This window comes from Ambystoma mexicanum, chromosome 2q, assembly GCF_040938575.1.
Source record: "Ambystoma mexicanum isolate Mex_15411 chromosome 2q, UKY_AmexF1_1, whole genome shotgun sequence".
Classification (NCBI taxonomy): Eukaryota; Metazoa; Chordata; class Amphibia; order Caudata; family Ambystomatidae; genus Ambystoma; species Ambystoma mexicanum.
This window is the reverse complement of record NC_090924.1, coordinates 1,245,400,954-1,245,473,042: the sequence shown is the minus strand read 5'-3', so window position 1 is coordinate 1,245,473,042 and position 72,089 is coordinate 1,245,400,954.

Genomic DNA, 72,089 nt, shown 5'->3' with positions numbered 1-72,089 from the left:
TACTTTTTAAAATGTTGGTATAAGTGAGATCTGCAGATTGCCACATGTTCTCAGTTAATTCTCTGTATTGGAAATGTTGCCAAAGGTTGACATTACCTATGCTACCAACAGTTTTCCGCAGAGTTTGTGGCCTTAGGTTTTAAAAATCGGTTCACCTTTCACTGGTGTCAATTGTAGAAGATCTCTGAAAATGATAATGTGTTTCCCTGCAAAGAGTTCTTCGTTATTATTTTTAAGTACTTCTTGCAATCTGAGATGAATCAAAGCCAACATTAGGTTGGAGACCATGCTCACTTCATCTATTAGTAGCATTTTCATTTGTTTCAATACTCTAGGTAATTCCATTGCAGATCTTCAGAACGTTTGTAGTAGTCTAATTCACTTTGATGCTCTACTGGAAGCAGTAGTAATTGGTGTAAAGTCACACCACCTATGTTGTAGGCAGCTAAACCTGTAGGGGCCGTTACAACAGCTGACAGTTTATTGTTTGTCAATTGTTGAAGGAACTTGCTGAAGATTTTGATTAAGAATGTTTTCCCTGATCCAGCTTCACCACTGACATACATCAGTATAGGTTTGTAATTTTGACAGGTATATTCTTTATTTTCGTGTTGTACACCATGTACATTTGTTCTGTTACGTCTCCAAAAATGGCTCGCTGATCGTTGTTAAGTTTTGCTTGTTGATCAGTTAAGTTTTCTGTATTTTCTTGATACTGATGCATGGTGTTTTCTACTTCTGCCGTAGCTATTTCAGCCTCATTTGCTGTTAGTGGTTGTCCTAGTGGTTCTTGACTTCCTGTTACAGAAGGTTGACTACTGTCGGAAGAGTCCTTACCTAGTTGGGCCTGACGTTCTTCTTCCTGTTGCTGCACATTGTGTAACATTGTTTTGTACTGCGTAAAGTTCACATCGGTGATAGTGCTTTCATTTGCTTTGAAAACATCATCATAGCAGTCATAATTATCTAGTATGTCTTCCTCTTTTCTCCATGGTTTGAAAAGTTGTAACAGAGACATGTAATATAGTTCTTTCTGTTGAAGAGTTTTTAATGACAATTTTACATGATTACTTAAGCTTTGTTTGGTAAGTTTCACTAAGTTCCCTTCGCAATCGGTCACTCTATATCTACGTTTGCTTTCATCAGGTTTTACATTATTTTTGTATGCAAAGTTTTGAGCTATGTGGTATAGACACATGCTTTCCAGAGTGGTACTCTTGTTTGGATAGTATGTGTCCAGTAAATTGTTTTTTAGAATGTCTTGGCTGTTGGGATCATTTCTGGCAATTGTTTTTATGTACACATATGATTTTAGCACTCTTTTTCTAGATTTTGGAGGACCAAGACTGAGCCATACTATGTTGTCTGATTTTCCATACAAAGCAGTGCCGGGTACAATCTGCTGCTTCATAGGCCCCACATTCTCTATGAGAGAGCATTTTTAAGCCTAGGCTGTACAATTTCTGTGATAATGTTTTGTCTGACGCTAGATCATCCCAGATGTCTTGAAGCTCAGTTTTTTCTGCTTTTGTTAAGTAGGCTGTAACATATCGTGCAGCAGCAGTTGAATTGCCTGCAAACTACTGCACATCTATGTTTGCATTCCATAAGAGGGCAATGATTGCATTGTAATCATTGATATATTTTGATTCTTCCCTTCTTTTTATGTAATACGTGTTTGTATGTGACTGGTCTATGGAAACCAAAGCAGCATTTGGTGTAGTATTTACCTTTGTTTTTGTAGTTGCACTTCTCCAAGGAGAGGAACAGTTTTATTGCAAATAAAGTATACCATGGCAATAAAACGATGATGGAAATATCTTGAGACATTAACTGGATCTAGAGAGCAAAGTTCTCCTGGTGTTAATATATCTATGTTATTTTTGTTGCTGTTTGCTATGTCTAGGAACTCATGTAAATCTTCCCATGCATATTCTGCACAATTTAGCGTAACAAACCAAGTCGGTGGTCCAAGGTTTCTGATCATGCAACGCACGTCTCCGTGCCGTCTGAACCAGTATTCCTTTGTACCACGCATGTTTGCAAACAAATTTGTTATACTTGATTGTAAAACCTCATCTTTTTCCTGTACTTTTTGTATTAACTGCGTAGCTGACATATTTTGAAAGTGGGTTCCAGATTTAAGAATGTGTGCAACTCCATAGCATAGTGTTGCTAACTCACTTTCATAGAGTAGGTTGAATATGTAGTCCACATTTTGTCTAAATCTGGGATCTTGCGAATACATTCGTAATGAGCGGTATTCTGATGCCTCAATCTGAGTGGGTCTGACATCGTAGCTTCCATCTTTGCCAGTAGGAAATAGCAGTGGAAAAGCACGTGCTTCTATACTGTTTTCCCAAATACTCATTGGTGACCCTTTGGTTTGTCGCATTTGGTAAGTTTCTAGTGCAACATCTATGCTTTCATTGGAATGCAATGGATGAATTGTGTAATGGACCAAAAGAGTGGATACTGTAGCTGGATCCAGAAGTTTGAATTGTCCAGTTTCTGATGGCTCTTGAATAATTTGAGTTGTTTCCCTTAAACTGTCATCAATATGTATTTCCTTGTAGTACTCATTATTGTCTTTTAGATATTGCAATGCTTGTCTAACTTTGTTTAAGTCCACTAATTGTTGCCAAATTTTTGTTGTCCTTTGTTGGTACTCCATTTAGCAAGACTATTAAAGAATGCTCTATTGAACGTTCCACTCCTAGAGTGTGTACATTCCGTTAGATCTAATGGTAAATAAACTACTTTGCCACGAATGCTTTCATCAATTCAGAGGAATGTAATTTTGATGATTTTGAATGAAGGTGTATAATTGCTTGAAATGGGTGAACTGTTTGAATTATTATGCTCTCATACAAATTGAGCTGTTGCAGGATTTTTGGTAATGGAAACAATTCCAAATTATATGTAATAGCACGTGAAGGAGTGTGGTTGTTGTCTAATTTTGCAGTACAGTAACTGCAACATATTAGGCGTTCAGTTAGTTCATATTTGTTTTCAGCTAAAAAGTACAAAGCTAATTCAAACCATTTAGAGTCTTCATTGTCTTCTATTTTATACGATATGTCCACATGTTTTGTGTTCCTTTTGTAAAACGTTCTGCGGCAACACACACACACATGGTTTGGTGCTTCAGCCGATGACCTTTTAAATTTTACTATTTCTTGTCTGTATGTGTGTAATAGAAGGTTGCTGTGCAGAATTGTTGCTACTATGTTCTAAAACTGTTGCATTTTGTAAGTGGCTCTCACTTCCAAAATACTTTTTCTGAATACAGTCAATTTCTTGTTGTAAGTGTTTGGGTGTACCATGCAAAAGAGTGGGATTTAAATTGCCTAATTCTGAAGCTGGACTTTTTGCATAGTATATTTTATACACTAAATTTCATTGTTTGGAATGATGTATTGATGTATTGATATTCTTTTGATATCATGGAAGGTACTTTTGCAAATAGGCCCAGAAGTGCAGGCTAATGAATGTCCTTTTAGTCCTGTGTCTTTCCGCACTGGACAAAAATCCATATTTTGCAGAACTTTCATTTGACTTTTGTCTTTACCTTTTACATATTGATTGAGGAACTGGCGTAAAGATTTGAAAGCTTTGTTTGGAATGGCGCACATTGATGTGCCCGGCCATTTGTATACTGGACGGTGTGGTTCTGCTGAATCGAGAGGTAATTCTGAGTTTTCAGGGGATACTGTTTCTTGTTCCATAATGGTCGTATTGATTTTCTCATACCCTCGTCCACTGCTATGGATGGCAATTGTGTTCGTTTGATTTTGTTTGTATGCTTCTTCATTAAAATATGGCTCTGTGGTTGTTGTGTGACTCCATTCACCACCACAAACATGTAAGAAATTATTTTTGTTCACATTCCGTTTATTGCTGAGTTTTTTTTTTGTAGTTTGGTACTGAGTTTTGTTAGTGCTTTCATCCTATTTAACACTAATATGAACAACTTCCTTTTGAGAAAGATTGCACTGTCCATGAGAGCTTGTAGGATTAACTTTCTACGGTAGGTTTTAAAGGGTGAGGATGATTTCGGTCCTCTTCTTAGTAGATCCTGAAGGACTCTGTGACAAAACATTTTTGCTAAAATACTTTTTTTTACTATGGGTTCTTCTTACACTGTCAGGATTATTAGGAACATTGTTAGCTGTACTGGTAGGCATTTCTTTGACAACATTTTTGTGTTTTGTGACAAATTTTGATGGAGGAGGTACAGTTTTGGTAGTTGAGACTTCCTTTATTTTGTTACCCAACTGCATTAGCTGGTTTGTACCAACAGTCTCTACAAACTCTACAGCAGGTGAATGTTTACATTGGGCACCTTTATTTTGATTTGCACTAATTCTGCGTTCTTTTCTACAGAGTTGCTTTTTGGTAGGCATTCTTTGGTGTCTGTTGAGAAAAAAAATATACTTTGGTCTGTTGTCCAATGTATGTGTGCAGTGTGCATGTGTGCATGAGTCTGATGGGCAAGCTCTTTGTCATGGTGTGTCAACATGCATTGACCTCTTGCAATGATTTGTTAGGCTACTTTATTGTTTGTATACTACTACAATGTGCTTCAGATGAGAGTGCAACTTGTGACGAGAACCATTATTAATAACCGAAATGCCAAGAACTTGCTACAGCAACTTCTTTTCACAATCTAACCTTCTAAGGATTACGTATGTTATTTGAGTACCAAACATACAGGGATTTGTCAGCCATTCTGCCTGTTATTCTTTGTTCAATAAATGGATATTTGTAGGTAGAATGGTTTACAAATCAATGCTTGCTTTGGTGCTCAAAAAAAGAAATAACCCACACAGTCTCTTTGAGTAGTAGTTACAATATAAAGGTTGTACTGTACTTACTTTTTTGTGCAAGATGAGCAGGTTTCTTCTGATATGTCCACACTGAAAGGCGCAGGAAAACCCCACACACTGGACTGGGGTATTAGTGTAACACAATATACTGAAAGAATGTGTCCAGAGGTTGTTTTTTAATTTTTAAAGGTATCAAAAATGTTATTCATTGCGATACATTATTTTCAAAAAATGAATTAATCATTAATTAATGCACACACATTAAATTACATTAACTTTGCAGGGGAGCATAAGACACCAGATAATAAAAACCTAACATCACCATCATTCATCAACAGTCAAACCATCATTTGCAACTCAGCCTCATTCACTCACAGTAAAAAGATTTGGACTAAAACTTTTAGTACAATCCATGTGTGGTAGCATTTCATAAATCAGCCCCACATGGAACAAAGAATGATAAATCCCATCCCCGGTTGTTCTTCCCTACCGGTTTCGACGTTTTGTGAAATAATTGGAATAACGTCTTTGTCAGGAGAAACAATGGATACAATATTACCACTGTAAAAAACACAAAGATATAAGAATTATATGTAGGAATCTACTGCCTATACTGGCTGGCTCAAGCTACCAACATGCAATTGTTTATATCATTAGTTAAACTTAAAATACACAAGAGACACCATGTAGTGGCAACTCCCATGGAGTCCCTGTTGTTCCAAAGTGTCTAAAAAGGAGGTTTGTGAAACCCTAAACCAAATCAGACCACTGTGTCTCAAGTGGAATTATACCACCACCATGTGAGGAACCATAAGCACCAAAAGCCCAACACAAAGGTCAAGGGACCAGACTAAGTTGACTCTGAATGTCATATGCTCTAAATGGTCAAAACCCGTTAGGTGTGACTCAAGGAAAATCAACCGAATTTCAAGAATCTGAAATGACATGTTGAACATCATAAATTGAAGAGCCATGAATTCAATGCTGCCTGAGGGCATTGATGAAAGCCAATGCACTAAAGTGTAAGTGACCCACCACGGGAAAGAACTGGAATTATCCCAGTATTCAAACAACTGTTGCCGATGCTGGTGTTGACTCAGCACAAGTAAATTGGGTTTCAATTAAGGCTGTCCGGAAAAAAGCAAAAACAGGAAGGGGAGGTTGGTTAACTCAATGTAATGGGGTCATACCATTGTTCTTTATGAGACCCTGTGTTCACTCAAACATGCTAAGGTAATTGTAAATAGCACTTTTGAGTAATTATGTTCACATTTAAGTAAGTTAGGTTTGAAAAGTGTAATTATTTGGTCCTTATGCTAACAATACCCACGTTATGCCATTAAACCTTGCAAACGTCCACGTTTAAGTTGGGGGAAGGGCGTGCAAGTTCTATTTATAAAATGTATTATCCCTTTGACTAAAAATGCTATTGACCTCAATAGCACTGTTTTTAAGAGTGAACACCCACGTTTGCATTGGAAAGCCCATTTCGCGTTAACGTAAAGTACATTATGTGAATACGGGCACACATGTTATAGCAGGGAGCGAGTACTGCTGAGGTTGCTTTAATAAAATCCAGAAAGCTTGCGCTCTTAAAAAATTAATATTTACATTGCGTGAATACGGGCACACATGTTACAGCAGGAAGCGTGTACTGCTAGGGTTGCTCGAATGAAACCCAGAAAGCTTGCACTATTGAACATGGTATTTACATAGCGTTAGTGCGTGTACTTACAGTTGAAGCCTGCTAAAGGTGGCCATACCCGCTGCCAAAAGCATGTTCAAATCCAAGTCTGCCGTTGTGTCAGCAGTCACTTGCATAAATCGGCACCAAGGTCTCATCACAGAGTTTCCCAAGTTCTGTCGTGGTGGGCCAATTGTATTTGAACATTAATCAAATGTGACGTGACGTTTAAAGGGGGCTCCCTCAGTGGTCATGTGATCACTGGGGAAGCCCGTCACGTGATTTGGAACCATACAATCCTTAAAGGGGCCGTGTGGAAGGGGAACTGCGTTTTTTGAAAAAGCGGCTTTCTTGAGCAAAGTGCATTAATGAAGAAAAACTCCAATTGAAATGCAAAACTGTTGGCGAACCATAGGTTGTAATAATGTTTAGCCGGAACACTGTTGGTGTTGAAGTCACAAATTCTGTGTATTATTAAGGCACATGCAGAAATGTTTTTGGTAATTATTAATTATTGTTGCTAAACCAATAGAGATCATAATTGGCTGGAACAAAATTGTAGCTGTGACGCGTCCCAAGGGCCATGCAGTTATAACTCTCATAATGTGTTCAAAAACAGATGTTATATGTTAAGTGAATCACATAATATATAGGCAGAAGGATGGTATCAACGTGAATTGAACTCCCAAGGTTCCATCGTGTTAAGTCCTTTATCTAGTGTTTTAAGATTGAAAATCCACAGTTGTTCTTTGTATGACAACTTGTTCTTAGTTTAGTTTAGTTTCGTTTATTATTTGATAATGCGCTCCAAACCCAGGGGTAGCCGGGCTCAGCAGTTACAAGAATACTTGAGCTTGGTTACATACAATAATACATGAAATACAGTACAGGTGTTATTAACAATTAACAAGCAGGTAGGAAGGTACAGGCCGAGAGGCACTCCTATTTAGCGAAGGAGTCGGATAAAGAATCAGGAATATCATAGCAGTTATTCACAGTGGTTAGTCAGTGGTAAATCCAGGCCAGGAGAATTAGTGGTTAGTCGTCATTAGACCAGAGCCAGTTTTTGCACGTGGCGTCTAAAACTCGAGTATGGTAGATTAGCTCTCAATGCAGAGGGAAGGGTGTTCCATGCGCAGGCAGCTTTCATAGGGAAACTGGCTTCACCCGTTTTTTTTAGTTTAAATTTGGGAATTTCGAGTGAGAGGTGGTTAGATGCTCTAGTGTGGTATGTAAAAGATTTTCTGGTTATTCTAGCCGAAATGTATGGAGGTGCGGTGTTGTTCAGTCCTTTATGGGTGAGGGATAATGTTTTGAGGAGGACTCTGTCGCACATTTTTAGCCAGTGATGATCTTTCCTAGTATTGGAGATGTGTGCTCTGCGGGGTATGTCCAAAGCTGCTCTAAGGACATTGTTTTGTAAAGTTTGCAGTTTGTTTATGGTATTTTTGCTAGCGCCCAAGTAGAGGGCGTTACAGTAGTCTAATTTAGACATTACTAGGGCGTTGACTAGCGTGATACAGTTAGTTTTGGAGAGGTAGGGTCTACAAGCCCTGATTAATTTGCAAGTGTAAGCCGTGGAAGATGCAAGGGCGTTAGTTTGTTTTTTGAGAGATAGTGTGGCATCCAGGTAGAAACCTAGGGTTTTTACCTCAGTTGCCACTTTGATTATATTGCCATCTATGTTGAAGTCACGGTAATTAGGGTTAAGTTTTTTGAGGTTGGCATCGGAATCCAGGATCAGTATCTCAGTTTTATCGTCATTCAGGCAGAGGCTGTGGGAGGCCATCCATGCCTAAATGAGGAGATAAATCTTATTTACTAGAGCTGTGTCTTCGACAAAGTTGCCAGAAAGTGGTATGAGGATCTGCGTATCGTCCGCATAGTTGGTGTATGTTATCCCCAGTCTGTCAAGTTTGTCGCAGAGAGGCTTAGTGAAGATATTGTACATTGTGGGGGAGACACAAGAACCTTGTGGGACACCACAGGTGATATGTATTGGGTCCGCGGAAGCTGAAGGGGAGAGCACTCTTATCGTTCGGTTACAAAGGAAGGATTGTACCCAAGCTATAGCTTCACTTGAGAAGTAGGCGGCAGATGCTAGGTGGTTGCATAACACTGCATGGTCCACCAAGTCAAAGGCTGCCGATAAGTCAAGGAGGAGGAGCATAGCTGTGTTGCCTTTATCCTTCAACTCGTCGATTTGAGTCTTAAGGTCAATTAGGGCCATTTCAGTGCCGTGTAGTGGTCTGAATCCAGATTGGCGCGATCCTAGTAGTTGGTTCGTCTCTCTTTTGTATCTGGAGGTAGGCTACTCTGTCAATAATTTTGAGGAGCAATGGTACCGTGGTGAAGGGCCTGTAATTGGTGGGGATGGCTGGGTCAAGGGACTGTTTTTTTAGGAGGGGCAGTACCCAGGATTCTTTAAGGTTGGTGGGTACAGTGTCAGTTCTAAAGGATGCGTTAATTAGCTTAGCTATGAAGGGTGCTAAGTCTCTGGCTGCATCCTTGATGACTTGTGCAGGGCAGCTGTCGCCTTGACAATTGGAGGGTTTCAGGGAGGATATCACCTTTTCAGTTTCCAATATGGATATGTTGGTAAATCTGAATGGTTCGCGGTTGATTTGGGTAGCTATTCTAGGTGTATCAGACAATTGGGTGGTCTGGATTGCAGTGGCGCTTAAGGAAGCTTTTTTCTTACCAATTTTGGATTGGAGAGTTATAATTTTGTTCGCTAGGGCTTTTTGGATTCTAGTGCACCATTGTTTGTCCTTGGGGGCATTGTCTATGGGAGAGATCGGATTTTCCATTTCCCGAAGGATGGAGAAGAGTTCTTTCGAATTAGAATTCGCTTTGCTGATTCTCTCGTTGAATGTGTCTTTTTTAGTTTGGATTATTTCCTTCTTTTATTGTTTAGCAAAGCTGTCGAGAAGAGTTGTATTCTCAACTGAAGGTGTGTGCCTCCAAATAGCTTGCAGTTTGCGTTTTTGGGTTTGTAATTCTTTGAGGTGGGGGGTAAACCATGAGTTAAGGTGGGCTTTTCGTTTACTTTTGCGTTCTTTGATAGGGGCAATAACATCCAAGGCTTTGGGCATAGTATTGTTAAATGTCTCAACTAACATATTTGGGTCAGAGTTAGTCGTACTTGCTATGAGATCAGGTAGGAGAAGCGGAAGCAATTTTTCCATCGTAATATCTTTTGTATTTCTAGTAGGCATAGGTGATACTGTTTCCAAATTGGCTGGTTTAGGGGGCTCTATAGTGGATGAGAAGCAGATGAGGAGGTTGTCTGTCCATGTTTGTGGTAGTATATTAATTATGGTAGTGGTGCAGTTCCTGTTAGCTATCCAGTCTAGTGTGCGACCTTTCATGTGTGTGGGGGCTAAGACTTTTTGGGTAAGGCCATGATCGGTTAGGATAGATTGGATGGAGTGGGCCTGTTTATCCTCGTCATCATTGAAGCCCAGATTAAAGTCACCTAATAGAAGGAGCTTGGTGGAGACTTTGATGATATTGCTGAGGAGGCTGGATAAGTCTTCTTCTAAGCTGCCTAGTGGGCCTGGTGGTCTATATATCAAAAGGACCACTAGAGTGCTGTTATTCGAAATAGGAGTTTTAGCTGAGAGGAGTTGACAGGATGTGATTTCAGGGTGTGGGGAGAGTCTGGTAGCTAATTTAGATTTGGCGATAATGGCCAGGCCACCTCCCCTCGAGCTGGGTCGATCAGCTCTTAGTATGTTGTAGTTGTCAGGTATGGTAATCATGAGTGCAGGACCTGCGGCATCATGGAGCCAAGTCTCAGTGATCGCAAGAAGATCTAGATTGTCTGAGGCGAGTATGTCAGCAATTTCCGAGTTGTGTGGTACAAGGGATCTCACATTGATGAGGGCTCCTAACAAGGTGGAGGATGTAGTTTTTCCTTGTATGATTCTGGGAGGGGGAAGGTTAGGCTTCTTCTGGACCTGCGGGCGGTCTGTTTGTGTTTTGGGACGTCTATCTGCAGTTGGGGCAGGCAGGTTGTGGTTAGGGGCAGTCAGAGTTAGACTGGAGCCTTGAGGAATAGTTATTTTATTTTTAATGTCATAGAGATGTGGAGGTCTAGCTCTAAGCCACATATTTCTCTCTTGCAGGATGCACAGAGTGGTGTTGGTCAGGGCAATTGCATTGTTGTGGTAATAGTTAGTATGGTCCAAAGGAGGGAGCAGAGTAAGTATATACGGCAAGTCTTAAGGGTGCACATAATGGATGGTGGCAGAGAGTAAGGGGGCCACTGAGTTTCACAGTATAGTAGTGCCTGGGTTGTGCGCATCAAATGGCATCAGAGTTTGGCAGTCCTAACATTGACTAAAATGCACACAGCAAGGGACATCTAGATTTGGCAGTCAGATTTGGCAGTCCTGACATTGACTAAAATGCACGCAGCAAGGGACATCTAGATTTGGCAGTCCTAACATTGACTAAAATGCACACAGCAAGGGACATCTAGATTTGGCAGTCCTAACAGTGCCTAAAATGCACATAATACGAGTCATCCAAGTTTGGCAGACCTAGCAATGACTAAAGTGCACAAAATGCACATAATACGAGTCATCTAGGTTTGGCAGACCTAGCAATGACTAAAGTGCACACAATACGAGTCATCTAAGTTTGGCAGACCTAGCAACGACTAAAGTGCACACAATACGAGTCATCTAAGTTTGTCAGACCTAGCAGTGACTAAGATGCACACAGCAAGGGACATCTAGATTTGGCAGTCCTGACATTGACTAAAATGCGCACAGCATGCACACAGCAAGGGACATTTAGATTTGGCAGTCCTGACATTGACTAAAAATCACACAGCAAGGGTCATTTAGATTTGGCAGTCCTAACAAAGCCTAAAATGCACATAATACGAGTCCTCTAAGTTTGGCAGGCCTAGCAATGACTAAAGTGCACACAATACGAGTCATCTAGGTTTGGCAGACCTAGCCGTGACTAAGATGCACACAACAAAGGACATCTAGATTTGGCAGTCCTGACATTGACTAAAATCACACTGCAAGAGACATTTAGATTTGGCAGTCCTAACATTGACTAAAATGCACACAGCAAGGGACATCTAGATTTGGCAGTTCTTACAGTGCCTGAATGCACACAATACGAGTCATCTAAGTTTGGCAGCCCTAGCAGTGACTGAATTGCACACACTACGAGTCATCTAAGTTTGGCAGATCTATCAGTGACTGAGATGCACGTAACAGAATGTCTTGAAGAGTCTTGAATTGGCATTCCTAACAGGGTCTAAGATGCATACGATAAGAAGCATCTAGCTTGGGAGACCTGACCGTGACTATAGTGCACACAGCACAGGCATCTAAATTTGGCATTCCTAGTAGTGGCAAAAATGCACACAGTGATATGGCGTCTAGATTTGGCAGGACTAGTAATCAAAGCATTCAACCACATACAATTGGATTAGGCAGGCAGGTTGCTATTATAGATAGTAGTGAGGACAAAGGTGAACAGGTGGTCACAGTCTAAATACAGTTGTAGGGGTACTCAGAGGACCATTATGGGGATAATCAGACAAGAGAAAGCTTTGTGAATATATCACTGGTATGGGCTTCAAACGTGATTTGTTAACGCAGTTAGGCAGCATACGCTAGTAACATGCTTGGGGAATCGGGATGTCAGCAATAAGCATGGGATAATGCACTAGTCGACATAATGCGCTGGCAGGCAGTCACAGGGTGGATAAGTTCCGAGTTCAGGCAAAGAGCAGGGCCGGGGACTGAACCCTAATAGTCTCAGCCCAACAGTAGCAGCATGGGCATGGAGTGTTACCTTGGTTTGAAACGCTAAAGATCCAGGGGGTCTGGCAGATGGCAGAGTCGGCAGTAAACAGGCAGAGAACAGGCTCCAGCCTTGTTCCCGAGGGCCTTGGTGTGAGAGGGCCGGCTTCGCCAGCCGGCGGCCAATGGCTGTAGTGGTAGTTGCAGCAGCCAATCAGCGGGGCCACAGCTACTTCTTGGTCTGAATAAATCCACTGGTGACAATTTTCTCGACACAGAACCATGTAAGATCTTCAACATTATGCCCTGTCTCCACAAAATGAAGAACCATGGGGGCATTAAGGTTGCGGGTTCCAATTTTTGAACGATGTTCATTGATACGAACATGTACCTCTCTTGAGGTTTTTCCTATATATAATTTATTGCCAGGGCATTGGACCGCATATACCACAGTTTTGCTTTTACAAGTGGTAAAGGTCCTTAAGTCCCATGTTTTTCCTTCTCCCACAAATATGGTCATGTTTCTTGAATATTTACCGGATGTACATGAAGTACAAGGATAGTGGCCCACCACTGGGTTCAAATCGATGTCTCTAATGAGGTGACATTTTGTTGTAAGTCGGTTAGCACGGGTTAGTTTTTGTCTCAAGTTCTTTCCTTTCTTAAAGGCAAAAAGCGGTTTTGGCAATTTCATACCCATTGAATTGAGGATTCTCTAGTTTTTCAGGATAATAGCCTTAATCGCCTGACTGTGCTGGCAAAAAGTAGAAACGCACACCAGTTGTTCTTGGTCTAAAGTCCTGGTTTTTGGGCTTAGGAGTGCTTCACGATTTGTATATCGTACTCGCTTTCTGGATTGTCTAACCAATTTCTTGGGGTATCCTCGTTAAATGAGCCTAGTTTCCAAAATTGACCACATTTTAGCAATTGTGTTGGAGTCGTAGGAATATGCCATGTGGGAGATTCTGTAATAAGCTTTTAGGATGTTGGCTGGAAAATTGCACAGTGGTGTTTCTTTCTGTTGGTTTCCTAAAGAGCTTCAGTTGTATATGGCCCGATTCGTTGTAAATGAAGAGATCTAAGAACGAGATTTTCGTGGTGGAAAATTTGAAAGTAAAGTGTAAGTCATCATCCTTTTGATTAAGTCAATTCACAAATTGGAGAAGTGTGTCCGCATTACCTTCCCAAATTAATAAGATATCATCAATATATCTTCGATATAGCTTAATCTGATGAGAAAATGGATTACTGTCGTGTAACACTTTCTTACTTCAAATAGGGCCATAAATATAGTAGCCAAATTGGGGGCAAATGTACAGCCCATTGCAGTTCCCTTGCTCTGCAGAAAAAAGGTTTCTTTAAATTTAAAGAAGCTATTTGCCAAGACCAAATCTGCAGCTTGACACAAGAATTGAGTTGGCACATTATGTAGTAGAGGACGCCTATTCAACATAATTCGTAGGCTGTTGACCGCTTTATCCTGTGAGATGTTAGTGTAGAGTGCTTCTATGTCAAAGGTGACAAGAATTAGTTTGGTGGAATCAAATGTCGACCCTTCCAACAAATGGTAACATCCCTAGAATTCAATAGGAATGTTGGTGTTGCCATTGCCAGAGGCTTAATGAAAAAATCAATATATGTTGACAGGGGCTCTAAAATCGAGCCACACCCGGATACAATGGGGCATCCAGGTGGTTTGTTAGTGTTTTTATGGATTTTAGGGATTATGTAGAACAGGGGAATGCGCTCATCAGAATGATTAATGAATTCAATCTCTTTTGTGGAAAGATAGCCTTCCCATTGAGCTTTTTCACTGAGAGCCAATATTTTTTCTTTTATTGCCATTGTGGGGTCTCCATTGATTTTCAAATAATGACCTGGAATAGCCAACAGTCTTTGTACTTCTTGGCCATATAGATTGGTATCCCAAACCACAATGCCACTGCCTTTATCGGCCGCTTTAATCACTATAGATGGATCATTGGACAAGGTATCTATGGCCTGAAATTCGGCCAAACTAAGATTAGGTCCACCATTGTTCCTTACAAATTGGATGGATTTTTCAAGTTCTTTAAGAACAATTTTTTCAAATGTCACCACTTCCACTGGGACCTCTGACGCAGTGGGAGTGAAAGAGGATGGTTTAGCCAATCCTGATAAATTGTTCTCCATTGGACCATCTTTATCTGCAAAGTAAGCCTCCAATCTGATTTTCCTCAAAAAACCTTTAACCTCACTCGTAAGAGTCATTGCACTAGCTGTTTGTGTAGGTACAAACAAGAGTCCCCGTTTAAGGATAGATAACTCAGGTTCGGTTAGTATCCTTGATGATTAATTAAATACTGGTAATGGGTCTTCTACCTGCGATATTCCCGATTCCGCATTTGGAATTCTCTGTGGGATGGTCCTTGTAGCGGGGCATTCTGCATTTGCGCATTGCTGGCTGCCCTGCCTTGTGGAAAACTTCTGCAGCCTCTCCGGCCGCCCCTTCCTCGAAAAGGGTAGTCTCCCATGTTGGAGTTAGGGACTTCCTCATTGCTACAATTATTAGAGGAAGTTTCCGAAAAATTCACCCATCTTTTTCTGACGGAGTCTTGGTTATGATTATTATTCTGCTTCCAGAAAGTCTGAGGGTTGAAGTCATCTGCCAATTATTGGTATACCAATTCCTTCTTGAATTGAGAAATATCTTTCTTCAATTTCTTTTTCTTTTTTTCAATAGTTAGATTTTTGAATTATTGGAACGTTTTCTCTATTAATTCAAGTTTTTGTTTGGTTTCAGTTATCAACACATTAATCAAAAACTGTTTTTCTTTCTCCACAAGTGCTTCTTTAATTTTATCACTTACTCTTTGACCTGTAGTTATTGTGAGTACTTATAAATCTCTACTGCACGTAGTAGCCACCTGACTAAATGCCACCTTGTACTCTGTGTCATCTAAGAATAAGCACGGGATAATTTTTACTTGGAGCCCTTGTGGTATTATACTGGACTTTAGATATTCTTTTAGTACGTGTCCATGCATTTCTGTACGGAATTGTTTTTTCTTAAGTCTAAGTAGTGCCTCAGATGAAGTGCTGCTATCTGGGTTTGGTAATTCTAGATTTTACAAAAATGACAGACCTTCAATGAGTTCAGCTATCTGAGCTTCTGTGAAAGAGATGGTGTCTGATTCTGCCATGGAGTGGATAAATCCCACAACAAGTACTACCGTGTAAACTCTGGAACAACAATTAAATTAATTTGCACCTCACAAGAAGGGGACTAACACTCAAATTAACTAACCGGACTAACACCTGCACAGCCAAGGGCTGAATATAAGCACACTGAAAGGCGCAGGAAAACCCCAAACACTGGACTGGGGTATTAGTGTAACTGAAAGAATGTGTCCAGAGGTTGTTTTTTTTTTCTTTTTATTCAATTTTATTGGATTTTCAGTGTTAACATTTATCTTCATTAAAGCAATACGAAAAAACAGTTACATACATGAATATAGGGAAGACTTATCAACACCATACTGTTTCACGTCGTGCAGAAACATCATTTTACGATTAATACAACCAAGAATGTGCACATAAGGTAAGTAGGAAAAAAAAAAGAAACAAAAAAACAAAAACAAAAAAAGAGAAAAACTAGCATAAATAAAATCAGAATTTTGAACATTCTTTACAAACCTTAACAATGTTTCCCATCCCCCCTCCCCTGTCCCGAGAAAGAGAGACGAGTCGTCTAGGGAGTAAGGTACTATGGCGGTGTGGTCATCAACAAGGGTGAAGTCTTTGCGATGTGCGGTGTATTTAGGGGTTCGACATGTGGGGGGAGCATGTCAAACCTTTAAGCTGCATTTGTATAATGGTGAGGGGGGGTATAGTTCAGAGAGGTGGAAGTCAGTACACTCTTATTAAGAAAGATGATTTGTCTCATTCATGATGGGGGGTCATCAACATCTGACGTTGGGTATTCATTGGATGTGTGTGCTCTCAGAAAATCTGACCATAGGAGCTCAGATTGTGTCGTTCTACCGTGGAGGGATGCAGTGATTTTTTCCATGGCACATATGTTCAACACCACATTAATCCACTCTTGTTTAGACGGGGTCATGGGCGATTTCCATTTAGTGGCAAGTAAGGCCCGCGCCGCAAGCAACAAATGGGGGGTTAGGCCCCGCACCTTTGTCCATTCATCCTCAATTTTTTTTTCAAGGCTAAACAAGACAGTGTGCCTGATCCATCCCAGAACCTCGTCCCAAAAAATCTTGATCTTGGGGCATCCCCACCACATATGCCAGTAGTCTGCAACATTCCCACATTCACGCCAACAGGAGGGGGAGGAAGATTGATACATCTTGGATAGTCTATACGGGTCATACTACCAGCGATGTAGAAGTTTATATTGGCATGATATGGAGGTACGTGAAGCCATAGTGCACATTTTGTCCCATTCGTCATCGTCTATGTCCATTCCCATATCAGTCTCCCATCGCCGTCTGAGTGCAAGTGTGGATCCCCCACCCCCGCCCGGGAGTAAATTGTATATGAGAGAAATCAAGCTCTTCCTATCTGTCTTGGAGTCTAGCATTTTTTCAAAAGGTGTGAGATCCCTACTCAGTTTTTCCTTCCACTCAGATTTGGTCGAAACCCCTTTAATTTGTAAATAATGGAAGGTGGAGAGGACTCCAATATTTAGGGCCTCTGTTAGCTCTGGGAGGGTGATGAATGAGTAATTTCGGAGAAGCTGGCCTACTCTTTCTAGTCCCGCTTCATACCACGCCTGGAACCTCTCGACATTGGGGATATGATTATTAATGCCCGGGGACCAAAGATGACTCAATGGGGATGGCCAGGTCGTGATTCCCGTCATCTCCCAACCCTCTCGCCATATATCCCATATAACAACAAAGAGCGGGTGGTCTCTTGTCCTCCTCAATACCCAATTTCGTGGAGCCCATAACTATTCCCCAAGCGTTGCTAGGGCCAAGTAATAGTTGTCCATCCCTATCCACTGTGGTTCTATATGATTGCATAGATGGGGGACAAACACATGCAGTTGAGCAGCGGCATAGTATTTCCGGAGATCAGGGAGTCCCACCCCACCTCTATCTTTGGGCAGCGTCAACATAGAATAGGCTATCCCGGCCTTTTTCCCCTTCCATAGAAATTTTAGAATTTCCCTCTTGACCTCTGTATAGTATTGTTCCGGTATTTTAATTGGAAGCATCTGAAAAGGATAGAGAAACCTCGGGAGAGAGGTCATTTTGACGGCATTAAGGCGGCCAAGCCATGAGATCGTCAGTTTATCCCACCTGGCCAGGTCTGCACGGAGCTTAGTAAGATGTTGTGGGAAATTTGCTTTGTATAGGGAGTCTAATTGTTTCGTTATGTATACCCCAAGGTATTGCATCTTGCCATGCTCGATAGAATGTCCCAAGGAGGAGTATTTCGTTGTATTCGCCTCAGCATTTCCCTGAAGGGGAAAGAGCGTGGATTTGGCACGATTGATCTTGAAGCCCGAGAGGCAACCATAATCCTCCAGGAGGAGAATGGCTCGGGGGACGGATTTCTCTGGATTAACCACATGTAAGAGAATATCATCGGCATACAGGGCGAGCTTGTATTCCGTGTGTCCTAGATGGATCCCTTCTATGGCATCCATCATCTCCCCTGATCTTATGTGCAAGCGGCTCAAGTGATAGGGCAAACAAAATGGCTGAGAGGGGACATCCCTGTCTGGTGCCCCGCTTCAGTTGAAACCACCTGGAATACTCTCCGTTAACGAATACTGAGGCAGTAGGAGACGAGTATATCGCTTGAATTCCCCTCCTAAGGTTTGGGCCTAGTCCGATTTTCTGAAGGACCTCCATTAAGAAATCCCAGTCCACCCTGTCGAATGCTTTTTCAGCATCAATGGAAAGCAACGCAGGGTCTGTATTTAGGTTGTGGGAGGCGTGCACCAAGTGTAATGTCTTGCTCATGGTATCTGCACCTTGGCAGCCGAGTATAAAGCCCACCTGGTCGGGATGGATAAGGCGGGGCATGAAGGATTCAATCCTAGCCGCGAGAACCCTGGAGTATATTTTGGCATCTATGTTAAGTAAAGAAATGGGACAATATGATCCGCACTTTGTAGGATCCTTCCCCTCTTTCCGGATAACTGCTATGAGTGCCTTGACAAATGAGTCTGGGGGATTCCCTGTTTCTAGAATTCGATTGAATAGTCCGACAAGGAAAGGTGTGAGTTGCGGAGCGAATGTCTTATAAAAACCCGCGGTATACCCGTCCTCCCCCGGGGATTTGCCTAATGCAAGTCTCTTAATGGCCTCTTGAATCTCCTCTCCTGTTATGGGGCATCAAGCGTATCTGATTCAGTTTGTGACAATTTGGGCATAGCGACGTCATCTAAATAGGATCGAATGCTGGGAGTGTCTGGGTCATCCTCAGGAGTGTACAGGGCCTCATAGAAATCCGCAAAGGATTCGGGAATAGTGGGGCGGGGCGTTCCCAAACCAGGCCCTCTTTCTAGTATTTCTTGAAGCCTGCGTTCCGCTCGTTGGGCACGGAGTCTGGCTGCTAATAGCGCGTCAGCTTTGTCCACTTTCTCATAAAATTTCTGTTTCAAGAGGCAGAGCTTGCGGGTTATTTGTTCATGTTCCAGGAGACGTAACTCTTCCATTTTTTTCCTGGCTTCTAGAACCTTGTCGGAGTCAACAGTGTCCACTTTCTTCGCGTCACTTTCCAATTGGGTAATTTCTCTACGGATTCTGTTTTCAATTAAGGCCCTCTCTCTTTTTTTATTGGCTCCCTCCCGGATGAGGTTTCCCCTCCATGTTGCCTTACCAGCTTCCCAAACCCCCTGTTTCAAGACTTCCCCAGTATCATTCAATCGGAAATATTCTTCAATTTCAGTTTCCATCTCTAATTTGAAAACAGGATCCTTCCATAACGTCTCGTTACATCTCCATTGACCACCTCTAACAAGCAAGGAGTCCCATACTAACTCGACGGACAACATATCGTGGTCGGACCATGAGATGGTCGTGATTTGTGAGTGTGTGGCCGTGTCAAATAAATCACTGGAGGAGTAAAGGTAATCTATGCGGGTAAACGTATTGTGCGGGGCCGAAAAAAAGGTGTACTCTTTCTCCATAGGGTGCATGCAACGCCATACATCAACCAGACCATACAGGTCCATCATCGTTTTGAATTGGGTGTGATCCCCACCAAGTGCATCCCGTCTTTCGGGATTACCTGGGTGCCAGTCGAGGTCCAGGTCTGCCCATATGTTAAAGTCACCGCCGAGAATGACGTGACCTGTTGCCTCTAACATTATTTTGGGGATGTTTTGAGAAATCTGAGTTGTCCCACATTGGGGGAGTAAATCGTGGCGATTGTAATGGAAAACCTTCCAATGGATCCCGACACCAGGAGGGCCCGACCCTCTGCATCAGACCAAACTTTCAAGGCCTTAAAGTCTAGCCCTTTCTGATAAGTACTCCCACTCCCACTTTCGTCAGGGGTCCAGAGCCCCAGAATTCCAACCCAGTTCTTTTTCCCAGGATTGCCCTTTCCTCTCCCCTCATATACTTGGTCTCTTGTAAAAAGAGTATATCCATTTTTGACCTTCGAAATTCTCTAAAAACGAGTGATCAAGACCTTTATCATTGAGCGTTCCCACCCTCATGGTGCCCCTGGTGCATGATTCAGCGGTCAGTATAGCAACATTTTTTATGCTCGTATGAGCTTGATGATCGCTGTAACCTCGCCCATGATGTTTAGACAACCACACACGCACTTTCTCTTTTAAGACTCTCAATTGTTCCCTTGATTCGACACTTATTCTCTTCCTCGTTCCCCACCCACCACCCCCCTTCCCTCCCTGAGTTCGGTGGCGTTCGATCAATCCCAGTTGAAAACACTGAAATTGAACGACTAGAGGAGACCGTTACCTCACGGTCCCCATACATAATAAACATCGAAAAATGTCTAATGAGCCCCCTACAAGCCACCCCCAATAATAATCAGATGAGTACCATATAGGTAGAAGATTCAAAACCATTTCCACAGTACATAACTCCGACTTCTTCATGTTGAAGGTTAATTCAATTTAAATGTATCAAATTCGTTCGGTATCAGCTGCCTCCCTCTGGGGAGCCATTTCCTCTACGGTACTTCCTCGAGCCCTTCACTTTCCTCCTTTTTGGGCCCTGCACGTGCCATTCCCCTTGGCTCCTAGGTGGCTGGTCGCGAGGTTCCTCATGCTCCTGCGGGCCCAATAGGTCAGAAATGCATGCTTTAATATCTTTCTTGGAGTTCAGTCTAATTCGGGTGCCTTCATGTTCAAAGGAGAGGGAGAAGAGGTATCCCCATCTGTAGCTTGTGTCACGACTCTTAAGACAGGTAGTAAGTGGCTTGCACATTTTCCGTAGTGCCAGGGTCAGGGACGAGAGATCTTGGAAAATAGTTATTTAAGCTCCACTAAGAGTGATAGTACCCCCACTCCTTGCCTTCTCCAACACTCTCAGCCTGTCCTGGTAACGATGGAACCTTGCCAACACCGATTGCGGGCCTCCAGACGGGCCTCCGGCTCTGTGAATGCGCTCTGTTTTGGGTTTGTCAATGTTGTCATAAGCGACGAGGAGCTTGATGATGTCATGGAGAGTTGATTTCAGGTCCTCTTCCATTTCCCCTTCTTTCTCTGGAATCCCAAAGAAGCGCAGGCTGTTTCTCCTTTCACGATTTTCCAAGTCATCCTTCTTGAGTTTGAATTCCTGTTCCCTTGGTTCCAGTTCTGTTATTCTATGGTCTAGCTGTGTTTCAAGGACATCGATTGAGGCCTGGTTATTCTCAACCCCTTCGACCCTGTCTTCTATGCTGTCAAGGCACTGTGTGAGCTTGTCGATTTTCCCTCCAATGTTGGCTCCCATGTTCCTTATTTCTGCTAATAAATCCGCAATGTCCCCTTTTGTAGCAGCCGTTTCTTTATCCATAGTTGAAGTTGTAGCCATCTCGGACCCGACGTCGAATCGGGGTGACGATCTGTAAGCGTAGGCGGCGAGCCTCTGTCGGGCGGTCATGCGTCTGTAGACCTGTTTCCTACACGTTGGTTCATGGAGTTGCCAGAGTACTCACTACCACAGAGGAGGCACACGCCCCTATTCTCCTCTCTCCCTTCCTCTACACCTCTGCAGGAGCAAAGTGTGTCAGGGGGCCTTTCCCTATGCGGAGCTGATGATTTTGTGACTTCAGGGGCTCTTTCCAATGGTAGCAGTCAGATACGGGATGGTCAGTAGCCTCTCAGTGGATTTTGGTCGTCTTCTCATGATTATATATGCTGCTAAGGCGCTCAGTACTTTCTTGACCCTTTGGGGTTATCAGACTGGGGTACCAGGACTCTGGGTGTTCAATAGGATCCCCTCTGCATATGGTGGTATCAGCAGAGTGGGGTTTTATGTTCCACGGGGGGTAGCACACTTAAGGACTGGTGTATTAAGTCCTTCCAGGCCTGGGTTGCAGGGTAAGGTCGCTGATGTTCCAGGGATCCGGGATATTGGGATAGGAGGAGGCACACGCCCCGGAATCAGGGGCTCTACCCTCCCATTTGAAGCTGTGCAGTTCTATGAGCTGTAAAGCTCAATGGTGCTAGGATGTGGGTCAAAGGCGCCCAAATTCGGGTTTGCTGTGGAGTGTCGTGCCGGTCCCCACTTAGCGGGGGGAATGTTCCGCGAACCGCGGGCTCGCGGTCGCGTTGGTCCTCTGAGGCCCCCAGATGAAGCGAGGAGGCACGGGGGAGACTGTCCAGGCCGACACCCACAGGCCTCAGGAGGGAAATGCGTGAGACAGCTGGGAGCCGGGCTCGCGTTGCCCTCGTTATAAAGTCAGCTGGGGCGGGAGGGAGAGAAGGAGGTCCCGCCTGCGTGGGCCGAGCTGCGCTGCCCGTGAGTGAAAGCGGGCTGCAATGCGCTCAGTGGAACGCACCGCGGGGCCGTGGGGAAGCTCCGTGTATCAGGAGCAGGTGGCACTCTGTCGTAAGGTGCACGGCGGCAGCACCCGCCACACGTCAAGGGCTCTCCCACTCCCCAAAAGTCTCCAGGCAAAGCGTCAATGGGAGGGCCAGGGCGGGGAGCCGTAACAGAGCCTGGTGGCGTCACTGGTCTCCGGCGGCAGTGGGCCTCAGCAAAGGTGCCATGCAGGAGGCTTTGAGAGGAAGTTCTGGCCGCGGCTCTTTTCACCACGGAAAATGCTCCGATTTTCTCTGGAGTTTCGCAGAGTGGGTGGGGCCAGGGTCAGCAAGCTTTGGCCGTCGTTGTTTGGCAGGTGGGGGGGCCAAAAGTGGGGGCTCTGAGCACTTTTGGGGGACCGTGAAACGGAGCTCACACGGAGAAGATCCTCATCCGTGTGACCCCTGGCGGCCAACTCAGAGGTTGTTTTTTAATTTTTAAAGGTATCAACATTGTATTCATTGAAATACAACATTTTTTCGAAAAAATTAATTAATCATTAATTAATGCACACACATTAAATTACATTAACATTGCAGGCATAAGACACCAGATAATAAAAACATCTCCATCATTCATCAACAGTCAAACCATCACTTGCAACTCAAATTACTCAGCCTCATTCACTCACAGTAAAAAGATTTGGACTAAAACTTTTAGTACAATCCATATGTGGTAGCATTTCATAAATTAGCCCCACATGGTCTTAAATATTTAATTTTATCCACATGGACTGTGTATCAGCACAACCATTAACCAGAAATGTGCTCTATTCCACGAGTGGGTACGTTCAACAAAGAATGATAAATTCCATTCCCGGATGTTCTTCTCTTCCGGTTTCAACGTTTTGTGAAATAATTGGAATAACGTCTTTGTCAGGAGAAACAATGGATACAATATTACCACTGTAAAAAACACAAAGATACAACAATTATGTGTAGGAATCTACTGCCTATACTGGCTGGCTCAAGCTACCAACATGCAGTTGTGTATATCATTAGTTAAACTTAAAATACACAAGAGACATCATGTGGTGGCAACTCCCAAGATGTCCCTGTTGTTCCAAAGTGTCCAAAAAGGAGGGTTGTGAAACCCTAAACCAAATCAGACTACTGTGTCTCATGTGGAATTACACCACCACCATGTGAGGAACCAGAAGCACCAAAAGCCCAACACAAAGGTCAAGGGACCAGACTAACCTGACTCCCAATTTCATATGCTCTAAATAGTCCAAACCCGTTAGGTGTGACTCAAGGAAAATCAACCGAATTTCAAGAATCTGAAATGACATGTTGAACATCATAAATTGAAGAGCCATAAATTCAATGCTACCTGAGGGCATTGAAGAAAGCCAATGCACTAAAGTGTAAGTGATCCACCACTCACCTCGGGAAAGAACTGGAATTATTCCAGTATTCAAACAACTGTTGCCGATGTTGGTGTTGACTCAGCACAAGTAAATTGGATTTCAATTAAGTCTGTCCGGAAAAAGCAAAAACAGGAAGGGGAGGTCGGTTAACTCAATGTAATGGGGTTATACCATTGTTCTTTATGAGAACCTGTGTTCACTCAAAAATGCAAAGGTAGTTGTAAATAGCACTTTTGAGTAATTATGTTCACATTTAAGTATGTTAGGTTTGACAAGTGTAATTATTTGTCCTTATGCTAACAATCCCCACGTTATGCCAAAGTTCTATTTAGAAAATGTATTATCCCTTTGACTAAAAATGCCATTGACCTCAATAGCACTGTTTTTAAGAGTGAACACCCACTTTTGCATTGGAAATCCCATTTCGCGTTAACGTAAAGTGCATTACGTGAATACGGGCACACATGTTAAACCTTGCGAACATCCACAGCAACTTCTTTTCACAATCTAACCTTCTAAGGATTACGTATGTTATTTGAGTACCAAACACACAGGGATTTGTCAGCCATTCTGCCTGTTATTCTTTGTTCAATAAATGGATATTTGTAGGTAATTTGGTTAAAAAATCAATGCTTGCTTTGGTGCCCAAAAAAAATAAATAACCCATGCAGTCTCTTTGAGGAGTAGTTACAATATAAAAGTTGTACTGCACTTACTTTTTTGTGCAAGATGAGCAGGTTTCTTCGGATACGTCGTCTGCAGTGTAGATGCTGTTGATTCTCAGGAGAGTAGTCTTCACTGCGATTCTAAAAAACAAATTTATATACTTTGTCTGTTTGCAGCAGTGATGATACTGCACACATTAATTGTGCTTCTTTCGTCAGAGCATTCAACTTTCATATTTCAACCCAGTGCACGTGTACATTTCACTTCACTCTGTGCAGTCTTTGCATGGTAGTTGCAATATGGTACTTGAAAGTCCTTCAAAATAGCTAAAACTTTTAAGGGTATGGAAATGCCTTGTTGTTTAGAAAGTGTGCTATGCATAGGAGAGAGTTTGTAAGCGCTAGAGCATAGTACTAGATGGAGAAACATTTTCTACTTGTAAATTAAAAGCACAATGCTGAAAAATCGGGAGACCCTCAGAAGGAAATGTCACCACCGCAATCGGGAGTGCTTTCTATTCTCATACGATCACATTGCAAGTAGAATTACTGTAGGCCGTACAGAGTACACAACTCCGACATTTTCACATACAAAATTGAGTTCTGCCCTAAATAGGCATGCTTGCAACGTATGTACAGGTTATGCGGAAGACAGTAAGCAGTCGTGCGATTTGTGAATGACAAATCAGACATCTTGCACTTTAAAGGGGGAGCGTTGTTATGTATTCCCTATGGACATTTTGCGGCATTATTTTGTCTAAATTAAATCATAAGGGTTCCACATGTTCTCTGATTAAAATATACATACCCGTTCTCTATACTCATACATGTGCACATGCATGGAGCTGTATGTAGAAATTTGCAATATTTGCACAGTAGCTTGTGAAGTAGGTGCTTTGCAATGATATGCGACTTCCATTCAGAATCATTGACAGTCATTTTGAAGTGCGCAATTTTGATGACAGAGTTAAAATTAGCGATGTTCAATGTGCTTGGTGGATGATGGTGCGACTGCTTAGTTGTGTCCAATGAGGGACTTGCTTTGGTACCGCTGTAGAAAGGGTGGAAGGACTGGGTAAGAGGTATGTGCCGCACATAGGCAACGCTTGTCTGCTGGTAGGGCGTGTCACAAACGGGTTTCTACAGCAAATCCTGCATGGAACGGCGACTGTAGGCATCAGCCAATCAAATGTTCACATTACTCTTTTGTGTCGGAAGACGGTGCACACACTGAAGATGGCAGAGGTGGAGAGGGTCAGGGTTTTGATGCTTGGAGAGATTTTTTGTACAAGGCTTACAACACTATGCCGAGAGTAGGCATGTGGCACACCATTTCGATATGAGAGGAGTGGAGGTGGTGTGGAGCGCTGACACTGATTCCAATGCTGCAGCAATTCCGGAAGTTTGTAGAGACATGCGTACAATGACCACTCCTCATGTGGTAATTTTGCACTGCGATGCTTGCCATTTGGGATACGTGACTTTACGTACTTTGTTGGCAGATTTGGCACAGTTGGTTGAAGCACTCATGACCATCTTCCCAACAACAAAAGTAATTTTTACTGCTTTACTCCCTAGAGTACAATGGAACAACAATTCTGTTTTCTGTCCAGATCAAAGCATCGTGAGTGTATCATCAATCGCGGCATGCGTGCATTCATGCTACGAGCTGGTATGATTTTTTGCTGCCATGATAACATTGCTCCAAGCAATGCGGATTACTTTGAAGGAGATGGTGTTGCGCTATCTTCTTTGGGAAATGCGATGTTCTTTTGGAACGTAAGTCTTGCTTTAGAGAAGGTTCTGTAATGTTTGCAAGAGTAAAGAAAGGACAGAAAATCCAAAAAAGTACATAAAATACGAGATGTATGTACGGTATCTGGGCAAAAATAAAAAAAACGGCTCTTTTCAGAGCCTACCTTAAAGGGGAAAAAGGGGAATAGTACTTTAATGTACCGTTGTCACTCTCTGATCCTGTACATGTCCGCGAACATGGCAGTAGTTTGAAGCCAGCACATATCACCAATGGGGATTCAGGGGTGGAGACACATGTAATTGGGAATGAGCGGAGCTATGGATTGGTCCATAAAGTTCAGTAGGTGTGTTCTGACCGACATACTTTAGTAAGACTGTCTTCTCCCTCACAGGAGACCCCACAGCTATGGCTTTCCATGCTCGAAAACATATTATCTGGATTTTGGGAGACTCATGGATAGATTTGTTGAAGGTGCATGCAGAAAGCTGCAGTTCATCTACAAATCTCAGATTTCCTCATGTGGAAGTGCACTGGCATGGTGTGCGTGGCATGAGATGGCTGGACTTGGCACCTCTCTGTGTTACTTTACTGACAGAGCGTCCTCCATATGTACTGATAATTCATTGCGGAGGAAACTGTTTGGGCCATGTATCTTTGCAATTTGCAATGAAGGAAGGATCGCGAAGCTCATGGACATGTTTCCAAATTTTCAAATCCTTTTTTCCCGTATTGCCCAAAGACAAATATGGCTGCGTTCTTCTGCGTTTGGTCCACAAATGGAGAAAGCAAGACGCAACGTGAATAAGGCTGTGTGTGCATTTTTAAGAGATGTTGGCATGTCCTCTTTCCACAATGAACACATTTTGTTTCGCAGCACTTTCATTTTCTGCAGAGATGGAGGCCACCTCACATATGCTGGCAATCAGATTTTTCTTTGCAATGTACAAAATGCATTGCAACCTCTTTTGCAATCACACTAACCTATCTGAAAATCCGTTTTCACCAATCCACAGTTTTTGACCCACACAATACACCACCGAAAGGCTCTTTTCAGAGCCTGCACTTACTCCCAGCGTACATTTCATTGTGTTTGCTCTGCTTGCACCCTCCCTTTTTTCCCCTACGATTGTCCGCAAACTTTTCCAGAACGCTGCGGGGGTCTACGACCGTCACTTCATAGTTCTATTGTTATACTGAGAATGGCGGCTCTGAAAAGTGCCTTTTCTGTAATTTTTGTTGTTTTTACACTTATTGCTTAACAGCACATGGCACACAATACATGCACAATACATGCACACTACTGTCACCTTTGAAAGGTAAGGGTCAACAGGATTGCGAATGGCTTGTGAGGCAGCTGGAGGGAGGCACTCCCCACAGGAGTGTCTCTTGTGGTGTGTAAGCAGATTCAAATCAACACTACAGCTAAGTCAATGCCTAGTCTGGGATGCTGAGGGAAACCCTTATTGATATATTTGTATGCCCAGTTCGTTTACTCTGGATGACAACCCTTATATAACACCCCTCTATTAGAATCCCCCTGACCCCAGTGAGCCAAGAAGTAGGTTTGTTTTGCCAATTAAAAGGTTTATTTGAACATTAAACAATATATCTATATATCACACTTGTATAAATAAATTGATAATTGATAGAACACTTGTGAATATGAGCAGTAATCAGCAATAGGTAATCCTACAGTAGCACAGTTATTGATTACTTATAAATAGGAACAGAAGAATAAGGTGGCAGAGAATGCTCTATATGGTTCAAGGAAAGGCAAGGTGAGACATAATGCAGCACAGAAATAACCTTGGTATGATGTCAACCAAAACATAATATGATCACTTTTTCTTGAACAATTCACTCCCCCCTATGCAGTGTAAGGAGATGAAAAGGAGAGCATACATTTCTCAGGAATGCAAACAATATAATTCAGTTCCCCCCTAGCAAGCTTAGAGGAAACAGGTGGGAGTTTTAAACACAGGCCCAAAATGCTTAGAATGTAATAACAATGAATTGAAAAATGTGCTAAAATTGCTTTAAATTCCCTCTAGGAGGTTCAGGGTAGGTGATGGCTACTTTATATTAGTTCAGGCCAGCCCTATCAATGATTCAGGGATGGTTATTAGGTTGAAAACAGATTTCAGGGATGGAAAGCAAAGACAAATATTTTTACACGTGGCTGAAATTAAGCAAAATGTCAAATCGTGGCAATTTAGTCGTGTGCGTCAAGCACAATTACGGAGGCACCATATGGAGTAGTCGGTTCTAGGTTCGTTGGAAAGCATAGAGTCTTAGCTTTAAGATGAAAGTTAAATCTCGTTCCTAGCACAAACGGTTCCGGAGATACGGCCGATTTAGTAAAGGTAGTTTTTCGGATTTGAAATTTTAAAGCTCAGAATGACAGATGACAGTTTTCAGTTTTAAAGATGACAGAATGACACTATTCTAGGAGGCAGTTCTAATAGACTTAAATAGTTTGGATTAGATTATTTTAAACTAAGAGATTGGTTTTGGCACAGTGCTAGATGGGTACTCACACTAGATTCTGGACAGGAATGCGACTTTGTCACGGATCGGGTCAACCGGTTGGACTGGACTCCTGGCGGTTCTCTTGCCACGGACGATCTCTGCCTGGTTCTGCTCACTGCGTTTTGGATCAGCTCTGCTAGTGGCACTGCACAGCGGTCTGGTCTCTGGTTCTGCTTTCAGCACTGCACAGTTCTGGTCTCTCTGGATCTCTGGTCTCTCTGGATCTCTGGTCTCTGGAGATTGATGGATTTGAAGTCTGGAGTCTCACGGCAAAACGTCCCGCAAGAAAGTGGAAAGTGAATGTCCCTACCTGGGTTTCAATGTTCCTTTTATGTGTTTTGAAAATGGGTGTGTGCCTGGGCCCAGCTAAGCCTGCCCCTCTCACTTATCATTGGCCAAGCTTTCCTCTCTCCCTTGATTGGGGGAAGGAAATGGAGTGTCAGAGTGATGCTGTAGGTTTTATGGTCAGAGGAACCTCCCCTTGTCAAATTGCACACAAATCTATTTCTGACCCAAAGACATATTTATCTATGTACCATTTTTCTAATATTATAGATCCAGTTAACATATTTTCTGTAGCACCAACCCATCCGATCCCTGTCTTTGTAAGATGTCGTGTCCACTTATGACATAATTCTCCCCTTTTCATCCAGATAACGACCTCTAAACCTTTCCAGATTTTAAACAAATGTGCACCAGGGATATGGGTTTCAGATGATAAAGTGTCAGATTTTTAACATGCATACATTTGGAGTAACAACCTTTTTTCCGCTACTATCCCCAAGAACATACCACAGGGTCCTAACACCTCTTAAAATGTGCACAGAAAAATCACAAGAATGATGATGTTATTTATATAATTTTCACAAGCCAGCACTATGAATTATCCATCTTTTTAAAATCATGCTCTGGCCCCAAAGGGGTGTGGTTTTCCAAAGCACATGGTGGAATTTCTGGTGTATCCACTTCCCCCAAGCTCAGCTTGCTCTCACAGGTACAGCCCCTCCCAGTTTCTCCCAAGAGGAAGCCATTTTACGACCCCCCCAATATAACATTTGCCTGAGCCAGGGACAGTGCTTTGTTTAGTTTCCTGTAGTCCCCAGGTGCCACTCCCCTAATTCAATCAGAGAGGTGTCACCTCCTTTTGGCAGGGGCAGCAGGATGCAGCCAGGCATGGGAACACAGCTGCTGAATTCCCTCTCCTGTCGGGGGTAGTTGTCAGGCAGAATCCAGTTTCATTAAGCCAGGCTTCAGCAAAATGTCTCTTTTGTTCCCAGTTTTTGATTCATTCAAATCAAACTCACAACTTTTGCACATGCAGCTAGAATGCTGATTCTAAGTTCAAAACTATGACATTTAGCAGTTGCAACCTATGTTACACTCAAAAGTAGGTAACTCATTTATTTTAAACATTTTGATTTTAGTGGCTTTCTGTCCATTTAACTTAAGCTGCTGACATCCACAGCTCAGCCAGTTTTGTTATAAACATTGTTTTGGGCTCTTCATCTTTCCAGATTTTGTATGCACACAAGAATACATTCTGCCAAATGTCTGCTGGTGTTCATTGAGATTTTTGAATATCTTGTGATGTTTAAAATAGGCATTTTTAACTTGCATTCAGGGAAACAAAGGTGATTTTAAAGCGCGTTTAAGCTAACAGGCACTGCTGTTTTTCCTTTGGCACACATTCCACTCATGGCATCCCTGGCCCATCATGCTTGCACTGGTGGGTGGCAGGTCAGGGGACCACTTTGTTGTGTGCACAACTGCACGCTTCTCTAGGATTCTGGCGCAAAATGTGGGCTTTTCCGTCCTCTTGGATTTCCTAAACCCACAGCACCAAATGTTGCAGCATAATAGTCCAAACGTGGGTCAGGACACCCAACAGGTGGGAGGATTGGAAACAGAGGATGCTGTGGAGGAACTCAATCGACTACACTCTTCACATGGCACCACCTTGCGAATGGCCGCAGTGTGGAACGAAGTGAGGTGTCGCTTCATGGTTGTCGTACCAAAACTGAACGCACCAAATCTCCGGCGACTCAGCACCACCTCGCACTGGTTACACTTCACCAGGTTCACACGTGCTTTTGGTACATTCCCATAAACAGTAAACAACCGCCACACCCACGACTCCCACCGAGTGCTCCTAGTGCGGAGTTCCTTCGCTTCATTCTCTTCCTCCTCTTCTTCCTCGCTCTCTACATCCTCACCCATATATCTCTATGCAGGCCCTTGGGGCGGTGTTGGTGGTGGCGGGTTTGGGGGTGGTACAGAGGCTAATGACCCAACAGCAGCCATGGAAACCATACTGATTAGTTTCCTTTTGGTCACTACAGCAGTAAAGGCAGTACACCTCAATCTGCTATAGCTAGAAGGACAATGAAGATGCTCTTCGGGGTGTGGCCATTTGTAGGGGTGGAGGGGTGTGCCTCGTGACTGTCTTCATCCCTACATAGCAGTACAAAAATTTTACACAGCAAGCCCTGAGGTCAGCTATTGTCTGGGATATGTGAAATTACCTTTTTACACTCTACAATACTTTGCCTTGTGTCTACAAATTATTTTGTACTGTTGTGGAAGCACACCAACCGTGCAAATTAGTCCCCATGCTCAGCGTGGGTGCCGTCACATGATGACGTCCTCAACACATCCGTGCGAGGAATGAAAGTCCCCTGGACAGCAAATGCAAAGAATCAAACATGCGCATGCATGCAAGTGTCCTACGGACAGTGTTCGGGTTCTCAAAGTAATTCAAAGTGTGTCACAAGTGAGATGGACAGTTAGGGACAGGCGCGATGTTCGCTATACTTACGTTTGTACTGCGCATGTGCACGCATGCTATGTTCACTGTACGGACAGTTCCAGTGTCCTTAGAACAACTCCATTTTGTTTGCCTACGATCTTGCCAGCCACCGTGCCGCTTCTACGGACGGCACCATTTTGGCTGCGCCCGATACGGACAGCTATACTGTCCTTCACACACTCCCATTTTGCACATTTACACCCATTCCGGACATCTGGTGTGTTCTACGAACATGTATCATCTTGTTTCCATTCGGTACGGCGAGGTATAATATCCTTTGGACACCTCTTACTGTTTATGTACAAACAATTTCAACAGATGGTTCAGTCAAACATCAAATCCATCATACTTGACATTAGTAAGGGTAGGTGTACTGCCTTTACAGCACCCACATTCCATTCCTTGAGGATAGGTTGAACAGGCACGCTGTTCGTGAACCTTTTACGTCTTTTAAAAAAAAATGTAAACACAAACTCTTTCTTTACAACTACGGTACAAAAACATTTAAAACACACACACACACACATCATTCTAAAGAAAAAGCGGGGGAAGCGGACACTGAAACAAATATGGGGGAATTAGGATTCAACACGGGCTGGTTATGAGGAGAAGATTTGTGAGGGGAAGAAGGAATGGATATTTCGTCAAAACGTCTATTTTCCTCTCGAAGGTTTGGGGATGGGTCACTAGGGAATGGAGAAACAGGGCAGGTGCAGGTGGGGCAATGGTAACAAACTGTTCCTCGCACACAGTCCTCCACAAACTCCCGTAAACTTTTAAAATTCTCGTTCAATATGTCAATTTTCTGCTCTATCCTTTTTATCCTGTCTTCATCTGTCTCGTGTGTTGCCCTTTCCTCTTTTTTTTACTGGTCTGTTTAAAAAAGAAAATACATAAGTTAAATGCCTATAAAATACTGGTCACTATTTTCCATATGCAGAGCAATGTGTCCCATTTTTGTCGCTGTCTTCAGACATTTCCCCATGCGGGAAATACTCCTCCAGCCACACCAAAGTACTAGCCATTTCTGAGTCAAAACAACCAGAAAGAAATTATTATTTCTGAACCACATACCAAAAAAAACACACCCATATAAATAAAATGACCTGCACTCACTCTTTTCCTGTAATCTCTCTTTGTCCTACTGCGTCCGTCCACTGTCGTTCCAGGCTGCTGAGTTTCTGTGAAGTGATTACACTGGAGGCATCCTTTTTTTTTATGATACCATCCACTTCATCCTACATGGTTATTAAATGTGTCGTTTTCTTTTCCCAGCTTCAGGTTTCCATATTTACATTTTTTTTTTTTTTTTTTTTTTTATTTGAGCTTTACTCAGTGAAAACTGAGTTTTGTCAAAATCTTCTTATTCCAATCTACTTGTATTAAAATAAAACATAAAATACCTCCCTCGAAAGGCTGGCCCGGCCTGACGTTCGAGTTCGGCGACCTTATCCCGAAACCTAGTGGGCATTATTCCTGAGGATCAATGTTCCGTATTAAGGCCCCCTCAATCTTAAGGGTATTTATCTGGTCTAAAATCGAATCGATAATTTTGGCCAGAGCCTGAGTCCATCTTGTATTTTCTCCCGAAATAAGTCTATTCCAGATTTCATCTTCTTGATAGATCCACATATTTTCAGCCAAAGAAGGGAGGTATGCCTTTCTCTTTTCAATTATGTAGGGATACTCGATCACGAGGTGCTTTAACGTCTCAATAGTTTGGTCGTTTTTACATAGCCGGCAATGTTTTTCAGTTCCTGCTCTTCTAATAGTTATGATCTCTCTCGTGGGGAGGAGGTTGAGCCTCGCTCTCATGACCGACATTCTCATCTTCTTATTTGGAAACTTGGCACAATACAATAGGGTTTTTTTCCCCTTGTTGAAGGTGGGGGGCAGATGTTTCAGGAGTTTATTTCCCACCGCTTTTTCTGTTGTCTCGATCCAATCCATATCTTCCATCTTTTTTTTTTATTCTTTCTGGATTTTCTTTTAGGTCTTTCTCTGCACTTCCAATTCTGAACAGATCATTTATTCTCACTTCCACCCATTTGTTCAAGGCCACACACTTGCCTAACACTGTATGGTGTTATAGATGGGTAGAGTGTCCGCCATGATGATTCATCTATAAAGGCGCATGGCACTTTGATCCACCGTCGATGCTAACAATATAAGACCCAGCTCTCTTCCTATAGCAGACATGGCGGTAGATTTAGGTAGGCCTAGGACTGTTTTCCAGAGGTGCCTTCAAGTTTAGTCCAGATATTTCACCGAAGATATAACGCACACTCAGTTCCATAGGTCAAAGCCGGCACAGCTTTAGCGTTATAGAAAGTTATAGCCGGGATCAAGGAAAATTTACCGTACTTGCGATCCACTGCTCTGGTTTGCGTTGTTAACCTTTTCACCTTTTCCCAGAGTTGATCGACAAGACTCTTTTCCAGACCCGAACTGTCGACTTCAATCCCCAGATAGTTGAAGCTGGTAACGATTTCAATTTTGGCCTCGGCCAGGGTGATCTTTAAAGCTTTCATCTTTTTACTGCGAACTTTCTCGAGGACCATGATCTTTGTCTTCGCTTTATTAATTTCCAGATTGTTCTGCAGGATATACGCCTCCAAGTTATGGATTTTTTGCAGACCCACCTTCGTCTGATCAATCACAATGATGGCATCTGCATAGAGTAGTCGTGGGATCTCCATTTTCCTGATTTTAGGGGGAAAGGATCGTACTTTTTCCTCGGACCGCTGGTAATCACCTAGGAAGGCAGTGAACAGTACCGGCGCCATCGGGCACCCCTGCTTTACTCATCGTCTAACATTAATCTCCTCTGAAAGTAAGCCCTGGGTGTTGAGTTTCACTCTGATTTTGGTGTTTGTATGGAGAGCTTTTATAGGCTCCAATATTTGAGTAGGGCAATTCCAATCTTCTAGCTTTGCCCACAAGGACTGTCTGTCAATCTTATCGAACGCCTTGGACAGATCCACGAATGCCAGGAACACTTTAGGTGCCCCCTCTTTAACTTTTGCTTTCAATATGTTAAATATGAGGAGATTGATCGATGTACACCCATTTTTTTGGAATCCAGTTTGTAGTTTGTCTTTGGCCTGGCTATCTTTTTCCCAGACTCGAAAATGGACGAGAAGCAGGGTGGCATACAGTTTTCCTAGAATATACAGAAGGGCGATAGGTCTGTAGCTTGCGGGTTTTTGTCTCGGCCCCTTTTTGTAAATCGGGACGATTACCGCTCTCTGCCACGATTCCGGCACCATGTTTGTTCTTCTACATTCCGCAAAGATTTTACTAATCATTTCAGCCCATTTTTTTGGGGACATTTTCAAGTCCGTATTTGTGAGTCCATCTGGGCGCGGCGCTCTAGAAGTTTTTAGGTTCCGTATCGCTAATTCAATATCCGCAGTATTGGAAAGATCGACCCACGTTGACGCTTGGTTTTGGTTTGCTCCTTGGGTGACACTAGTGGGGCCATCAAATTCTGCGGTGAGATAACGGATCCACGGATAACAGAACTCGCTAGATTTTTTAGTTTGAAGTTTTTGCATCATCGCCTCGGCATCCTGTTGGTATTCATTTGCTTTATGATGTTTATGCCAATTCTTGTAGCCTTTATTTTCTATGCGCCAGTTTTCCCAATCAAGCTCATCGTTAGATTTCTTTGCAATTCTTCGTAAGCGCTGTACACTTTTTCTTTTTTCAACCACCGTCTTATTATACGAATGGTTGGTAGTAGGCGTGATCTTTGCTTTCCATGCTCCCTTGACCTGGAAAGCTAGGAGTAACGGTAGGTAGTTTGGTCGTTCCTTCTTGTCAGCCCATACTTGGTCTCTTATATTCCTCTCCCAGGTGCTTTTAATTTTCTCAATGTCTTTTTCACTTAGCCAAAGGCGAGTCTGTTGCTGGTTTAACTCTATCATCCAATCGTATAATTTGAGTATCTTGGTTGTGGAACGCCATGTACAGCTGAGTAGGTTGTGCTCACTATGAACGGTTTTTTTGACCTCAAAACCCATCAGCTCATGGATGAGCCCATTGGAAATGAAGATATAATCCAGAGTAGCTTTAGAGTCGTTGCGTTCCCATGTTGGATAGTTTATTTGGTTTGGGAACAGTGACGACACATTTTGGATATTTCTTTTGCAGATAACTTCATTTAAGGCTTTACCTCTTTCAATGGCCGGATCCAGGTCTCTCCGGTGCCCGCTTGCGACAGAGTCCCGGGCTTCTGTACATTTGGCATTCATATCCCCGCAAATGATGAGCTCGATTATTTCAAATTCTGCGTAAAGCTGATCAATTGTTTCGGCGATGTTGTTGCAGAATAATTTGGTAGACATTTGCTGGGGGTTCCAATAGCAGTTTATAATGGCCACCATCTGTTGGGGGCCATTTTTCCTTGTGATCTTTCCCTGTAATTGAGATGTCAAGATGACTAGCATTTCATAAGATTGTTTCCACTTTTTGGGTTCACTCTGTCCCGAACCAGATTTTATAGCTGTTAATAAACCCGCAGACGGTCTACCTAGCAGGCCTTTCGCTGCGGGGGAAATCAGCACAGAGTACCCGTCGAGGGCAGGTTGGTGGACGAGCCAGGTTTCTTGCAAACAAAGAATATCATACGAACCCAGATCGACATCTCCAGGTGAAGTAAGGTGCATATGGCCTCTTGTGTTCCATGAGCCCAGATTATAGGCTCCCTTAACGGGTTGCTCGTTGCATTTGTCGATGGAGGTTTTGTTAACGTCAATGCGACAAGCTAACCCAGGTCGTTGCTATTTGCCGTTGTTTTTTGCCCAATTTGCCATAAGCCATTTCCATGGCCCTTTCGGTTGTCTTTCTTCTTCCGTCATTTTCTGCTGCGTGTCAACTCCATTTGCAAAAACCTCGGTGGATAAACAATCCGACCTTGTACGATGTCCAGTGGATCCTTTGTCTTCTCTGTTGATTCTTATCGGGTGCTTTGTCCAATCAGAATGTTTTCTGGAGTGGTGGCCGTTACTTTGATTTGTGTATTCTCTCACCCTCCTATCTGCGGGGTATCTTGTGCCCCTGCCTTGACGGTATTGCCGTCTATGAGTCTCCTGCCTTTCCGGAGTATTTAGCCTTCCGGTTTGCCGGTATAGATCTTCCGTTTTGGATCTATAATGGATTTGACGTTTAGATTTCTCTGTCAAAATCTCTCTGGGTGCTTCCGTCTCCGTAGATCTCTTGTACTCCTTCAAAGAAAGGCTTAATTGATGGAATTCCTTGTAGACTGACTCACCAATATGATAGATGGCGGCTGCTTTCAGATGTATGAAAGCTTTTGCCTTCTTTTCTCTGTGGTAGGGTTCGATGAGCGCTAGGTCCTCTGTCCTGATCTTTTTCAGGGTTTTCATTTTCTTTGTTATCTGGAGAATTGTGGGTCTATTTCGGATGAAAAAGTTTTTCTCCACTTCCATTTAGTCGAGCTTAAAGACTGTTGTTCTTGGCGATCTCTTGCTGCCCAAAGCCTCTAATTTAGAGCAAACATCTTGCCGTTTTTTGCTCTCCGGCGATTGGCTCGGACCCGGGTCCCTCCGGTCTTCTTTGGCCATTTTTGTGATGTCCTTCTCTGACTTTGTTATTGTTTTAGTCAGTTCAATATTCATGGGGTTTGTCTTTTGTGTTATGGTCTGTGGCCTGCCATCTGATTTTTCTTGCGCCAGAATCAACACAGTTTTCTTTTTTCCATTGATTTGAGTCTCTGCCTCGTCTGCTCCATCTTCCGAAATCCTACAATAGGTTGAGAAATTTTTATTCAGAATTTCCAACCTTTCGATCTTTTTTTTCCAGAGCTTCAATTTTCGTTTCCCACATTGTTTTCTGATTTAGGGTGTTCAGGGATCTATCTGATGCTCTTTCAAATTGTGTCCCCATCCCCATTTTCATGTTCTCAATCTTTTTTTCCAATGCTTCCAGTTTCCTTTCATACTGAAGTTTCTGGTTTAACTTAAGATCCGTATTTCCTGGTAAACAGGACTCCATCTGGGCTAGTTTTATTGTTAGATTGGAGAGGATTGCTGTATTATCTTGTACGTTCTCTTTGATAGTTTCATACAGCTTGCAAAAGGGGGCCAGGACGATTGTCATTGCGGACATAATGGCTATCATTTCTGGTTTTTTATTTGGCGATTCATTTTGTAAGGCCATGGCGATTTCGCTGAGTCGTCTCTTTTACGGTGGCGTTTGGGTTTTGTCTGATCTTCTCGATGGTACTGAGGAATTAAGGTCCTGGCACACCGCTAAAGGTCTTACATTTCTATTGCTTTCAAAAGGGTTTCTCAGTGATCCGGTATTCGTAGGTAACGTGGGAGATACAGATGAAACTCTCCTGGATAGGTGAGGCTTTGTCCAAGCCAGACGCTCTTCTCTATTTCGATATGTTTGATTCTTTTGATTGGTTTCCCGGTCATAATGTAGACCACTTGCACCCTCTTTTTCCTGATCGTTTTCTGAATCGGGAATCTCCTCAATATTTTGAGTTACCCCATTGGGGCTGGATAAGGTCTCAGGGATCTCATGTATAGCTCTTGGGAGATCATTTGTGACTAAAAGGCTTGTTTCTAGAAGTTACAGCCATTTTGCTTTTTCGATGTCACTACTTAAGTCCTGTATGGGCACCATACTTTTTTCCTGCAACCAGCCATTTGATCGGGTTTGTTTGTGTACTTCCATGCTTTTTTCCTGCCCAGATCTCATAGGCCGGGCTTGATTTTCTATCTCCCCTGCGGGCTGGTCAGTTCTCCTCTGTTTTTGTGCCGGCTGGGTTTGTATAGCTATTTCCAACATCTCTGCATCGGATACTTCCGTATCGATGCTCTGATTTCTTTTCTGTTGCAATGTAAAAAACGCTTTTAGCGGGCGTGATAGAAGCGGATTCGGCAGCCCTTTTTTGTGTGGTTTTCTAGATTTTTCGTCACCCAGACTGGTATTTTTTTGTGCTCTTGTTTTCGCAGTTTTTGCTCTTTGCGGCCTGGATTTTGCCGGTGTATTTGGTTTGCCTCTCTTTTTCCTTTTAGGGCCACAACCCGTCTTCAGTTGTTCATCATCCGTTTCTTTATTAGAATCACCCGGCTCTCCCTCAGAGAGATTTCCACTCTCCACATCTTCATCATCCGAATCCGTATCCTTGTCGGGATAGGGGATTATTACCATGTCTCTTGCTTCACTCGAGCCTTTCATGGTTTTTTCTGGGTTTACACCCAGACCTTGCAACGTTTTTTCAGAGTCCTGTTCTATAGCATGAAGCATGGGTTGGATGGCTATCCCATTAGGGACAGAGTTTTCATTTACTGTTGGTGTAGAGAGTTTGGGCGCTATTATTCCTTCTACACTGAGACCTCTTACCCTCTCCTCATGGGGATTTCGGTGTACTGGTGTTTCATTTTTTCCCCCGTCTTCTGTTTTTTTTTTTTCTTGCAACGGTAACACCTTTACCCCACTTAGGTCGCTATTGGGCATTATAGCATTCCTGGTTCCAGTCCATATCACCTCTTCAGAAGCATATGGGTTTGAGGGGGAAGGCGTTCCCGGGCACTTGTTTGTGTCTTCAAATTTCGCCTCTTTCGAGGCTTTCAGCTCTTTCCCCCCCTCCCGGGTCAAACGCCGGTGATAGTTTATCTGGCATGTTTCCCCCGCCACCCTCGACTCCTCTTCAGGCTCTTCTTCAAGCCCAGTCCTCGGCACCGAGCTCAGTTCTATTACTACTTATAATATCTTTATGTCCTTCTTCTACGTTGCACACTTTTTGTGTAAGACAATAGTACATTTTTAGCTACTCCCTGCCTCTTTGGGTAATGTTGATCCTGTCCGCACCCGTCCGCAAACAGGTGCTCAGTCTGTCCCTTTACAATATCAATAGGGAGGGGGTTCTGTATGTTCTATGTTAAATGTATGTCAAGTACGTACATTACACTACATATCTCTCAAAATCATATGATTACAGTGTATATTCTGCACAACAACTTCATTGCCACAATGTCATGCTTAGGTTCCACCTTCCAAAATCCTGTACAATTCCCTACTAAAAAAAAACTTTGTTGAGGGGACGTTATGGTTAAGTTGCCCTAACAAAAACCTGTGCACTTCACTAAAAAAATACTTTCCACCTTCCCTTTATGCTTCAAATTAAAACCGAAAACCCCCTGAAATTCGACAGTTATGGTACACTAAGCCCCTAACCCTGCCACCACCCCTGTGCACTGCTAACACTTACACCCAGGCCATGAAAGATGTCATCTCAAATGTCAACGATGACATCAATGACGACCTCACTTGTTTAGCCCCTTTCTTTTCCTTCCCTGCCATACATATATATGTACATTCAGTAAAAAAAAAAATCACTAAAGGAATGTAATACTTCACAGTGCAACCAAACACCACTGCACATTCCCCCATTATAGTAAGCTAAGCAACCATAACTCGCACCATCTACGTGCATTCCTAAAACTAACACCCAGGACATCAAAGATGAGATGTTTGAGAGGGTGTTAGTCTGCCATTCACAGCACATTGATAATCTTCTCTTTGTTGTACCATTAGAATATTCTAATTATTCCAAAATCAATGAAACAAGTTAACACTCTGCTTAATCCTAATTGATCTACCTCAGGCTGGGAAAGGAAACCACCTCTCTTGGGTAGTTTAATCATAAATAAGATAGTTATGGAATAATGTTTGGCCACAGGAATTTATATAAAATGGTTTCAACATCTTTGAATTACGAATTTGGGAAGGTATCAGGTGGCATTATTAAAGAGTACACATTGATAATTGTAATTTGATAATTTTAACAGAATTGGTCATGAAAAAAAGGAATTCGTATAGTCTAATATTCCTTGAAGGGTGATATGTCAGTTTAGATCCTATTTCCATCCCCCTCCAGTTGGATACTTAGTGGTGTTTTTGGCATTAGTTATCTTTAGTCTCTGTTTGGTTTGTGAGCAGGTGCTTTACAGAAGGACCTGCTACCTCACCTGTAAGAGGAAAGCATCTCTGGCATTAAACTGCATGCCTGAGATGACACTCTGAGATGTAATAGTTGCAATAATGGTGTAAATCTTTAAATGAAAAGAAGAGCATGTTAAATGTTGTCTAGTTATCCTTGGTAAGAGAAATCAGGAAGGCATTTTTCAATTCCCAAAACAAAGGCTGGAGATGCAAAACATAGATTATTCATAGACTTTAATAAAGAACATATATGATGCCATGGCAACACCTCCTTTGAAAACTTCCAAATCCATTTTGTGAAATGCCATTTTTTAGATTCAGAGTTTACAAGACGAGTCGCTCACACTTAGAGCAGGCACACACAGACAGTCACATGTTAACATAATTGCTTGCACACGGCCCACTGGCTTGACTTTCTACTAGCAACAATGTTTAAATATTATCTCTCTTCATTGTTTAATGATATAGGGTCATAATTGCTATGCCCATTTAGGTTGGTTACTGGCTTAGGCAGAAATCCCTTTTAATTACCCTATTCTGGTGAATTTCCATAATTGTCACACATATATGGCTACTACGGAAATATACATAACATAATGAAAAAGAGAGAAACTAGAGGGAAAGGGATGGAAGACGGAGGAACCGATGGGGCATCAAAGTATACACAGTGTTTGCCCGGCCATAAAGAAAGAAAAAGAAAAAACTGTCAATGTGAAATTTAACACATTGTAAAAATTAAATAAAACCATCATACTTCGCCCTGAGATCCCAATTAAGCTAATAATAATAATAATAATAATAATAATAATAATAATAATAATAATAATAATAATAATAATATATTTCTTAGATTGCACTGCACACCCATAAGTCTCAGAGCTCTATAGAAACAAGCAAGTCAAACATTTGATATGGATTAAGTCCCAAGGTCTGCAGTACCTACATGTATCAGGATAACTGAAGCAATCAAGGTAACCTGGTGCCACTATGCAACAACCCTGAAATGCACTATGGAGTAGAGTGTGTATCAACAACCAACAATTTCAGTCCCCCAATTGGCTCATCAACAACTAGACTACCCAACTTGTTTGGTTCCCTATTGTTACATCCACTTGTAATAAATAAGGACACATTGCAGGGTGCATATCTTTATTGAGATAAATCGATTATAGATCAAAATCAGTAAACTGTTTAGTAAAATAACAACAATCAAGATATGTGGGGAAATGAAAAAATGCAACAACAATTAACATTATTAAACATCTATAAAAAAAGCATTGCATTAGTAGAAATATTTTAAGTAATGTGTGCATGCCAAGGCAGGTGAGGCAGGGTTTGAAGATTCTACCGGCTGATCACAATATATTATCTACATCTCCCATCAGCTATTCTTATAGAATATCATGTGCATTATTGATAGGAGTGAAATACTAAAACACTTGGCAAGTGCAGAGAAAAAGGATATTACTTATATGAATGTTTTCTGCCATTAGGAAACACATTGCATGCCATTACTAGTAGTACACTATCCAGCCATACACAAACTGAAGCAGAGGACATCTGCATGTGTTCGGAGTGAACTGTGCCACTTCTCACCCAAAAACTACCATAAAATAAAGAGGAAGGCCATTCACCTGAACCACACTGTTACCAGAGCTAAACAAATGAGGTGATGGCTGGAAGGTTTTCAAATAATCTTATCCTCTGGCTTTGCTCCAGGCAATGCTCCAAACCATCATTCTTCAAACTGCCAAATCATTACAGAAAAGGGAAAGACCATATACACATGAGGCTTGGTCCTACCCACAAAATGAAAATCCCAGTCCAAACCTCTAGGTCACCCCCTTTCTGCACAAGACCACAAGACATCCCAGACATGTTTGGCCCTCATTAGGCAGCAGCTGCATCCTGGTTCACAATCTAGCCTTGCCCCCAACAAATGCTCAATATAGCTCCACCTTTGAGGCAGCCTCTAACAGGAGCACACAAACTATGATCTGATCTGCAAGCCTAATTTGATGACTGGGCTTTTTTTTTATTGACAAATGTGCTACTTGAACAACACTGCATGCAATATCTGCTACAAACCAACTGCCTTCATGGCCCCAGTGGGGCTATTCTATCGGCCTATTTCTTTTCCATCATGGCTCATTTACTCTCATCACTGCAGCCGCTGTGATTGTCCCATCTCCCACGCCTAAAACCAATCAGTGAGCCGGCAGGCGAGAGAGTCAGCTCACCGACCCAATGCCCTCACCTAAGGCCCCTCTGGCCAGGCCCTTTCTCTCATTCTCCTTCCTCAATGCCTGCATTGTTCATCGCTGGAGGGAGCCCCTCTCTATGCTGTCACTGCCGCAACTTTCCGTCAGCACATGCTGATCATGAATAAACTTACAAGCCCCTTGCATTTCGGGACCATGAAAAATCTGCTTCTACAGTGCACTGGTAAGCAACCTGGATCACCCGCTCCTGGACTGAGACCTTCTAAATGGTTGCTTGCTGAATCCAGCCTCCCCTCACCTCTAGCATGACTGTAACTGTAACTTCTGCTCACTTGATATGTGTATCTGTCTTAAATTCACATATTGCTCGCTTTCCGCTGATAGTGCCTAACTCAAAATTCCTCTTTAATAGTGCCTTTAAACCTGTGAATCCTCCAGTTTGTGCTGTATTTAGTGCTTTTTGGTAAATTCAAATCTAATTTGCTTTTTAACCTTTGCAACCTCCATTTTGTGCTGTATTTTGTGCTGTTTGAAATTTGAATTTAGGTATGCTTTTAACCTTTGCAACTTCTATTTTCTGCTGTATTTAGTGCTGTTTGTTAAATTCCAATTTAGGTGTGCTTTTTAACCTTTGCATCCTCCATTTTGTGCTTTATTTATTGTTTTCTGTTATTCGAATCTAGGTGTGCTTTTACATTTGTGCACTGATTGTCTTCCTCTGCATACCTCCTCCTCGGTGCCTGCCTGGCTGCTAGGCCACTTGGTGAGTTCCTGTGCACTGTGCAGCTCCCCTGCTTCACTCTCTCTCCCACATTACTCCCATGGCACTCTCTATCTGTACTATATATTCTAACTTCTATTCTAACACTTATCCTACCTCTCTCACAAAGTCTGGAAGAAAAATCTGAAAAAAGCAAATCCAGGCCTGCATATCGCTGACATTCATGTCAATGCCACTTCCAGGCAGACTATTACAAACATCCTATTGCCTGCCCCTTCTACTGACCTATGGACCCCCCATATTGTCTCCACTCTTTCTCCTTTCTCCTCCTCACCCATTATTGTTGGCACTAGGTGGCAAGTACTACTGGCATACTTCACATCCTCTTACTCTTTTCCTTCTCGGCTGACGCCTGCCCTCTCTCATAAACGTCCTCCCTTCTCCTGCCGCTCCTTCTTCCTCTTCACCACTAGTGATGGGAGTACCACACCCCTGTACCCCCCATCAGAAAACATTCAAAGGTGGTAACCAGCTTCACTTAGCTACTCTGAATGTTCGCTCTACTGTCAAACTTTCCCCTGACATCTGTCTCCTTCTCAAAGTATTTGACCTAGACGTCCTTGCTTGTACCGAGGCGTGATCCAATGTCAGCTCTGTCACTGCTCTTAACACTCTACTTCCTGAGGGCTACACAATCCTCTACAAGCCCAGACCCATCAGGCCTGGAGGTGGAGTAGCCCTTATCTTCCCTGAGAGGATCCATTCCTCCATCATACCTACTCAATCCTACCCCTCTTTTGAATGCCTCATCTGTAAGCTTGGTCTCTCACCTACTCTGTCTCTCACCATTGCCATGATCTACAGGCCCTCTTGCCCTATCTCTCTTTTCCTCTATGAATGGGCCGCATTACCTCCTGCCTCCCAACCTCTTCTTCCAAACTCCTCCTCCTTGGTGACTTCAACATCCACCTCAACTCCCTTGAATCGTCCACCTCTTAGTTCTATGTCCTCCGTGAGTCCCTCGTGGTCTCTATTCTCCCTTCCGGCCTGACCCACTCTGCTGCTCACACCTTGGATGCCCTCATTTCTGGTTACATCCCTATCTCTAATCTGCTCACCACCCCTTCTCTCCTCTCCTACAACCTGGGACAGCTTGGCCCTCTATCCAAGCACCCTCCAGCACTGCCAGCCATCCGACCTAAGAAGTGAGTGTCAGTCGCCGGTTTTGCCTCCACCTTCACCCTCCCAACCTCTGACTCCCCCTCTGACTCTATTTTTGCTAACATGCACCTCTCCATCTCTAACATCCTTGACATCCTTGCACCTGTCATGAGGAGCCACCTAAAACCTGCCTCCAAGAGCAACAGCTGGTATGACTCTGATCTAGTATCTCTAAAACACAAGTGCAGAGTTGCTGAACGAAAGTGGCAGACCGTGGGTTTACCCTCTGACAAACTGGCCTGCCACATGCGCCAAAGGCAATATTGCTTCTCTATCAGCTCCAAGAAGTGGGCCCACATACAAGACTGCATCTCCAGAGCCGCTAACAACCCGGACAATCTCTTAGAAAATTGCAAGGAACTAGCCAATCCAACTACAGTGTCTTACTCTCTCCTCCCCTCCCAGGCTTTCTGCATGGCTCTGGCCTCCCACTTCACATCAGAAACTCAGGACATCTTGTCCTTACTCTCCTCCACTCCCATCTCCATTTCCACACCTGCCCCCCTGCCTCCCTTGGCTCCCCTCTCTCCACGCCCTTCACTCTGCTCCCTACGGCCCCTAGCACCAGATGAGGTCTCTAAAGTGGTCTGCTCAAGAAACATTAAGGACAACATCGTCTCTCTCACCCCGGCTCTTGCTGACTTCTGTAAACACTCTGTTGCACTGGCTATTTCCATCTATCCCTCAAGCAATCCCTTGAGCACACTCTCTTAAAAAAGCCTTCTGATGACTCCTGCTTCCTGGCTAGCTACCACTCTATTTCCACTACCCCTTTCCTGGGTGGGTAAACTCTTGGAGAAGCTGGTCCTCCCCCAACTGACCCTCCACACTGACCTTCTTGTTTGCCTTCCAGAGGCATGGAAACTGGTCTCCTGAACACCTGTTAAACCATGCTCTACTCCAAATCTCCTGCTGTTCTCATTATCCCTGATCTCTCTTCTGCTTTGAACACGGTCAACCATTCCATCCTCATAAAATGACTCAGTGACACCCTCTACATCACTGACCGGGCACTTGATTGGCTGACCTCTTTTCTCACTAATCACCCTTTCCAGTTGCAATTGGGCCCTTTCAGCTCCACCACCTCACTCTACCTCTGGCATCCCCCAAGGCTCTAGCCTATCAACATCATCACCTACCTTGCCCCTCTTGCTCACCTGATGTTCCCTCTTCTCTCCTCATTTCCATTGTTATGCCAATGACACAGAGCGTTCCTTCCAACATCCCTCTACTACCTTATCTTCCTCCTCTCTTATCGATGAGTGTATGTTTGCCATTATGTCATGGTGTGCTGCCAACGATCTCTACCTTAATGACAGTAAGAAAGAGATCCTTCTGATTGGGACACCTGTGTCCTCTTTTCCTCCTATTCTCTGGCCACCCTCTTTGGGCCCTCTACCCCACCATCTTGTGAGGCCAAAAACCTTGGGGTAATCTTCTCTTCCGCTCTCTCCTTCATCCCTCACATCATGGACCTTGCTAAGAAGTCCCACTTCCAGCTCCACGTCAACAGAGGCATTCTTACTTTCCTCACCTTCCCACAGAAGCGCACAGTCTCCAGAGCTCTGGTCCTCTCCAGGCTGGACTACTGCCTCTTTCTCAATCTCCCTCTTTCCTCCTACACTCCCTCCCGCTAATCCAAAATAGGGCTGCAAGACTTATCCTTGGCCTCAAGCCCACTGACCATATCTCTCCTGCCCTAAAATCTCTCCACTGGCTCCTGGTGGCTGCAAGGATCAAATTCAACACCCTCTAGGTGTGCATCATCCACAAGGCCTTCTGTGGTCTGGGACCACGCTATCCCCAGTTTTCCCTCCATAAATATTCCCCTGCTAGAGGCCTACACTCCTCTAACTCCAACTCTTTGACTGTCAAACGCTTCTCTAAGCAGTGAATGGGAGGCAGGGCTCTCTACTTGGCTGATGCCTTCCTTTGGAACAGCCACCCTGCCCCACTCACACTTGAGCCGGACCTCTTCATGTTCCCAAACTGCTCTTCTCTACCTTGTTCCCTCTTTTCCTTCCCTGCTAATCACCCCACTGCTGCTGTGGCTGGTGGCCTAATTCTCATGAACCTCACAGGATTCCAGGTCCTTCTTTCCAGGTCCTTCTTTCCTTCATCGCAGTGGATATCATCAGCCCCTACCCCACTTCACTGCCCTGTGGCCCCCTGCTTGGCAGCTCTGCATGCCACCCGCGTGAGTCTACTGCATCTGCACTTAGTCTGAGGTTCTCCTCCATGGCTCCCCTTAGCACTTCCTCCCCTGGCTCTTCACCACCCCTTGTCCAGTCCTCTGCTCCCCCCTGCCACCCTATATCATGAACTTCTCCTCACTGCACTTGCACGTCTGAATGCCACAAGGCCTAGTAGGACCATGACTATATTTTACTGTTTTTGCCATTGTTATTTTTTCCCTGTTCCCTTCCCATTTAGCCTCCTAGTTCTATTAGACCTCTTACCTGCCTTTGACACAGTTCACCACCAAACACTCCTCTCTCTCCTTGCCAATAATATGGAAATCATTTTTACCATCCTAAAAGGGTTTTCGGCAAGTGCACTGTGAGTGCACTGTATGGCTGTCATGTTGCTTTGAATTGATGGCTGCGAGACGGATTGCACTCTCCCCTGGACTGTTATATTGTATTATACTGCTCCACGGTGCTTTTAACATTGAACTTTGCTTCATTCCACCTGAGTTTACACCAACTCCCCTCATCCACCTGAGGAGAGTATAAGAGGACCTGACTCAAAGAGTGCACTGTGAGTGCACTGTTTGGCGGTGAGGCAGGTGAACGGGGGCTACTTTATCTCACTGCTTGCCAATTATGGTATAAGGTACTTCAGTTCACTCTATGTGTGCAGGGTAAGTGCTTGATATCATAATATATATATATATATATATCAGTTGACTGTGCTATCTATTACGTCTACACGTTAAAGTTGATCATGTGATGCAGCAGCCTGCTACATCATCAAAAGAGCCAATGGGTTCAGCTAATTCGGCTAAGCCGACCGTTCCATTACAAACAATGTCAACTTCCCCTGTGATTACCTTTTCTCAGCCTACTGCAGATATTCGTCATTATTTACAAGTGCCTAGGGCAGTGAATTAACTTGTGACAGAATTGAAGCATCAACGTGTAACAACTGTACACCTCAAAGAAGTATCAAATGATTGCCGGGTTGGCCAGCGCATTTCATTCATGGACATTCAGAAACAAGAACTAACAGAAACTAATGAGGGGTTGGAAGGGTCTGAAAGTAGTCAAGTAATAAACCTATCTCCAGAACCGCCACAAGGATACCCCATAGGGGAGTCCGAAGAATGCATGGAGAGTGCTCCAACACAATTCGAAGCCTGTCAAACTGTTGTAACTGCACAGGTCCACTTCATGAAGGACAGTGTTATCCTCCCGCAATCAAATCTAAATAATATTGAAGGGAGAATGGAAGGTGCGTAACCCCTTAACAACAATGTAACAGGGAAGTTGGACAGCTCTCTTTCCTTCATACCAGAAAATGCCCACACCTGTGTGATTGACAACTACTCTGTAAATATGAAATAGCAATAGGACTCACTGGCATTGGATGTGTGCGCCTTGGAGGTGACTCAATCTCAGGAAATCAATGTTTCTGCCTCACTGATACATACTCTACACAGATTCTAAGCACTATTCTTCCAATTCATCAGTATCCTTCATATAGCCAACTCCTAGAAGGTCCCTTGGGTCTCCAGTGCCTACAATTCCTATGTTGGAGTAAACATTGGTAGCGATGAACATTGCAATGGTGACATTGTCAAAAGTCTATGATTCCTTGAACAAGAAGATTTCAGACAAGTAGCCTTATTAACTACTCTGAGCACTAAGGTTTCATTCATATAGAGGAGATTATCAAACAACAAAATGACCATAAAAGAGCAGCTTTGGAATGTCATTCTAGACCTGATTCTGAATGGGTTTGAAAAGTGTGGTGGTGTTTTGTCAAGAGGGAACAAAATTAGAGGGGTTCCCAAAATATTGCAAAGGCTTACAAATGTCGTGCCTTTTGACAAATGTGCGCAAAGGTTTGCAAAAAGGTTTTAGATCTTGATATAAATGTTTTTGTAAAGTTTGGTGGGATTTTCTCAGGAGGGGGCAAAATAAGAGGGGTCTCAAAATATTGTAACGGCTAATACATGTGATGCCATTTGACAACTGCACAAAAGTTTGCAAAAGATTTTTGATCTAGATATACATTTATTTACAACGTTTGGTGGAGTTTTGTTAAGAGGGGGCTAAGTTAGAGGGGGTCTCAACATTTTTAGATGGTTTATAACTTTGGTGATGTTTCACAAATGTAGGCAAAGGTTTTCAGAAAGATTAAAGACCCAGGCTTGAATGTCTGTGCAAAGTCTGAATGGATTTTTTTAAGAGTGGGCTAAGTTATATGACAATTGCATGTACCTATATATTGATACTTTTGAAAAAATAAAATATGGGTGGATTTTGAGGAAAATTGGTCTAAGGGGCATTGATAAGGACCTGAAAGTTTCATAATGTAGGTACAAAAAATAATGATATACCTTTGGTGACTGAGGTATAGCCGGTGGCCATGGGCAGTGGCCAGATTGTCTGGGTCATGGCATAAGGTCATGACCTTATGTTAGAAAGTATGCCACAAGGTGGGACACTGCAAAGATTTAAGGAGAAACTTTGTAAATTGGACACAAATGTTGCTATATTGGGGGTAGGTATGATATTAGTAAGCTGTAGGAAATTAGTATGCATTGGTAAAAACCCTTGAAATTCACTGAAAAAATGTTGTTAAAAAGATGTTGCACTAATAAAAACCTACAAAATTAAATGAAAAAACATTGTTAAAGGGACGTTATGGTCACGAGTTAAACCAAAACATCAGAAATGTGTCAGTTATGGTAAGCTAAACAACCATAACTCACGCCACCACTGTGCACTGCTAAGACTAACACCCAGGACATCAAACATGACATCACACAGCCCGTTGATGACATCACTAATGACATCAAATATCTGGGCCAATTTTTTGTTCACTGACATGTCTAGTCCAGATGTACATTTATTTATTTATTTTAATTCTTATAGCGGCTGCATGCCCGTAGGCCTCACGGCGCACATAAAACAGAGACATAGACAGCACAACAAGAGAGAGCAATCAGGATCAGAAAGGGTCATAAGGATTACTCCATGTTAAAAAGGTAGGTTTTTATGGCTTTTTTAAATAGGAGGTAGTTTTTGATTTGTCGTAGCCCTGCCGGCAGAGCATTCCAAAGCAGAGCGCCCTGAACTTCACGCGCGGTGGCTCCAAAATGCGGTTTTAAATCTGGGGGAAGCAAGGACTGTGGCAGAGGATGAACGAAGATTTCTTCCATTGCTCTTGATGTTATGGGTTCAGAGAAGTAGATGGGACAGCTGAAAGAGAGGCATTTATGTGTCGTAGTGAGCATTTTATGTGTAATGCGATGTTTGACTGGTAGCCAATGAAGCTTCTTCCTGAAGATGGAGATATGGGAGTGATGAGATTGAGGGAAGATGCTCCGCATGGCATTGTTCTGAGCCACTTGTAAGGATTGGATATTTGCAGCAGTAGTACCAGACAATCGGCTATTGCAATAGTCCAGTCTGAAATTTATCAACGCCGTGGATAGAAGAGCACAGTTTTCGGCTGTTAGAAATGGACGGATGTAATTGATTCACTTATTGATCAGTCCGCAGCTAGACATTGTAAGTCCAAACTCTAGTCTAATATATTCAATAGAGGTGGACGGTGGCAGTTTCAGGATCTTCCTCCAAAAGCGCCCCTCAATATGATCCAGTCACTTTAGATCTTCCATAGCAAGTGCCTCTAACACATATGTCACTATGGGGCAAGCACACTGCTTGTAGAACATCAGAATTCCCTCTAGCGAGTATCCCGCTGTCCTATTCTCAAAATTGGCAACTACAAGACCAAACTGGCAGGCTTTCCTACACTTTGTTTCTTTTATCTCAGCATAGTTCATACCTGTGGTGAAGTCCAGCCCCAAGTAAGTGTACCTATCGACATAGTGCCCAGTTATATATTCTTTTTATCTCTATTGTTTTTCTTTTTTGACACTTACAGCAATTTTAGCGTCTCATGGGAACATTCACCCAGTTTTGATAGCATACACTTAATTCCACGAAATGTATGATCCATCAATAATACGTCATCTGTGTACAGTAGGCAAATTACTTTAGTGTTACCAGGTGTGGGTGAGCAAAATGAGCTCTCCTGCATCTTTTTTGGGAGGTCTCTCAGGTGTAGATTGAAGAGCAGGGATGCCAATGCACAACCTTGTTTGACTCCTCTGCACAACTCCACCCGATGGTACATTAAACCTGAGTCATCTAAGCAAACTCTAGTCCAGGTGTATGAATGCATTTGCTGTAAGACCTGCAGCAACCATGAGGAACAACCTATCCAGTGCAGCCTTTCCCACAATATGGAGCGAATAATGGAATCGAAGGCCATACGGAAATCGACAAATGCCACAAATAGGGAAGGGTTGCTCTTGGTAGCTGCTTTTTAAAAAATAATTCATCAAGTACTCTGATGTTATGAGTGGTTGAAGAACCAGAGCAAAAACCAGTCTGAAAATCATAAAGGATGCTCTCCTTCACCACCCACTGTTCCGGTATTTTAAGTATAAAGGTTTTAAAGAGCTTCCCAGTTACATCTAATAGTGATAGCAAACTATATTTCTCAGGTGATTGTCTATCTTCGTTACTATACATTTGAACCTGTATGGATTAATTCCAGGATCTGGAATTGCATGTTAATTGCAAACTTTTTTAAAAAGGACCGTCAGAATCTAGTCCCAGCTTTCAGGATATTCTTTATGGCAGCATTTGAAAGCCCATCTGGGCCAGAAGCTCTGGAGTTCTTTAGAAAGCTGATTGCCAGGCCAATATTGGCACCGTCTATTTCTATCAGCCATCACTGTCTCACATCTGTTTACCCTATCTCGTGATGTTTTACCATTTTGTTATCCATACTCAGATGTTTTACCCAGTCAGTTCCCTTGATAGGATTTCACATTTTTAGTTCTCGGTCCTCCTTTACTGAGGACAATAGTTGTCATATAGAGCGTGTGTTGCCCTTCCTCAGAACCCCAAACATTTTTTGTAGAAAGACTCCACATCTTGATCCACCTGGAGTAATTCCTCCGGATATATATTTTTTTTATGGCGATTTCCTGCTTACCAGTGTACAATTTGTTGCCCTTTCTTAGGTCTCTCAGCATCACTCTTTTTTGCATTGCCGATAGCTAAATAAAAAACTTTACGAGAGCCATTTTCTTGTGCCACAATTTTAGTACCCATTGTTACAGAGGCCCAGGTAGCAATCTCTTTTATCTATTTCTCTATGACATTTTCTGACATCGGTAAGAGCTTCAAAGCACCAGTACAGGCTGCTTGATTTATGGGTAAAGAAATGTTATTTATATTTCGAGCAGACCAAGTTAGATGATGCCCAGCGTGTGATGCCATAAGGTTTCCCACATTATGCCTCACACATCTTTCTTGCTGCCACCCCATAGTATGTGACAACATTTTATGATCACTATATACATTTTCCACTACCTGGAACTTAATGACTCTCTCTATAATGTGATGAGTAGCAAAAATGTAATCTAAGATAGCACAGCATTAACCATTACGCCAGGTATTTTTGCCTGGTACATCACCTCTGTTTCGACCATTGAATAGGGTCAAATCCCAGTCCCTTGTATGTGTTAACCATCAATAACCCTGGTTATTTGATTACTGTTGTTTCATAACGCTTTCTGCATTAATAGTTTTGTATAAGGGAGTGGATAAGTTGTCTTTGCAGTATGCGTTCAAGTCTCGACCGCAAATGATTGTTCCAGATAGCAGGGACATCGTCTGGAGCGTTAAAACAGTGTCAGTATACTCCTAGATCTCATCCAAGCATTGTTGATCAGGCTGTATGCAGAGATTTAACACAAGCAGCTTCTTCAATGTGTCATTCTCATAGCATTCCAACTCTATGGCCAAAACGCTGCCTTCCAGGTCTCCAGTAATTCTCTGAGAAGCATTCCATGCATGTTTCACCCCAATTACCAGGCCCCCTGATGATCTACATCTTGGGCTCTCTTGTGCCTATGTCTGATAGATATTATCCTAAGGAATACAATGAAGAGAGCCCAAATTCCACGATTGTGGAGTCCTATCTTGTTTTTGGGACTTAAGGTTATACAAAAAGATAGGACTTAGTCCTTTATCAACAGTTATCCATTCATCTGAATGCCATTGGTTAATTCAAAAAGTACAAATTTTAATGGAGATAGCAAAATAGTCTAAAATACATGATTAAACCCTCTAAAAAGATACAAGTGTATCGTGTTGACAAAGACAAACATTAAGAACATATAATTCTAAAAGATCTTAGAGATAATGACTTTCTAATCTCTAATTCTTCTATTCTAATTCTATTCAATAATTAGGATTAGATTGTCCCTTCATTGGAATTTTCAATTCACTCAGACAGTTTAACTAATTAGACTGACAAAAAATTCTCGACATGTTTCAGTCCTCTGTGTAGGTCTTGGGACTTTCTTCAGGAGTGGTCAATAAGGGGGTTTAGAATGGGCTTCAGCTAAGTATGAACTCTTCTGGCCTCTTCTTTAAGATGATAATAACTGTTGATAAAGAAACATTAAAAAAGAATCAATGTATGTTTCTTTAGACACGTTTAGAGGTGTCAAGAAAGACTACAGGGTCCATTTGGTTACCTGGTCTTCTTAGTGTGGGGGCTTTCTTGATTAGCAGGCGAAAAAATGTCCACATGTGTTGGGCATCATTTTCTTGGGAGGAAGGATATTCCTACCGAATCTGCAAACAACAAATTATTTTATTTACAAGAAAGTCTACTCCAGCTTTCAGCTTAGAAAACACAAAGCATTCTGGTAATTGCAGTTCCTCTGCGAGGTCGTTTAATTTGGAGAGGAGTGGTGTCCTTTCTTTAGTAATTGGTTATGGTTTCTATATATTTTAAACATATTTTAAACATAATGGCGAGATCATAATAGCTTATCCCTTATGCATGGGTTCTTAAAAAGGTCGCATTTTAGTCAGCTTACCAGTAGTTTAGTCAGAAAACTCTCTCTGTTCTTTTCCTTGCCGCGATGTTTTGCGGATGTGTTATTGCAGTTTTAGCTTCTGTGTAGAGGCTTCTACAATTGGTTTCTGAAATAAACCACACGGGTTGTATCCGTTAGTTCTAAATGGATTCCTGTTTCCCATTACTGAAAACAGTTCGGAAAAAGACTTCAGTAAAACTGTTCTCCAGCTATTCTTAAAGCTAGAAAAGTGCTAAAAAAATGCTAAAAGGATGTTAAAAAATGCAAGTCAAATGCTGAGTTTAAATCTAAGTGTTATCTTACTTCTCTGTATTTCAATACTTTGCACAGGCTACCGTGTGTATCATGATTTACCTGTTTCTTGGTCTCTAGTCATTCCCAATGGTGCCACTACAGGGTGGAGTGGTATCCCTGTGGGCTGGTGTCTTCTATGGGCTGATTTTAGCTCCTTCAGTAAGATCCTCGTTCATGGGTGCCAGCGCCTGTTCTGGTTAGTATCTATGTTTGGGCCGCCATTTTGAGAGGTCTATATATAGATATTATCCATCAGTATTATTAGGGGACACTAGCCAGGTTTCTTGTAGCATCACTATGTCAAACGTTGTTAGTATGTGGGCATTACCATGAGTATTCCAACATGCTATTTTACACCTTCATTGCATTTCAACTCTTTTCTTATTTAGCATGTCCCTCAGCCATATCCAGCCTTTCACATTGTCATCCTCATTCATAATTGATGGGCTATAACGTTTCCTTTAGCTGTGACTGTTGGCGTTTTCAAAGAACATTTACACTTATCACAGCATGTTGTCCCACATACTGGGATTATTCTCACTGTCTAAAACCTAGCCTAGGCTCTTTAAGATATTCATATATTGACGAATATTTGAACAGTTTCGGATACCGCACAATGCACTCTAGTCACGCTGCCTTTTTTTTTACATCAGTGGGTTCTACTAAGTCAAAGCCTCCTGAATGTAGCACCCTCAAGGTTGGCATTGTGCATAATAGTGTTAACAGCACGCGTGGTTGAGTCTCGGTTTTGTATTTCCTGCTAGTTCAAAGCATTTAGTAAATATATTTAGATCTAATTGCTTTGTTGCTATATTCAAAGTTGCAGTCTTAGTGGATTTCTCTTTAGCCACAGCAATTGGTGCACTTAAAGCAATAATTGCTCCGTTATTGGACTGAACCTAAGTTTGTGGATCCCGGTCATGGATCTCAACCACCTCTTTATAATCTTCCATCGCATCCTCAAACCTCGAGACATAACTAGTCACCTCATCTCTGATGAGCCAACTAGCGAGATTTCCTGGAGGTTTTGTCGGTTTATTCTTATGTTGAATTGCCTATTTGTATTCTTTCTCTTTTTATTGATTGCACTTAGAAGTCGCTGTACAATTCAGCGGACCGTAGAGAGAGGGCAATACCACTTGCAGACCTTATCCCTTCCTGGATTTTGAGTTGCACAGTTATTTTTTTGCTTGGTCTTCTGCCTTGCTCTTCTATACAGGAAAATACTTGCATCTTCCGCCAAGGATGTTGGCTGTAATTCATCCGTCAAAGGATTAACTAATTTGGGAGGGCAGTTCAGTCTCTTTTGATTTTGTAGCGTGTTCCTTGGCCTTCACTAAGGACGTGAGCACTTTCACATGGTGACTTTGTTTTTTCAGGTCTTCTTGAATAGTACGACACAGTATTAGCAGTATTTTCACTGCAAATTGCTGTGCTTCATTGGGCAAATTTGGATGTGTGCTGTTATTTTCATCACCTCGGTCCAATTCTTCCCTCATGTTTGATGTTTAACAAATTATGGGAGACAGATTGTCTTTGGGAATGGGCTTGTATAGATGTATCACTTGCTGGGGGGGGTCAGTCTCAGTTCCCTTGTCCACCTGAGCAGGCCCAATCATAGTTTCTTCTGAAGTTATTCTTAGTTGAGTGCAGGCCGCTTCTTGTATAGAGTAGCCCAAATCCAAAAGAGAATTATCGTCAATAGTGCCACAATCTAAGAGAGGCCGAGGGGTAGGTTCATGGTGGATCACGGCTTCAAGTTTTCTTTCCCTGTCCCCCCCTATGCATGGGACATCAGGTTGGCAAAACGAGGTCATTTTTCTCCCTCGCTGTTTTTGTAGTCGAGAGCATGGCCACATTTTCGTCACTATTTGCCTTTAGCTGCAGAGGAGACACTTCCTCAACACAGTGTTTTTTACTCATTTCTACTACGTTATTTTTGCTTTTACAATACAGTTTGTCCTTACGTAGATTGTAGGTGCGCACCTTATTTTTACTTTCCCTGGAATTACAATGGTCGAACCTTGTGCCAACTGTATTGCAAACTTCCCAGTGTATTGGCAATTACACGGTATACTTCTATATGTCCGAATGGTCTTTTTATTTTCTACAGGTGTGCACATTTCTTAAAATGGACCTAATGTACACCAGTCCAAGTCGATATTTTTATTTGCCTAGGGCATGTACTTAGAGTGACACTATTTGGGTGTGCAGTTCAAAGGGTGTTGTCTTTATTGCCCCCACAGTTACCACTACCAACGTTTCTAGAAGAAGTCTCTTTTCTGCCCTACTCCAAGTTTGCATACAGAGCTCAAACAAATCTCTAATTGTGTGTAGTGCATTAATATCAGATGCAAGGTACTGTACCGGACAGTTGTGTCACTTACTGCAACCCTGCGCCTGTTTTCATGTTGTTTCCTTGCTAGTCGGCTGTTGCAGGAGTCACAGAGCCATGGAACACTGAACACTTGTCACGCTCTGCAACGCTTCACTAGGGAGCAGGTGTTGTAAGCTAGCTGCACTTCCGTGTAGAAAGGAAAAACAGACCATAGGTTTTACAGCACAGCTCCGGGTCTCACTGGTTCTCACTGAACGCTCGCCACACTCTGAGAAACAATAATAATAATAATAATTTAGCATTTATATAGCGCTACGAACCCTCGGGTAGCTGAGCACTGCTCATTATTACCCACGGTGTGTGATGCTTATTTATCAACCTCGGAAGGATGAAAGGCTGAGTTTGGCCCTGCTGGGATTCGAACCCGCGTCAGCAGGCTTTGCACAGATGTCAAAGCGAGCGCTCTACTCGCTGTGCCACTTGACCGGCTATTGCTGTTAATACCCCAATACGATGTGCCAGGGTACTAATAGCAATAGAACCCTCAAAGGAGGGGGCATTACCAGTCAAAGTCAGTAATGCCCCTGGGGCTACGATAAAGGCCTCTCTAAGCTCAGGCTTCTGAGTATTTCCACGGGGGCATTACCCTACTGGTAATGCCCCCCTCCTAGGGTTCTATTGCTTAAGTATAGACTTCTATATCTCAGACATGCCAACATTCGGGAGCCCCTGGGAGGGAGATTTCGCCACAGCAATCGGGAACATGTATTTTTCCCATAAGATTGCATTGGGGTTATCATTATTCTAAATCGGGAGTGTTGGGATATAGCAATTTAGAAAAACGAAGATCTCAGAACAACACATTGGAAATGTAGATTGCCCATTTCTGTGTGTTTGTGGCAGCCAAATTATCTGTACAATGCTTCTTCCACCAATGGCTCACTACCATTACCAGCCATGCTGATCCGCTGAAAAATGCTCCATGTGAAAACTACACAAACCTTGACAACCTCAAGATACAGGACTGTGTTAAACTGGTACCCTCAATAGAGAAATTGCTGAGGAAGTTAGATCCAGCGGTATTTACTCCAACAAAACACAGGTGCAGAAAACCATTGCTTGAAGGTTTACTGCTAATGGCCACTCACAGAGCCATGCCTGAGTTGACACATAGAGTCTTTTTCTGTGGCACTCTGAGCACAATTCAAAGGTTGAATAAAAGGGCAAGGGTGTCCGCTTCTATTCACCATAACTTTCACAAACCTATGTCCATCAAGTCAGCATCTGGAAAGGACAATTATAACTATTAAGCAGTTAAACAAGCAGATGAATGCTTTATGGCCCTCATACATGCCTTCATCCACATACATGTATTTCGTAGTATCATTCAGGCTATCCTTTCAAATAACTCAGCTTGACAGTGCTATCGTAATGACCTCTGATATGCCAAGCATTGTGAGTAAAGTGAGTAGGTATAGAAGAGATGCCTGCCAGTTTAAAACATGTTGATCAGGTGATCTAGATAAATGATACAACTGACCACAAGTTTTATTTACTAGATATAGCTACCTGTTAACAAGGTGATATGCAAATGAATTGGTGGGAGACCATCCTAGTTGAATCATTAATCTTGTGTAACTCCTTGACATTGACTCATGTTAAGAGGTTGATTTTTATTAAACGTAGAAAGCGCTGAACACTCATCTTTTCTGAAAATAATACAGATCAGTCGTTATATAACATCCTCTATGAGTTTGCCGTGTACTCCATAAGAACACATGGAATATGAAACAACAAGTGAATTTCACTACAGAGAGCATGTAGCACCATGTCACTACTTGCATTCAAATAAATGTGCGAGATGGTGAACACACTCAATCATCAGGACACTCTGGTATACATGAAATTGTACTAAAGGCAGAAATGTTGTATTTGTTGTGCCATTACAGCCCTCCTATCAAAGCCTTACATCGAGTTTGGATACTGCACCTCTAGTCTGAAATGATTTCATCCCAGACCGATCTATCTACTCTACAGGACAGGTACACAAGGGCCGGATTATATTCATGAAGAAAAAACATTCTTGTATATTATTCATATAGGTGCTGATTCATGGAATTATCTACGCCCAAAATAGGGGACTTGAGCGCAACTGCGTGCAAATCCGCCTTTGTTGATTCATTGAATCGAATGCACTGTACTTTTCCTGGACTCGCGTGTTTCTCGCGCTGGCCTGGCACGTTGATGTGAGCAGAGGAATGCCTTGCGCGAGACTCCAAGCAGAGTTTGGGCCGGGCGTACACAGCGAGTAAAATAGGGGGCAGAACATGGAGAATGAGGAGTTACATGTGAAAATGTGGGTGTTGAGGGACGGTCCACGTTCAAGCAATCACACGCCCATACAAGCGCAAATAAACATGTATTCATGGATTCGAACGATGAATGTCGGGTCGTGAAAAAGTTCACGCAAATCCTAGTAGACTCCCACCACTTGATAGCAGGCGTAAACGTCAATGCGCATCTATGAAGCATGCAATACACACCAAATAAAACGTATCCAGCCACAATGAATCCAGCATTTGTTGGAGCGAGCGTGCATGGACACAGGCAGGTAGAGGTTCCATCCCCATATCATGCTAGACCTGGGCAGGGAGTGGGAAGATGGGCTAACATCACCCACCGTGTGCTTCCAAGCCCTTAGCCCCCTACAAAAAATGCTCACTTCCAGCGGACCACTGCCATAGTAGGCGGAATCTCCCAGCCCACACAGTCACGCTGCCTACACAGGTACTGGTGTGCATATCTGCACAACCTTCTGTGCGCCACAACATTTATATGCCAAGAACACCATCAGAAAGGCAAATAGTCATGCAGGACTTTAATGCTGTGGCGTGCTTCCCATGAGTGCTTGTTGCTATAGATTGCACGCATGTCGCGCTGCATCCCCCTAGAGCGAGGGAGCACATATACTGCAACCACAAACATTGGCACTCAATCAATGTACAGGTTGTGTGCGATGCCAAGGGCATCATAACTGAAGTGTATGCCAACTATACAGAAAGCAACAGTAATATATTCCAGATGTCACCACTACAATGGAACCTTCTAGCTGGCAAGCATGAGAACGCATGGCTCATTGGTGAGTATGAACGGACTCGCACATGCATGCACATTGCACACTTACCAATAGACACTGGCAACAAATGATAATGACAACCATGTATACATTTACAGAGGACAGTGCCAACACTCTGATCACCTTCATGTTGATGCCCATACAGAATCCAACAACACCACCTGAGGTAAGGTACAACACTGCCCATGTAGTGACTAGGGGCATAGTGGAGCGCACATTCAGAGTGCTTAAGTCACGTTTCTGCTCCCTTGACCATTCTGATGGTTTGTTGCTATATGCACCACCAGTTTTGTGCAGGATCATTGTGGCAGCATGTGTGTTGCACAATGTCGCCACACGGCGTGGTGTCCCAGTGGACATGCTGGTGGGCCACCACTCGCACTCACAGGCATGACCTTTGTGCATGGCTGACCAAAGGGCACATGGAGAGGCTGCACGTACCCAGATGGTGCAATCCTACTTTACCTAAAATCCTGCGCCTGTGGAGTGCACACGATCAAGCCACATCCCAGGTGCCATTCAATGATGGCCATGGGCCAATCCTCCGTGCAAGCAAAAGCACCCTGAGATTGTGCCCCCGGGAGGGCAAAATTGTGTGCATCCATTCGACATAAAACAACATGTGACCAAACGAAAGACACGTAAGTGGGACTCTCCCACCATCATGGTAAGCATGGAGTGAAACCACTCCTGAGGCACAAAAACATCACTTTTGTCCAAGAAAGTATCACCCAGAATATGTGTTGCCACAGATACGTTCATCAACTTACCAACTATCAATTATGAGCAGCCAGGCATTCATGGACTACAAAAGTATCATTTACACCAATCCCTATAAGGCGAATGCAATAGGGTTGCACACCTGTGTGAAAATGTGCATGACAGGCACACATGTATTCTTGTTGCTGTGAGCGCAAAAGTAATGGTGTCAGGATCTACATGTTACATACATGCAGCCAATATGGAGACAATGAACCCCATATCAAAAAACTCACTGAAGAGGACAGAATTGACAAGTGAGACAAAGTGATTGAGACACCCAAATGGACACAGTCACATATGCAGCAAGTAATATAGACATTCCATATCAAAATCAACAGTGAGTCATGACCATAAGTAACATGGCACTGCACCATTTACCAACACTGTCACAGCAACTGCAAATAACGTTGTACATGTAGTACACTAAAAACAGCACATCACAATAGACTAACTACCGTATGACTGTCACATTGACAAGAACTGTACTGCATGTAGACACCAAACCTCACGCATAACACCACAAGTAGTAAGGCACAGTACTATCTTAAAGCCAATTAATCCATGAAAGGAAAGCCCTACACCCACAATGCGTGTTACACAACAAAAACACATTCAATGGCCAACCCATTTCCTGACTGCAACACTGCACACAATACTCAGTGACATCAAAGTAGTCATTTTGAATATTAACAACCACTGAAAGAGAAATGCGCTTCTTACATGTTTCCTGTGCATGCATACGACTGCAGGTATTCCCTCAATCCCATTACCCATCACATCACAACTAATGGATCTGCAGAGAAAGACAAATCAATGCGAACACAGCTAACACATCCATGTACTCAAACACACAGCAATATGTGCCCCCCTCAGTGACAAGCAAAACATACAACCAACTCACATGCCAACCATCAACATGTGTCCTAGCACACATGCAGACAGATCTGCACACTGCATGCAAATCCAACACACAAAACGCACATACTTACAAACACACAGCCACAACACAGACACTGCCTGGATCCCACAGTGCCATGCATTGAATGGCCATGTCACACCTACACCATTATCAAGCTGATGGCATATACTCAACATATGCATCTGGCACCAGTCTGCATGACAATGATTGGTCCCACAAAATGTACATCATTGAGATCAATAAAAGGCTGGATCACCCTAGCATTATTTCCCATGCCATGAAATAGAATGCCATTATCGGCGTAGCACAGGGACGGTGCAGGTAACACTGTCATGGGAGCCGATGATGCGAAGCCCAAGAACGTCTGACCCCAAATATTCACCATTTGCACTTCCGAGGCAGATGTCAGACCGGAATGCTGGGCACCAAGGTAACTGGCATGAAACACACATGCAGACATGACAAATCAATGAGAAGCAGAGACAAATGCACACAAAAGGGAGGAGGCAACTGGAAAGTGCACTTTAATGCAGACTTCACAGCGACTCAAATGCATTTTTAATCGAAGGTAGCATTGGCATGGACCCAGCAGCTGTCAACACGCGGCTGTAATCCCATGGTTCACCATGCATGGCACATGGTCTGACGTTGTATTTCCCTCTGAAAGTCACAGTCCTCGATTCACAGGGGCTGCTGGTTTGAGCTGATCTCTGGTTGGTGTTGTTCACTGTTGCAAGGACTCTCGAATTGAAGAATGCAGCAAAACTTTATGCAGCACCCCCCTGAATCTGGACTCGGGTCAGGTAAGCTATTTCGGATGGTGGTCACCGCAGCAGGGCAACGCAAAACGACTCAGAAGCTGCAGTCAGACTTTGCATCCTACCTCGAGTCCCGTGAATGCTATCATGCCGATATTTAGCAGGAGATAGTCTCGTAGTACCAGCTGAGGATCCCCAAGTTTCATGCCAAAACTCAGTACAGTGACGCCGGCAGCATGGAAGCCCAAAAACAAAGCTGGTCAGCCACAGGACAGTTCCAGTGCACTTCTGAAGGCTTCCTTTGGCAGGGCACCGTGCAGACATCAGGAATGGATAGTCCCTCCCCTCTTAGGGTCACAGCTCCTTCACAGGACTGCTAAAGATCACGAGCAAGACAGGGCTCCTCCAGGACTGCAGTAGAAGTTGGTTGCCAGGCCTCCTTCAGTAAGGTCTCAGGTTTCTTTGTGGGTCTCACAGCTGGACAGGATACTTGGCTCCTTCAGGTTTTATGAGGATCTCTGAAAGATGGGTGCATGGGTCCTCTTTGTATCCTAAAATTCAGATAAGAGATCTTGCCCTCACTAGTCAATAGTAGGACTTGCCCACACACACACCCCAGCAGTTGAACAATTGGGACCACTGGTGGAAACATTCATGCATACCGCTCAGACACACCAAACCCAGTTTGTGGATTGGGATCAGACATACCCAGCCCACATCCTGCCAGCAGACACACACAGCCCTCCAGTATCCCACCAAAAGCTCCTGCTTACCCGGGCACTGAAAGTCCTTATAAGGATTTTCCTGGCCTCTCAGGACAGGAAGCAGGCTACAGAACAAGATGGCAAAAGGACAAGCGGGAAATCTTATGGCATGGCCGTGTTTGGCCAGTAGCCACAGTTAGTAGCCAAATGGTGTAAACGCGGTAAGGCTAAAACAAAACTTCGCAAAAAGTGGAAAAAAGTCACTGCTGCCACCTGCTTATCCTTTTAGCACACCTAGAGTAACCAAAAATCCTCTGAGTGTTAGTCTAGGACAAACAAAATATGCACCCTATTGTACTGCAGTGTAAGCTGCTGTGCACAATGACAGAAAGTTACCACAAGTGTTACAAAATTAACCAAAAGTAGTAACATAGTAATACAACTAAGGAAACAAGGTTTCCCAGTACTGACAGCCCGAAGGACATATCAGTTTCCCCATAACATATGAGCAAAGGCCAGTGTAGTGAAACGTAAAGCTTCACTGCACTGTGTAAAGTACAGGTCAGATTCAAACATAAAAGCAAAAGGTTTGGGGGTTCCATAAAGATGTAACGATAGGTGCAGTAATGAGAAATCTTTCCTAACAACCACCCAGCGCAGAAGGACCACATGGCGTAAGAGGGTGACAGGACACAGATTGAGAATTACCTAGGATTGGAGAGTAGCACGCCAGAGAGAGAGAGAGAGACAGAGAGAGAGAGAGAAAGAGAGAGAGAGAGAGAGAGAGAGAGAGAGAGAGATGACGAGAGAGACAGAGAGACAGAGGGACAGAGACAGAGAGAGGGACAAGTGAAAACCATAGCAAGGAGTACACTGTCTGAAGTGGAGACGGGGGTGGACATGTCCAACATCACTGTTGTGAGGGCAGATAGAAGTTGACCTAGGGAGGATGATAGTGATATCATAACCTCTGGATGTACCATCATGGCATGAGATCACATAAGGCACATAGAAGGAAAATATCCACATGTAGAGGCCATGAAGGACAAAAGTGGTGTGCAGTGATGGACAGACAGGCAAATAATAGGAACATGTGTAGGGTAAATCAGTAGACCTATCTCACACAAACCAAGGTAAAAAAAAAAAAAAACAACATGGCGTGCATTACACAACAAGACACATATACCCCACTTCCATGCAACGAAGGCACTGAACGCATATATCCCTTCCCTACATCAGCCAAAATATACCCCTGTTGGACAAAACAGTCAATGGACATGCAGCTGTACTTTCACCCCTCAACACACCACACCCCTGGGTGAGACTGCCCCAGTAAGCGTGCATGGATTCCAGGGCTCACTTGAACACAGGGGCACTAGATAAAGCCAAGTGGTGGAATGCGGAGTATGTCAGACATGCATGCAACTGCATTGTGTTGATGCAATGTACACCCACAGACTGTGGCAGTAAATATGAATTAGAATTTAAAAACAGAAAACCTGTACTACACACCAGTGATGATAACCAAGAGTACAACAATGTGTACAAAAAGTCACCATACTGGGTAACACAGAAATAGTCAGGCAGAGGTACACATGTGCATATCTGTCAAAACCAACATGCATCAAGTGCGACAAACATGTCCTGTGAAGTCAATGCACACAGATGTCCACAATGGAGTCACCAGAGCCCCTGTCATGAAGCGCTGCAGTGTAGGTTGTGCATACATGTCGATAAATGAGAATAGGACATGGTTATCAGTGGCCTGGCTGGGGGGGACATGTAAGTGGAGAAGGAAGTGGATTTAGGATTGGCATCCACCAAAGAGTAGTGTGAAGACGGAGAACAACTGCACGGCACGTTATGCAACATAGAGACTGGGGAATAGACATGTGACAGTAAGGAGACATCACCATGGTCAGAGTACCAAGTGTCGGAGAACATAAGTCCCCAGAGTGCAGAAGCACCAACAATGCATGTGGTGAAGCAGCAACTGCACCTACACCTAGTGAAAAACTGACCATGAGGAATGTGAGAATAGTGCTGCACAATCACTTCCAAACATGCTGTCAACACCATGAATGCATCCACAGAAACATGTCACTGACATAGAAGTGCAAATGTACATACAGACACATGCATGTGTACAGAACACATCAGCACATACATTCACCATGACAAAAGGTGAACACCACCAGCTGATCAAAATGTGTACTGCATGTAGAGGCCATGAGGAACAATTACACTGGCAGAACTTGCAAGACAGTGCAGATGCTTACCTGCTGACTGAGCCATCATGATGTGATTCCCGCATCACCTTCCCTGGGAAGGGTGCCTCCAAATATGTGACAGGCGGTCCAGTGCCTGACAGAGAGCATGGGGAGTTGGGATGTCAAAGGGTGCATGGTGTCTCCCCCGGGAGTGCAGTCAACACAACGTTCCAGAGCACTGTAGCAACATGGGACAAGGCATAATAACAGCCATAGTATAGTACCATACATGCCGCACACATGTGTCAATATTCACTCAACCCAATGGTACCTGCACATGCCATCCCATCCACCACAGTGCAACCACGGCAGTTGACGTCACTGAGCATGGCTGCATGTCCACCACTGCATATGTCATGGCCTTGACAGGGAAACTGCACAAATAAAGCCAAATAAAAAAAAATAAAAAAACAAAAACAGAAAAAGAGTGCACCTTGGAAAGGAATAAACCAAACAGCATGCCAACATCCAGCCCTGGAGTCTTGTAATCAAAGAACAAATTTGTCATGGCATAGCAAGGGACACGAAAATATAAACAAATGAAGGCCACGGCCATACATTAAAAATATCACAAAAAGGGTCCTTCATGGATGGGGCATGGGGATTAGTCCACCCTGGAGAGGGGAGCTGTAGGGTGCATGCCAATGTCCACATGAGTGGTCAAAATATGTGACTATAAAAAAACAAGAAAAAAGACAAAATCCCTCATGCATCTCATGGCAACGATAGACTAGGAGGCTTGTCTGTGCTGGGACCCCCATATTTGCGGTTGATCTGCTGGTTGGTATGGTGTTGGTGGCAGACCATGCAGACCTGGTCTTCGGAGGCAGCGGCCATGTGTGACACTGATGAATGCACCAGCACAGTTAGGCCAGTGATGTCTGTATCCATTACATCATTGAAGGCAACAGAGTCTGTATGGGCAGGCGCCGTGATGCATGGAGTTCCTCCGAGAGTGTCTGCCTGAAGGCACCCACCTTATCGTGGATCATTCACCTTGTGGCTGATAGTTCTGCATGGAGGGTAGTCCTCTGGGCCTCCATCTCATGCCTCAAGGCTTCTCTGTGTGCCTGAACATCTGCATGCAGGTAAGCCTGCAGACACCCCAGATCAGCCTGTTGGCCCTTGATGTTGGCCTCCATGTGCAGTCTGTGGGAGCAGCATGAGGACTGCATGGCCTGCAGCTGTTGCTCTACCTGGGCCACTGGTGAGGTCATGGATTTGGCCATCTTATCCATGCGGTAACATATCTTGTCCAACACATATCCATGTCAGATGGCAGCACGCAACATCTGCTGCTCCCACTCTGTCTCTCCAGCCTGCATGCATCCTTCACGTGTGCAGAGCCCACAGCGACCTAATGCAAGGGACCTAGTCCTTTGTTGTGGTGCCCCTGTCATTGGATGCAGGTCTGTATCCCTCCCTTCAACATCAGGCCCAGGACCTGATACCAAATCAGGGGAGGATAGCCTTGCAGCCATAACCACTGCAGACAGGGGTGCCACCACTGACTGGCCTTGTGAAGCCAGCTTCCCCGCCACAGACTTACAGGCCCGACTGATCAACGCATTGGGGTACTCACCTCTGGCCTCTTTGAGGCATGCACATCCAGTTCAGCATGAGAGACATATTTTATTTTTTTTTAAAACATTTTTTATTGTAACATTAGTTTAATTCAAAAGAAAGAAAAACTTTTTGTTACATTTCCAATTCCAATTCTAAAATCCTTCCTTCATTAAATGAGTTCAAAAAATGTCACTCCATGTTGTTTAACTTCAGAGCGTCCATAAAGTTTATTATTGCACAAGTCAACTGAGTGTTGGATCCTGCAATTAGGTAACACCACCATGCGTCCATGTTTCCCGACAAGGGTGCGAAGCGTGCTAGATGTAGACTACGCTGTGCTGAGATTGCTTCGCAATCCAGAATTAGATGCTTCACAGATTCTGACCCATGCTTGCAAAACCGACATCGATCCGTCTGTACAAGCGGATCGCGCCTCAGCAGCTGTATTTCCCTTGTTTTATATAGGTTGAGTGGGAGTCGCAGGAACATGTTCCGATGATAGCATGATGGAAATTTCTCCAAGTATTTGGGGATTGCGTCAAGTTTGTTTAAAGCGCTTCCAAGGTCCAAAGAGGATGCCAGTTTGTTTCGGCGTTCTTTATCCAATTTTGTAGTCGGATTTTCTTTTTTGCAACTTGAGGTCGTAGTAGTACTGTCTCAAAAGAGACGTCGGCATTGTCTAATAAGAGACGTAGTTTTTTCTCCCACTCCTTCAATAAAATGGCAGATGGGTGCTCTGGTGCAGATTGTAAGATTTCGTATGGTTTTACAACTGTCTCCAGCCGCATTTTCCTTAAGATGGAAATTGATTTCCACAGAACAGATCCGTAGAGGGACTCAATACATAACTCGTATCGCACCGCTGCCATTGGTGAGCTATTTGGTAATCTCAAGACTTTGCGCCAGAATTTCCCTTCAAGCTTGTCCCACAGATCTTGTGGGATGTTCCAGCTAGTTTCGCATCCAAAGGTTATCGCAGGAACTACTTTTTGCAGGTAGAATGTCAGGACTGGCTTCAAGGTAAATTTTTCATATGCTGCATGCAGTTTTGCCCCTAGCAGTGCAAACATTTTCATACGGGCCACCAAGTCTTGTGACCAGTCCCACTCTCGTATTGAGTTATTAAACATAACACCTAAGTATCTGATACTCTCTTTTGTCTCGAAAGGTTCCTCGTTTATCTTCCAGGCAAATTTGCTTGATCTCTTTAGTTTGCTTTCACCAACCACGACAATTTTTGACTTTTTGATATTGATTCGTAGGTCATTTTGCATACAGTAATATTGTAGCGCATTCAGCAGTCTCTGTAATCCAATTGGTGTGGAGTCCATAAGAACGATATCATCGGCATAGATAGCCCAGCTTATCTTTTGCCCATTTACTAATGGGGGGAAGACCCTTAGATTGTTCAATGATAGTGGCAGGTCAGAAATGAAAAGCTTGAATAATTGGGTTGCCAAGGGGCAACCTTGCTTCACTCCTCGTTTTGTAGGAATCTCGTCAGATAATTCGCCTTGCTCATTTAGCCGAACTCTGATGGATGTCTTAGAGTGTAATCCAATCAGTGGTGACAGCAACTCGCTTGGACAATTCCAACCGTGAAGTTTCTTCCACAGGAGATTACGGTTGATACTGTCGAATGCCTGACTCAAGTCAATAAATGCGATGTACAGTTTTCTTTTCCGCCTCAGCGTATCCAGTTTTAGGCAATTCAGAAGGACTAAGTTAAGCGCAACCCCCACTCCTTTTGTAAAACCGGTTTGTCGTTGGTCAGTCACTGAGACCTCTTCGGCCCAAGGTGCATGAGAGACATATGATTCAAAAGAGTCTGCAGCATGACTCAGGATGGTCTGCAGCAGCAGTGGGTTCTCACAGCCAACCACACCACATCCCCCATTCTGAAATGGTTTCTTTTTAAAATAAAGTATAGAAACAGTAAACGTTAATTTAAAAAAGTAGAGGAGCACTGCTCCCAACGCTCCCGCACACTTCGACCACTGCCCCTGAGCCCCCATCATGTCCATGCCACCACTGGGCACAGTGAGATTCGACAGTGTTGTAAATGCAAAATGAGGGGACATTCAACTGTCAAGTTGCCACACATGCCAGGGGAAAAGTATCTGACATCCATATTCACAGACAACACAACAGTCGACACATGACACACTAATCAAGTCTGGGACAGGGAACAGGAGACAATGAGGGCCAGCAGGAAGGCGTGGAAAGGGAAGAAGCCCATGAGTGGGTACACCCGAAAGTGTGACTTCTGGTCAAGGTCCCTGAAGTACAGTGAGATGGAGAGTGGATTGGGCAATGTGAACAAGGTCCAAAAATCCACAATAGGGTGAGGGCAGTGGCCACATGGAGTGGACACAGAGTGTGTGATGGTAAGAGCGAGCATGCGCCACAATGAGTAGGCTCTGTGTGACACTGTAATTGAGTCAATGGGTATGTGGTCTGGGGACACTCATGCAACTACGCTCTGTGAACATGACAATGAGTATTGACAGAGAGTTCCGATATACATCGTGACAAGGAAACCCATGGGAGCAAGTGACAATAGGAACATGCATCTTGGCATGACATGGTGTGTAAATGAAACATTGTGTGCAAGCACCGGTCTAGCAGCGCAGAGTGAAACACAACAAGAATGTAGCAATGAACTCTACTTGTCGGTGTCACATGTTTCCCAAGTACCAGGGGAGTACCCTGTGGGGGATGTGTCCTGTCACACAGACATGCACCACAAATGGCTGCCACACAGGCTATGCCCAGCGTTATGGCCAATTGACATGATCTGTACATCACAGGACATGCTTTACCCAGGGGTGTCATACAAATACTGCCAGATGTCCCCATACACAATTGAGGTTGGTGATGCATGACTGGCAAAATACAGGAGGCACAATGACGGACACTCACCTGATGTGTCCTCATAATTCTCCAGGCCTCCCACGCTTTACACCTACACAATGAGAATTAATTGACTTATGGCCTCTGCATGCAGTGTCGGCTATTCCCCCTCTGGTGGCCCCCCTCCAATCGCCAGTGGAAAGTTCAGGTTGACACTGAGCTTGTGCTTGGTGCGACTGGTGAGATCATTCCAGCGTTTGATGACCTGTTCCGCTGTGCACATCTATACCCCTAAGACATTTATCTGTTCTGTGACACGCTGCCAATACATCATACGTTTTGCGACTGTACATGTACTCCCCACATTCAGGCAGATGTCACGATGGTGTTCAGTCACGTAGTCAGTCAGAATCAGTGGCATAACAAAAGATCTGGGGGCCCCCCTGCGAGCCATGGTGAGGGCCCCACCCAACTCAGCAACAAATCACGAGTGAGTCGCGCCACACTCTGGGGCGGCCTAGATTAACACACTTGTGCAACACGCACAAACGTGTTGCTGAAGGGGTATGCCACACACTACACTTAGAGAAAGATATAAATATGTGTTTTAATGCAATATAGAGCCCACTTTCTGAGAAAAATTGGCTAAAAATCCACAGTGTTTGCTATTGTTGTGTAGGGTAACACCAATCCAATACATGCAAGTCACCAACAGTGCACATGAACATTAGTGCTTTGCTATTTAAAATGCCATGCCACAATGAACACATGTCTAACTGGCTGCACAATGTAGACCAGTGTAAACACATAATAACATATCAGTAAAGCATGCAAGGCCAAATTAAGACATACCTAGACTGGTTGCACCAAAATGGCAGTCGAAGCAATAAGACTCATCAAGAAGAGAACACACGTTCAAGCCTGTGTCTTTGTGGCCTCTAACAACACAGCCAAACTCTTTAAAATCTGCAAGGAGCTGGCCAATCCTGTTGCGGTCTCTACCTCTCCTGTTCCCTCAACAGGCTGATCTCCTTCCTATTGGACCGCCCCTCCCAGGTCCAACTTGGTCCCTTTCACTGTGCCACCTCTCTCTACCTGTGGGGTTCTCGAGGGCTCTATCTTCTCACCCTGGTTTTACAACCTCTACTTGGCCCCTTTGGCCCACCTGATCTCTACCATCTCCTCTAATTTACAGTGTTATGCGGATGACACTCAGCTTTCCTTCAGGCTCCCCTCAGCCTACTCTCCTCTCTCGCTCATTCCTGGTGTCATCTTCAACTCCACTCTCTCTTTCTCTCTTCACATCTCGGACATCACCAAGAAGTCTCACTACCAGCTGCACCTCCTCAAAGGGACTCTTCCCTTTCTCACTTTCCCCCAGAAGCTCACTGTCTCCAGAGCTCTGGTTCTTTCTAGGCTGGACTATTGCAACAGTCACTGCTTCAATCTGCCTTCCTCTACTCTCCGTCCTCTGCAACTAATCCAGAACAGGACTGCAAGACTTATCCTTGGCCTCAAGTCCAGGGACCGTATCTCTCCAGCCATGAAATCTCTCCACTGGCTCCCGGTGGCTGCAAGGATCAAGTTCAAGACCCTTTGCATTGTCCACAAGACTTTCTGGGGCAGCGATCCGCACTACATCCAACTCTCTCTTCCAAAATACCTTCCTTCTCGAGCCCTAAGGGTTAGATGCTTCTCCAGGAAGGGAGTGGGGGGTTAGGGAGCATATTCCTCTCCCCTGCAGGTGCCTCCCTCTGGAATGACCTCCCTGCCCCTCCCAAACTTGAGCTGGACCATCTGAAGTTCCAGAAGCAGCTCAAAGCGTTCCTCTTCTCCTCTGCTTTCTCTCTCCCCCTCCACTGCTGACCTACCTGACCTACCTGTCTGCTGTACCAACTGGTTGCTTGGCTATCCTCAGTCTCACTGAGTCCAGGCTCTTTCTTGATCAGTCACCCTTGCACTTCCTCTGGGCCTACTAAACAGTTAGGGGATGTAACTATAACCCTACAGTCCCTTGTTCTCCTTGCACTACCCAGAGCCGTGCTGCCCTGGCTGCACTTACTCAGAGCAGTTTGCCCCGTTTTCCCCTCCCCTCTCCCTTGCACTTCCTCCCTCCCTTTCCCCTTGCACTTCTCATTCGCGCACTTGCACGATCTGAATGATGCAAGGCTTAGTAAGATCATTTGTCTTGTCCTCCCTCTGTTTTCCTTCTCTTGTCTTGTCATGCCTAAAAACACATGTTCAGGTGTGTTATATATGACTTATCATATCATATCATATAATTTTATCACAGATGCCCAGAAAAATATACAGTGCCGCAGTAAGAAACAGCTAGACTGACAGAACCCAAATGCCAGTCTAGCCAGGTAATCACACTTAGCAGGACTACTTTATCAGAAATGCCCAGTTAAAGAAAAGTCATACTAAACTGAGGAATGACTAGACTGGCTGCACCAAAATGCCTCTCTAGCCACTAATATCACATATCGTGCCTGCTTAGCATGGACATGGACAGCCATTATGATTTATTGCACAATCCCACCCCCACACATCCCCTCTCCCTCCCATCTCCTACCCCAATCTCCAAACTCATGTCATTGGCCCAGAATTACCTCGACGTCCCTCTTCCTTGTCCCAGTGCTTATGTATGAGGCTCCTTACCTCATTGGGAAGTACTTGGATGAGGAAGAGTGGGACTAGGAGTAATGATGATTACAGGTAGCTATGTCAGGCATTACCTTCATGTACCTCTACCTCATCCCAGTACTTGTGTATGAGGCATGGTGCCTCATAC